General features: G+C 40.9%; 2 protein-coding genes across 2 annotated transcripts; both read left to right on the forward strand.

Moving 5' to 3' along the window:
* The first annotated feature begins 7387 nt into the window (after positions 1-7387).
* LOC137331125 (vomeronasal type-2 receptor 1-like) lies at positions 7388-17666 on the forward strand. The gene is made up of 5 exons (XM_067994731.1): positions 7388-7672; positions 10247-11101; positions 11622-11849; positions 13439-13562; positions 16556-17666. The coding sequence occupies exons 1-5, from the start codon at positions 7406-7408 to the stop codon at positions 17473-17475; spliced, it is 2394 nt and encodes a 797-aa protein (XP_067850832.1). The 5' UTR covers positions 7388-7405; the 3' UTR covers positions 17476-17666.
* Positions 17667-35298: 17632 nt separating this feature from the next.
* Positions 35299-54393, forward strand: LOC137331058 (vomeronasal type-2 receptor 1-like). The gene is made up of 6 exons (XM_067994660.1): positions 35299-35513; positions 41100-41391; positions 44376-45272; positions 47229-47456; positions 51178-51301; positions 53155-54393. The coding sequence occupies exons 1-6, from the start codon at positions 35299-35301 to the stop codon at positions 54150-54152; spliced, it is 2754 nt and encodes a 917-aa protein (XP_067850761.1). The 3' UTR covers positions 54153-54393.
* Positions 54394-72089: the final 17696 nt, after the last annotated feature.

Genomic DNA, 72089 nt, shown 5'->3' on the forward strand with positions numbered 1-72089 from the left:
GGTGAGTGTCTGGAACGAGCTGCCAGAGGCAGTAGTAGAGGCGGGTACAATTTTGTCTTTTAAAAAGCATTTGGACAGTTACATGGGGAAGATGGGTATCGAGGGATATGGGCCAAGTGCAGGCAATTGGGACTAGCTTAGTGGTATAAACTGGGCCACATGGACATGTTGGGCCGAAGGGCCTGTTTCCATGTTGTAACTTCTATGATTCTATGATTAACAACCTAATTCAATCAAAGTTAAAGAAGTTGTAACGAGACTAAAATGTACACACCTGTCATCTAACTAACCAGTGTGCCTTCCTCTTTTAATAGAACCCATAAAGAGGAGATATTGGGTTGCCCCAGTATCATCAACCCAAAATATATCTAACAAAAGGGCCCTGAAGGGCACAACTAATAAACACCTAAATCATACAAAAAATGAAGGAAACTTAGCAAATTAAATCAGAATATTATTATCCGTGACCACTATGCACTCCAGTCGCTGCGGTGCCCACTGGTCACGGAAAGCCTCAAGCATACCGGTGGACACCATGTGCCCCTTCTGCAGGGCCACCTGGGCGTGGACAAGACCGTGGAAGAGAGGCAGGCAGCCGGAACGACCGCCCACGTGGGCTGCATCCAGTCTGGACCTGTAAATGGCCACCAGTGTGCCTTTAAATAGCACATTTGTCTATTTTTGCTAATTGAGATTGAAACCATTCAGATCCAGTAAGAAATAGTTTGTGAAAAACTAAAGTTTTTTTTAACAAAGTGCTTAAAATGAAGAATACTGAATGTGTGCTTCTAATTTGCACTACTTTTGGCATTAAGTAAAAGAATATGCTAAATTTTCCCAGTGAAAAAGCATCTAATATTCAGGAGATGTGGATGAGGCTAACAAGTTCAGCTGTCTTTCCTCTCTTCCCCAAGTGCTTCTCATGAGAGACCCATCTCCAAGTTTCTTGATACAGGCTCACTTGGCCTACATGCTGCTTTGGATTTTTTAACAGCAATTCAGACATTTTTTGGCACAAGCTAATGCGAATTTATACAATAAAATTAGAGATTCCAGTGGAAAAGCTGCTTCAAAAGGGTCCTATTCAGGGAATAGTTTTAATCCCACTTCACAAACATTTGGCAGTAAAAAAGTGCCTTGTTAGGTGCATGAAGCAACTGCCAGGTGTCAACATCAGTCAATTGCCCCCTTCTGTCTCATCCTCACTTCCAGTGGACATTGCTAATGGAAGTGAAGAGGTATGGGTCCATAGAAACCATCTCCTGTCATTCTCAAAATGAATAGGAACATCTTGACAGCCAATTGAATCCTAGGACTAGATTCTATTCTTGCTGGTAGGATAGCAGCACGCTAGGATTTCTGCCCACTGCTATGATCCCACTGTAACCCTGACTCATTTTGTTGGAATGAGAGTCTGCTATCATGCAGGGCTGGCACTGGAAACAAGCAAAATTCTGGTGGTGCAGCACCTGAAGAGGTGGCCAGAGATTTAAAAGGGGGCGGGAAAGCCCTGGAGAGGAACACTGAGTTTTTTTTGTTAGGCCTCGGTCAAAACTGAGGCCTAAAAATGTGAATATATTGGACCAATATAGAGGGAAAGGAGTCCACCACTAGGCCCTCTCTCTCCAGGCAGTGGCTTAAGGTGTTTAAAGCTGCTACCCAAGGGACTATTGCCACCTTTCTTCTGGCGGCCTGGGGTTGGCAATGACAGGCAGAAAGCAAAGAAATGGCATGACTCGCCAGGCTCTGCCTTCCAGCTGGCTTTTACATGCAGCAGGCAGGCAAACAGCAGCTGGCAACCAACTCAGTGGAGGGGAAGAGGGAAATTGAGGTCGGCGCAAGAACGTGGCAACAGACCTCACTGCCCTGTTTCTGCTTCTATCTCCCCCCTCCCTCCCCTTCCACATTGGGGTTGGAAAGCAGAAAGCAGTTCAACACTAGCTGTCTCAATTTGAAGTGGTATGTGAGCTGCAGCATTCTACAACGAGTCTGTCTAAAATTTGAATACACGTCCCCCTCATTTTATGACTGCTGTAGTAATTTAAATCTCTTGAGAGCTGGATTTAACTTAATGGTAACATTTTTAATATAAATCATACTAAGATCCTTCCTGTGGAACATGGTCACAAATCTCAAAATGTGACAACAACATTGCACTGTATGGCTTTAAAAGTATTTGTTATCCATTTACAAAACTGTGATGAAGGTTTTTAAGCGTTATTTGCGAAAAAATGTTTCATCGTCATAAAAAAAGAGACCATCTTCCTTATGTGTTTCTACTCTTGATCAATGACCTTCCAAAGGAAGCGGAGCCAAAATGAGAACACTGGGATTAATATTTTCTAATGGATGTATTGGGTTAGGAGCCACACTATGACTAAATGGATGCATTGGTTATGATCTTCCAAAATTCTCTAGATTCTGGAATAGACCTTGTGAACTGGAAGGTAGCAAATGTTACCCTATTCAAGAAAGGAGGGAGAGAGAAAACAGGGAACTACAGGCCAGTTAGCCTGACATTAACCAACAATTGGATCACCTACGGTATTGCTTGTGATGCCAGCAGGGCATGGGAGTGGGAGTTTTGGATCCGTACTTGGGAAATCAGCTGATTTACTGGCCCTAGCATTCAGTGAGGCTATGCAGGCCTTTCACTCCTACTGTGGAGAGGCAGGTCATTATGCTATCAGCAATGTGAGAAATGCTCCATGAGCTCTGGAACAGAAATAGGGAGCCAGACACAAGGGATTGAAGGAGTAGATGGGATTATACAGGACCCAATGCTAGGAAGGAGCAAATGGGATACAGGCAAGCCTAAGGAATGGGGAAAGGGATTTGGAGGGAGGTAGGGTAGTGGTGGTGGGGGGTTGGGGGTAGGCGTCAGGTGGCTGAAGACGCGGGGATGAACACAGAGCTGATTGATGAGCTGTTTCTTCCACTCACCTTTTTCATATATTGCAGGCATTAGTCATAGACACTTAAGGGGAAGGCAGTGGATCTACCATGGAAAATTTCTGTTTTTGGTTTTGAAGTCTTAATTGTTGCTGACCATGTGATAGGTAATGCTACATGGTTAGCATGGACTAATTAGCAATGGTGGATGTAGTCTACAATCATACACTTACTTATTTTCTTATGGTCACAAAACTTTTAATAGCATTCATCGATAGATTGATTGATGGATGTTTATTTGTGTTTGTATTATAGTTAGCCCTCTTCCCAGGGAGATGGTATGGCCCTGATGATGTAAAACTAATGCACCTACTCGCCATCATCATCAGTTCTTCCACAGGTTATGTATAATCTGCTTTATCACAGACTGTACCTAGCAATTTAATTTCCTGAGGCAAGATTTTACAAAGTTTCTCCTTGGCTAGCTCCAAAATGTTCATCAAACAAAATTCCAGACTGTATATCTAATACCATATCTTTCACCCTTGACCATTTGCCTTGCTTGGCAAGACATTTCCATGATCCTATCAGTTCATGTTAGACATTGCATGTGTTTCTCTCCATCTGTACTGTATAACTCTCAATACCATTCTTAACCAGGTACTTTTGAAGGTGTTAATTGACACAGGATTAACTGTTTAACTAGGGATCTATTCTACATATCTGTAGCAATGATAATTCCTTCTAATCTCAAACTTGTTCAAGACCTGCTAATTTTGTGCTATTTCATTTAGTTCTGCATTGAAGTAAACTAATGTGCTTGTCATCTACATTATGAGTTCCTCTCTGCATTTTAAAAAGAACTGTCATACTTTCTCTCTTTAATGAGAACAAGTTCAGTTTTGTGAGTCATTCTCCATAACAGTAATTTACAGCTTTGGTTTTTGTTTTTTTCAGTGTTTGTCTCTCACAAACACTTGAACTCACAATGTATATTCTTCCCTCAGCTGACAGATTGTGTCCTTATCATAGAATGAGACAATGTTCATTTTCTTGCTCATTTTTTAAAATGCTGTTCAATCAACTGAATCTCAATCTCTACCTTGAAACAATAAATCTATGATGAATTCAAAGTAAATAGTTTCCCCTCACTTTTAAGAAGCAGAAACTGAATGTTGATTACCTGAAATTCCAAATATATTTTCTCTTGATTTGTATGTAGTTTGAGATCCCAGGATCGATCTAAATGATCTCATGGATGTAATAGTGGTAATTCTCAGTGGGAAGCTCATTGCAGATAATTATATCAGCATAAGTAACCAAATAACAGGTGATTGCTAAAACGCTATATATATGGAGAAAGCCACTGTGTTAGAAGTATCATTTCTTGCCAAAATGAGTTTCTATTTCAAGTTATGTTTTTTGTTGTTTTCTTTTGAGGTTTTAGGATTTGAAGCTGCTCCATCAGGCTGTAAACTTCAGGAATATACAGCCAGTGGGATGCTTCAGAATGGTGATATCATTATAGGAGGAGTATTTCCTCTCCATGATACTGTTGATGTATCCAATTTGCTCTTCACGTCTGAGCCAGACCACAGTATGTGCAATGACCGGTAGGTGCATAATAAAATGATGTTTTATTGAAGCTGTAATAGGATTTAGAGATTACTTAGGTCTTCAATACTTAAATAACAAGAGTTATGATAAACGTACAACTCATTTGCTAAGAAATGTCATTCTTGAATCAGGATTATATTTGGATATGAACTTTCATTAGCTGCAGGTAAGATCAATCAATTTGCAAGTCTTTGTACCATAGACCGCTTAATATTCATTATTTCAATTTCAAATATATATTTCGCAGTGATTGTAATCCTAAAATTCTTTGCTGTCTCTAAGTGAAATTCAGCTTTATGGCTGTATTTAATATTTTGAACATTAAAAAAAAATAGAAAATGCTAGAAATACACACAGGTCAGTCAACATCTGTAAAGAGAAAAAACAGATTATAACATTTCTGGTGTGTACCTTTTATTGAAACATTGGGGGTGAATTTCTGTGGGGGTTTGCCCTCATAAACGCCATTTTTCTGGAGTTTTCACAACTTTCTCGCTGAAGTTACAGCAGACAAGTGGGAGAGTTCCCGTGGAAATCGACCCCGATTATTTCAGATTTCCAGCGTTTGCAATTTTCTTTTTTACTTTACTATTTAAAAAAATCATTGAGGAATGCTTAATGCATTGCATTAAAATGTTATGCTATGGTTAAGTATAACGGAAGCAGATAAGAAATAATTCATTAAAATGGAATTCCATGTTTGGATTGGGTATTAATTCACATGGTTGATTTCCCTCCAGGGCCTTCAGTTTTTTTAGCAACAAGTGAAAAGATACAGCCCACTAAAAAGCACAGTGACTTCATCATGTCTGTGTCGCCCTTACAGGCTCTTTCAACCATAAACCTACACACCTGTCCTTGCAGGTGTTACTCTCACTGTTCCTTAATCTGTCTGTACTAGTATATTTAACCACGAATGGTGTAAGTACATGCCCATCATCTCTGCCCTTCATGCAATGTAATCCGTGGTACCGATGCCTAGTAAACATAATAAAAGTTAATTAATTATTTAAATATAACGCTGCTGCGTATAACCTAAGTAACTCACTCTTGCAACAAAATATATATTCAGTAGTATTTTTTATTCAACAACTTCTATTTCTTAACTCTCCAAAGATTTAACAGTATAGGATTTCTATGTGTGTTTATGGCATGTGACTTTACAGTCTTAATGAAAATATCTACTTTTGAGCAGAGTGTGGTATATTGAAAGGAGCTGTTTGCGTACAGGGGTATGCAATTTTCAATAATTATGAAGTATAGGTGAATCTGGTGAAATTAAAATGCATGTTACAGCTTTGAATATCTGATTATTTTGGTCAATGCTACAATTACATGGAATTTAATTTAATCAATATTGATTTAAGGAATTATTCAGAAAATGCACTATTTTATAATTTTATAACCTCAGCTCTTACTGTTTGCATGTTCCACCAGGCACATGGACAGTATTATTATTTGTTTTTTCCTTCAAACCTCTCCATTCCTCTCCTGAAGGTGTTGGCTACTTGTTGGATTATGGACCCACAGATGCTGGACACTCTCTGGTACCTTGCCCAACTGATGTGTGAACCTAGTTACTGTGTGTTAGGTTATTTGACTGCATGGAGCATCACAGCTGAGCCTGTCCTCACTTCCATGTCCTTAACACAAACTTCCAGCAGATATCACTGGATGGTGATAAGGATCTTGGTCACATTTCCTTCTAACCCAGGAGTATCGAGGCCAATTGTGCCCCTACCACTGCCGTGGTTGAGTTGCACTGACTCTACAGACTGGGGATCAAACCTAAGCCATTCCTAATCTATATGGGTCAGCTACCCACTGTCGTTACTGGGTGAACCATCAGAGAATGAAATATAAACTCTTTAATACACCTAAGAAAATGTGCAAGTGCCCAAAAATCAATTAATGTGTTCACAGTTGAAATAAATCTAATAGTGCATTTTATGAATAATTCCTTAAATCACTATTCTTTAAATTAAATTCCATGTAGTTGTAGCATTGACCAAAATAATCAGATATTCAAAGCTGTAACATGCATTTTAATTTCACCAGATTCACCTATACTAATTAAGGATATTATTATTAATTGAGTTAATAAGTGACATACATTAACACACCAGAGAAATGGATCTGAGTCTCACAGTTGTGAGATATGTATGCTTACAGATTGTGAAAAAATATCTGGTGCTTGCTATGTACAAATCTACAGTGATTTATAGGTACAAGTTGTGACAAATACAGCAATATATGATGAATATAATGCATGGCTTTTCTGCCTCCCCAAAAAATAAAAGGTTTGCCAAACACTTATTCATGAAGGTTGTGCACTTTAATTCCTGGCAGATTAAAAATAGATATTCACTTTTGACCAAAGGTTCTTGAGCAGAGTCTTTGGCATTTTTTAGATATGGCATCAATCCAAAATGACTATTATGGGAAGTGTTTAAGGATGTAACTTTACAGTAAACATTGATTAGACATAGTGACCTGGACTTTCCTCTGAATTACCACCCATTTTGAAGTGGCTTTGGGGTGATAAATGGACTAAATTAGTTCATTAGAGGCGACTGCCTCAAATTTGCTGCAAAAAAACTGCAAAGTTACATCAAAAAGATGAAGGGTACATGTTTTACTCTGCTTTGATGTTTTATTCAAATAGCTTCCCTGTGGATTTTCATCCTCTTTAATTTCCCATTGATATACAGGAGTAGAGGAGGAGGCAAAGGTTACAAACATCAAGTCTTGACATGATCTGTGAATGGTCAGTTTTTGTGTCAACCATAAAAACTTTCTAGGCATTGTAAGCATTAATCTAATTGCAATTAAAATTGTTAATTATGATCATTGTGAATTTCTGCTTTCAAGCTTCAATATTAGGACTTACCGATGGATGCAAGGAATGATCTTCGCAATTAATGAAATAAATAGAGATCCAGCTTTATTGCCAAACATAACTTTGGGTTATGCGATCTATGATACCTGCTATAATATTCCTAGGGCTACAGAGGATGCATTTGCTATGGTATCTGGACAGCAGAAGTTCACACCAAATTACCAATGCCAGTTAAATTCTTCCTTGGCTGCTGTAATAGGTGCCTCGACTTCAACAATCTCAACAGCAATGGCAACAATACTTGGGATCTATCGTTACCCTCAGGTGAGAAACTACTTCCATAGGTGGATCATGTTTAAGGAAAGGGACTGTGCTTCCATAAGATTGAATCTCAAAATAGTCCTGGATTATCGTTTCTAAAAGCTTCCCACCACTGAGGTTAAACTGACTGGCCTGTCGTTGCTGGGTTTATTCTTACACCCTTTTTTGAACAAGGGTGTAATTTCCACCCCTACTTCCCTCAGAAACCTAGAATGCATCCCATCATTTCTGGATGACTTATATACTTTGAGTACAACCAGCCTTTCTAGTACCTCCTCTTTATCAATTTTTAGCCCATCCAGTATCTCAACTACCTCCTCTTTTACTGTGACTTTGGCAGCTTCTTCTTCCTTGGTAGAGACAGATGCAAAGTACTCAATTAGTACCTCAGCCATGCCCTCTGCCTCCATGCGTAGATCTCCTTTTTGGTCCCTAATCGGCCCCACCCCTCCTGTTGCTACCCGTTTACTATTTATATGCCTATAGAAGACTTTTGGATTGCCTTTTATGTTAGCCATTAGTCTATTCTCATACTCTCTCGTAGCCCCTCCTATTTATTTTTTCACTTCTCCTCTGTACTTTATATATTCAGCCTGGTTCTCACTTGTATTGTCAAGCTGACATCTGTCATACGCCCCCTTTTCCTGCTTCATCTTTCTCTCTCTTTCATCATCCAGGGAGCTTTGGCTTTGGGTGCCCTCCCTTTCCCTGTCGTGGGAATGTACCTAGACTGCACCCAAACCATCTCCTCTTTAAAGGCCACCCATTGTTCAATTACAGTTTTGCCTGCTAATCTTTGATTCCAATTTATCTGGGCCAGATCTATTCTCAATCCAATGAAATTGACCCTTCTCCAATTAAGTATTTTTACTCTAAATTGCTCCTTGTCCTTTTCCATAACTAATCTAAACCTTATGATACTATGATCACTGTTCCCTAAATGTTCCCCCACTGACATTTGCTCCACTTGACCCACCTCATTCCCCAGAACCAGATCCAGCAATGCCTGCTTCCTCGTTGGGCCAGAAACATACTGATCAAGAAAGTTCTCCTGAACACATTTCAGAAATTCCTCCCCCTCTTTGCCCTTTACACTATTACTATCCCTGTCTATATTAGGATAGTTGAAGTCCTCCATTATCACTGTGCATGGAAACCAGATGAATTGTTGCCCCAGGGATTACTAAGATTTTTTTCTAATCAAAGTTTATTCCAGTTGTTAGCATCCAAAGGATATATTAATGTTTTATATTTATTCCAGCTGTAAACATTCACTAATCTGATATAAAAATTAGGCAAATGTGAGGTGGACAGGTTTGGAGATGCGAATCTAAAAAGTCCTGCCATGAGCAAAGTGCAAAATTTGCATTATCTTAAGAGCATCTGGATCCAGGCTGGAAGCTCAGATTCCATACTCAAAAATGTCATCTTCACTAATTTTAGCAAAATAATGGACATTATTTTCCCAGTAATGATTTCTAATATTTTTGAAAGTTTTGCACAAGTGAAATCCACAGCTTTTGTCATGAATGTACAGAAGGCATCTTCTCCATGGTCCCTAATGTCTGTGTTAGGAGCAATGGAAACAAAAAAAAGTTCCTTTAGTATTATCATAATTATTTGCATTTTTAATAAAACTGTAATTAAAAACCAATTTGATGGTGTATTGGAAGAGAGACGTTCATGATGATTACTAGCAGAATACAATATTTTAATACTCTTTTGATTTTTATAATTAATTTATTTTAATGCCTGTGGTTTAGTCGGGGCATTCACTTCCCAGTATTCTAGTTGTGAGAGTACCTGCATGGTCTCTGTAGGTTCAGATGAACTGGGGCAAGCGGTGGCAAGTATGTGTCTGATTTCTGCTAGTACAGTGGGAGTGTGTAGTCCCACTGTCTCACTGGGGAGAGTAAATACTTGTCCAATCTCAACCATTTTAATAGAAGTATGTGTTTGTATTTATGAAGTAGTGTAAGTACAGTAGTGATGAGGAGATGGGCCCGCCTCTTTGATAGTTTAGGGATGATGCTTTTCTGACTTGCATTAACAAGTGCATTCTTTAACTTTGCAAATATCCAAATTTTACCCAACTCTGAAGTCAGAAAAAATCTCAAATGGCCATTCGTACTAATAACTCATTGGTTAAAATGGTACATCTGAATGAGATAAGTCGCTGAGCTACTAACGTTATGAGTGATTCATCAATTTTTTTCATTAAAAGTTGATTGGTTACTAAATATTTGTTGGAGAAAGTCCTTCCACTTCAAAATCAGGGCAACAAAATACGGAGTGCATTAACTCTTAGTAGTAATACCAATGGGGATCTATTACCGTATCATGGGCTACCTAACAGGACAAGACCCATGGCCAAATTTTCATGCAGCAACTATGGCAATGTATGTTTCCGTGATGAAAATGCTTTTGTGGACCTGTGTGAGTTTTAATTTGTACTGCACATTGAATGGAATCTCTTAATAAATGAATTCCAGAAGTTGGGAGCTGTATCATGTTAAAAATAAGACCCGTATTATTTTAAGAATACTTTTATTAATTATCTTTTTCGGTTTTCTACAGATTAGTTACTTTTCATCTGTCCCACGTCTCAGTGATAAAGAAGAATTCCCATCCTTTTTTCGCACTATGCCAAGTGATATGTTTCAGTCTAAGGTCTTTGTCCTTCTTGTGAAACGCTTTGGTTGGAAGTGGGTGGGAATATTAGCAGACGATATTGACTATGGCATACAAGCAGCTCAGATGTTTAGAGAAGAAGTAGAAAAACTTGGAGTGTGTATTGCCTTTTCTGAGACAATTCCAACAGACAATTCCAAAGAAAAGTACCTTCAGGTTGTTGACGTCATAAAAATGTCATCAGCAAAGATTATAGTTGCTTTTTCTTGTGACACTAATATAGTTCCATTGCTTGAAGAGATTGTTAGACAAAATATAACAAACAGAACATGGCTAGCAAGCGAAGGTTGGAGTACATCAGGTCCACTATTTATTATAAAAAAAGAACATACTAAATACTGGACTGGAACAATGGGACTTACACTCCCCTTATGTGACATTGAAGGACTCCAAGAATTTCTCTTTCAGACGAATCCATTTACAGCTGTTCATGACATTTATATACCTGAACTCTGGGAAGAAGTATTTAGTTGCTCGTGGTCAGCTGTAATACAGGAAGAAAATAAATTTAAATCAAACATGAGTCAGTCTGCTCCAAAGAAAATCTGTACTGGGCTGGAAGATATGAGGGCAGCTAATCACTCCTACACAGATGACAGTAACTTCCGAGTCTCATGCAATGTGAACAATGCTGTATATGCAGTCGTTTATGCCCTGCATGATTTGCAGTCCTGCGAAAATGGAACAGGGCCTTTTGAAAATGGAACCTGTGCAAATACACATGATTTTGAACCTTGGCAGGTCAGTGCTAATTTGATTCTATTCCAGTTTCTCATCACTTTTACTTGTAATTGCCTGAATTTCATTGGTTACAGTTATAAAGCCTTGCTATCAGATTTTCAAACTTTATAGGGGAGAAACTGGCCTGAATCACGCCCGTTCTGTGGGCGGAAAATGAGGGTTCGGAGAATGAATTTCGGGGGGCGGCCTCCTGCGCCCGAACCCCCATGGGAGTGCTGACAGAATGGAAGCCGGTAACATCTGTTCGTGATTCACTCTGTGCTTCAGCCCTCCGTATAACAGTTTATTTGGAAAATGACCACATCTATGGCTTTTAAAAAATCTGTATCAGCTATTACAGGAACTCGACCCTCTCCAGATTGCTGAGATCAACATTGTGTCCACGTGGTAACCTTTTTGGAAACAATTATCAGTTTGCAGAGCAGAGCCAATTGATACTTTAAACGTCAAATATCGTCATATTGATTAAACTTCTGTGATTGTGTTTAAAAATGTCATTCAATGTACATTTGTCTTGTAGCTTCTACATTACATGAAAAAAGTCCGGTTCCTCAACCAATCAGGAAATGAACGGTATTTTGATGAAAATGGTGACGTTTCAGCCATATATGATGTAATAAACTGGCAAGTAACTTCTGACGGTATAATTAAATTTGTGAAAGTAGGACGTTATGATGCTAGAGCACCTCCAGGACAGGAGCTCACCATTAGAGAGCAGGATCTCATCTGGAATGCCGGTGAATTAGAGGTATGTTTATTAAGAAGGTTTAACTACAACTTAGCTTTCCATCAAGAGAAGGCATTCATTTAACAGAACAGACTTACAAGTGTTTTAAACAAATCATTGAGCTTGTATAAGTTTCTTAAAAATTTGAATTGCTTGGAAGATCTCTACAGGTTTCACAGTTGAGACCCTAAACCCTGAAAAAGTGCAAAATGGGAAATCTTCCATACACCAGCACTTACTTCCCACCTTGATGGACATAACAATTGGTAAAAAGTGCTCAGATTTTATTGTCTCAATGGCCTCAAATCAGCACAAGTACACAGTGGCCACTCACTGGGAGCTTTATTGCAAATGATTTGACATAATTTAACTAGCAGCTAGTTGGAAATAAATCCTGCAGCTTTAAACACATTGGCCTACATTTTTTTTGCCCTTTGTTAATTTTTTTGGCGCAACTGAGGCTGGCAGAGTTACAAATGGGCTGAGGACCTGTTCTGCTGGATTCCCGACCATTCATACGGTGCATGCGATTTCCTTCCTGATGTGAGGGAAACGTACAGTGCCTCCACTCTATATGTGTGCAAGGAAAATTATAATATTATGCAAATGATGGAAATATAACTTCCCTCATTTCAACCATAGCAACACTGGGTGCAAAGGAAGCCTTCAAAGTTGGCATTCAAAGTTGTTGTGGGCGCCAGAGGGACCAGAGGTTTAAAGAGCTACAAAGTCAATGCAATCAATTGCAGAGCAATCAATTATATGTGCGTCGGCACCTTCTTAAAAAAATAACATTTTTCAGTTCTTCAAGTGACAGCACAGGCTTTCAACCGCACTACCCTACGGCCTGCCTCCAAAGCTTGCCGCCACCCCCAATCTCCACACCCCTCCATCATACTATCCAGCAGGAGTGGGGTAGTCTGCTAAAATTATTCAAATAACTCTGATCTTGGAAAATTAGTCGGGGTCAGGAGCGAATTCTTGCAGCACTTCCGCTAGCATTACGGCTGATGGACCATCTAGGCTATTGAGTCCGAGAATATTATTTTTACAGTGAAGTCGGGCTGCTATCCATTTATGGATTCATAAGAATTGCATGAAGGTACTACAGCTACATTTGTACAAATGCAACATTTTTTTGTCATAGTGAAATGAAAACTGGTATCTTGTACATTCCAAGTGCCAATTTTCAGCTGTACATACACAGTCTGCAAGTGTAGTACCATTTTCATAGCATTTCCATGCACAAATTGCCAAAGCCCTCATCCCAAATTACATGAAACCATTTTGCCTGTGCATGTTGACGATCAATACATAAGGAAATGTGTGATATGACATAGGACTGTAGATATTGTTTCAAATCGATAAAACTATTTTTTATCATACAAGTAGTAATATTTTTACACTAGTAACGAGTTGAATAAAAGTCTGTGTTAGTGCTAAAAATACGATTGTCTCTATCTTATTTTTACAAAGTAAATACTGAAATGAGACACTAAGTGAAACTGTGCACATTAACTGTGTAGGAAACAAGACTCTTTAAGCCTAACATATTATTTCAGCATCATTTTCTTGTGTTTTATTGTCTGCTACTCTTTGGACTTGCCAAGGTTCCTAGTTCTGTATGCAGTGAAAACTGCCATCCGGGAACTCGGAAAATTGTTCAACAAGGACAACCAATCTGCTGCTTTGATTGCATTCCTTGTGCTGATGGAGAGATATCAAATGGCACAGGTATACTTATATAATAATAAAAATAAATGTTATTTCACAGCACCAATGTCCACCATATGCTGGGGATGGGGTGGGGGAGGGGGGGTGCGGTGACAGCAGGACAGGCCTTGCTTGTGCCTGAATAACATGGAATAGAAGTGGGGTAGGGACAAGAACAATTTCCATAGGCCTCCAAACCTCAAGTACTGACCTGATGAGAGGAGCCAACTGGGTGGTTGGGCGTCCTCAGTCACAAGAGAGAAAATAAAGTCTTTATTTATGGGATCTAGTATGGGAGGTGAGGGGCCTGAATCTTAAAATAGCTCTTGCTATTGGAGCCTAATATTATAACCCATTCATATACAATATAAAGTAATTCCTTGAACCATTTTTGCCCTGCATTATCTCTTCTTGACAAACATTATTTTCCAGACCACAAGAAGACTGGCTAAGAGGTTAATATGAACTGAGGTGCAGTCAGAAGTCACTCACATGACTATATATATTTGTAGGAATTTCAACAGTTTGTCAGATACTTTTGCCTTAACTGTGGTAATGTTTTTACATCTCTAAGGTTATGTGGAACAACAACCTGAGATTCCCTCCCACATGTACAATGTCCCATTCTGAAATGTACTAGGGCAATATAAATGACATTTGAGCTGAATTTGCATTAATTTTAATGTACCATTGACATGAGTCATAACTTAACATTATTTCTGTTCAGTGGCTGCTCCTGATGATCAGTTCCCACAATTTACAAACACCAGTCAGATTAGAGAAAAAAAAGTGAAATAAGAAAGTTAAAGGTAAAGTTAAAGGTAAAAGAATATGGAAATATTGAGATGCTTCAGAGTATGAATGGCAGCAGCAGCAGCAACAACAAAGTAAAGAGGACTGTGGCTCAGTTTCCAAAAAGTTTACATTCTCTAGAGTCTCTAAAATGATACCTCTGTTGCTGCTTTGATCTTGTTGATGAAGGTATCAATTTGCTGGAAAGACCCCAGGCTAGCTACAGCTGATATAGGGATTGCCATCTTTGGGCAGCATCCTTTACAGATATTCCTGTATAAACTTTTGAAGTTTAGCCTTTTACCTGTCCTTCACAGGATATTAAGAAACAACATTAATTAAGTATTTGTTGACAATCTAGTTACTACAGTTATAAGAATAGAAAAAAACTTAAATCTCTCTTTAAATGTATAATAAAACCTGAGGCACAAGTAAGGCCGTTTCCAAAAAGCATTCATGGTCTTTCCATTTCCCTTAATTGGTGTTAGGTGTATTCCCCTTTCCCAGGTTATATTAACTTTTATGATGGGGTAGAAATCGCTCGGAGCGGCAAACCAACACTCCTCGCCGTTCCATAGATTTATACTAACCCACAAACTTATCGTGGTCTTTTCATCAGCCACTTCCTTGAATAGGAAGCGGAGAAGAGCCCAGCATCAGTTCTGGTGAAGCTAGGACTCTGGGATAAGTGAGAGGATCAATCTCTCCCCTCGACTAATCAGATCACAGCATTTTTGACAGCTGCGTTCACTGTCTCTGCAGGCTTGCAGCGTTAAACCAGGAAGTGAAAGGTAAAACATGTTAAAACAATGTAAAAACAGTTATAAACAGCAAAAAAGAGAGGCTAAGAAATAATCAAATTAAATAAAAGAGACAGAAGGGAAAAGTAAAACATAAAGTTTTAATTTTTAAATTCTTTAATTATTTTTTATGACCAAAAACTATTAAAATAAGGAGTAATGAGACTCCACATTTTTAAAAGTTAAATTTTAGATGTTTGGCAGTCATTAAGATGTTAAAACTTAGTTTAGACCTGGTATTTTTAAGCGTACCTGTTTAGTGGCATAATTAGTTACTTTCCAGCTGGACAGATAAGCAAGTTGTCACTTTTTGAATGATTTCGCTGATTGCAACATGTAATGACCCTTCATATCACCGGCGAACCACTAGGAGCAAGTTCCGCGTTCCACTGCGCATGTGCAAACGCCGGAACTTGCTCCTCCATTTCGCCACTAACAACAGGGAGCGCTGTTGAGCTCTCCGTTATTTCGGGAGCAATTTCTGCCCCAATGTCTTTGGAAATCAGAGACTTAAAGAAAGGTAAGAGATTAAATTAACTACATACTTCTTAAAAGTAATCGAGTATACTGATTTACAGTTTCTATGCAAATATGCACATAATCATAGAGGTTGAGCTTGAAAATATCACTAACATTCCCACAATACTTTGTAGTAAAAACACCATTTGAGTAATTCAAGTACCATGAATATTTAGCCCTGATACTATATCATACATTACACAGCATAAAACAGCATCTGCTCCGATTTCACATCATGTAATGCCACGGGAGATCTGCTAGTTATTTCTTTTATATAGATATGGATTGTTAGTTTATAAGGACGATAGGTTAGGTAAAAGTTAATTAAAAAAATGTACATAATTTTCAGCTTTAAGTCACAGGACACAAAATTTAGTTTGTAGCAATGTCTCTTAATGAAAATCAGATGAAGGGAAGTCCTTAATCAAGCCTTAGGAAACGTAAAAGGAAGCAGTCTCTGGAATGATCCCATCCACTGTAAACCAACAGCTACCAATATTGACATGAAGCAATACTACATACTGGTAAATTTAAGTGGCCTTGCTGACAGATCATTCTGTAGTCTTTGAAGTTACTCCATAATGAGAGTTAAAAGCACAGCAGAGTTCCTTGGATGTTATGCACATAATGTCTATGCTGTTCGAGTTGTTAAAGTGGTGCTAAAACACAAATTTCCTCGATCTTTTCAGCACAATAATGGCATAACAATGAAGACAATAAGGAAATTCAGGGCCAATGTATTTTTTTCCATTCAGTGGAGAACTTACTCACTTTCTGATTCTATAGATAGTGTTTTTATATCAGATGACGTCAATTCAGTTAGTCCTTTTAAAATCTACTGCTAAAATAAATACTTATTTTCAAATTATTTGAAATATTCCATTTTCTCCTCATATTTCACAGAATGTTTTCAGTGTCCTGCGGATTACTGGTCCAATCAAAAGAAGGATAAGTGTGTTCCAAAGGAGGTGGAATTCCTTTCTTTTGAGGAACCGTTGGGGATTGTTTTAACATTTTTTTCAATATTAGGAACTACTATCTCTGTCGCTATTCTTGTGATATTTATAATGTTCATGAATACACCCATTGTACGAGCTAATAACTATGAACTTAGTTTCCTTCTGCTATTTTCTCTAACATTGTGCTTCCTGACTTCTCTTACATTTATTGGTAAGCCATCAGTTGAATTTTGTGTCATCCGTCACCTAGGATTTGGCATCGGCTTTTCCTTGTCCCTCTCATGCATCCTTGTTAAAACTATTGTGGTAGTACTGGCTTTTACAGTAAAAATGCCCAATCAAAATGTGTTGAAGCGCTTTCGACCGAAGCATCATCGTATGATTGTTGCAGCCTCAATGCTCATTCAGATAGGTATCTGTATTGGGTTTATGTTCTCATTACCACTTTCTGTGAAGAAAAACACAATGGCTGTAGTTGGAAAAATTATTCTAGAATGCAGCAAGGGATCTCAAAACGCTTTATTTGGTGTTTTAGGATATGTTGGGCTCTTAGCTGTTCTCTGTTTTATTTTCGCATTTCTGGCCCGAAAATTGCCTAACAATTACAATGAAGCAAAATTTATCACTTTTAGCCTACTTATCTTTTTTGCTGTGTGGATATCCTTCATACCAGCTTACTTCAGTAGTAAAGGGAAATATTTAGTTGCAATAGAAATATTTGCTATTCTGTCCTCAAGCTTTGGCCTTCTTGCTTGCATTTTCTTCCCTAAATGTTATGTTGTTTTATTGAGGCCTGAATTGAATACAAAGCATGGTCTGATGGGTCGTGCATCTCCAGCAGCAAAATTCACTTATAAAGCTTAGAGTTCCTTAAAACCTACCCCTTTGACCAAGCTTTTAATTACCGTTCCTAATATCTTCTCCTTTGGTTGGGTGTCATTATTTGTCTGATTATGCTTCTGTGAAGTGCCTTGGGACATTTACTATGTTAAAGGCACTATATAAATGCAAGTTGTTGCTGTTGTCGTTTAAGTAAGTTCTCAGGAATTAAAAATAGGAGTGCAATAACTGTGCTATATCATTGTAATGAAATTCTTCAATCAAGGAATAAAACATTGCTCAATTAAACAGTGGTTCTTCTTTAGTAGTTTGATAGCTTTTTGTAGAACTGTGATAGTGTTCATGAACCAGTTTTACCATAATGGTATATGTTCTGTCCCCTCTCCTCTCTCCTTCTCATTTGCCCATTTGAGCCTTTCAAAACAAAATTGGATAACTAGAATTGGAAATTGCTTCATATCATAGTTCCATTGCTAATCCTAAAATTTCAATTTACCCCAAATTACTTTATACACATAGGGGTTGATCTTAAATTTGTGCGATAGTGCAAAATGGGTAATAGCGAGTCAGCAGTCCGTTTTACATCTCTCCCGATTTTTATTTCCATTGACTTCAAGAGATAGCTCAGTGACTTTAGCTTGAGTGATGGAAGACTGTGTGGATCATTCAAGGGTTCTTGAGATGCTTAAGGTCGACAACCTCTAGGTGCTCGGGCCTGAGAGGGTCTGGCTGCAGACAGCAGCAACTGGATGGCTGCTGGGGCAGTCTGTCCCAGCTAGCTTTCTGGCACCACGGCACTCTTTGGTTCGTGGGGGTAGCAAAGATCCAGGTATGCAGTCATCCTGATAGATGGCAACATGTTCCCTGCAATCAGGTTGCGGCTCAGCTCTTCCACTCATCTGCAAGAGAACAAACTGTATGAGATCTCTGATCCAACTGAAGCCCTATCCTAGCCTGTCCTTGGAGCCAAGAGCCTGCAATATCCAAGTATGAACATCACTGAGTGATGCTATTACTGGTTCCACAGACTCCTACAAGGAGCGCCCAGCTGTAGTGTCCATTGAGATGACCACATGCTCCATGGTTGACTGCAGAGTGTCGATGCCATGAACCAGTCACACAAGTTGGTAGTGGATTATTCTTGACTCTGACATGTTTTGGAAGCTCCCTAGCAGGCAGCCCAATGCATTGAGCAATTGCTGGTGCAGAGAAAGCATTTTTCTTCTGAAGGCTGAGCCTGTAAAGTCTGCGCCTGTAAAGTCTGCATCTTTGTCATCTTCGGCAGAGAATGAACTCGAGCTCAGATGCTGGTGCTGGGATTCTTCGTGATCAGTCCAGATAACCTTGCACACCAGTTCCCTAATAAATAAGGTTAGTCCTAACTGGACAAGCAGTGGGAAGATAACCTGTGCCCTGAGCTTGTCAGCTGCATGGTTTTAGGTGGTAAAATTTGACCAGTAATGATAGGCACACTTGGGAAGCTTGGTTTGGCTAAAAAAAGCTCAGACTTCAGGACTTTTAACCTATGTACAACTCTCAAACATGGCATCCACTTCATTTTTTGTTATATTTCATACCAAATTAATGTCTCTCGCTGCCTCTCTGCAATTCTGAGCTTAAATGTGATTATAATGTTTTTAGTGGAATATGAATAATTATTTTTCTATGCTTGACTTTCCCCTGTCTGCTGTTAGAAGTGCCTTAAGGGATTATTTATGGGAACAGTAGAGAAACTAAGAAAAAGTGTAATACAGAAGGCACTAGAGACAGAATGAGAGTCAGTGAGGGTGTTAAACTAAGACTTCCAAATTCTGAATAATCTTTAGCTTGCCAGAAGTATCCTTGTGCTTTTCTTGTATCTTAAAATAACTGCAAGCATGTGATTAACAATGGAAAAAAATATCTGTTATGTGTCACAAGAGCAAGTTTGTTAAAAGTCATAGGATCTACCCAAACTAATTAAATAACTGATGAACAGTGTTGGCTGTGTTTTAATAATCTGGTCAACTGTACCATGTATTTGGGAATGATCTTACAAATAAATCAATAAGGTCATGGGTAGATTGACATGATTCAGAGGCACATAAAATGTTTTCCTCTTATACAGTAGAACTATCATTATCTCCAATAATTCACATTCCTGATTATTCAGCAGAATTTTCAAAGAACAAAGTCTTGCATGAGAGATTGTCTCACTGCACAGTTAACTAACACCAATCTCCTACTGCCTAGCATAACCTCAAATCCTAAGAAAGATTAAAATCTATATGTTATTGTTATTGTACTTACAGATCTCAAGAAATTTAGTCACTGTTACACAAGTTTAGAGTCTGCCTTTGGATATTTTCGCTGCTACAGAAATGCCGGTCACTCCCCTAAGTGGTCTGAGTATCTCACGTTGGGATGTGTCTGTACTACTCAATAGGACCCCCTTGTGATCTGATATGGATATTGTGTCTCTCACATGTGTCCTCTTGTGCACTTCTCCAATTTTTTCAAAGGTGGATTGAGCAGCACTTAAGGAGACGTCAGATAGGAATCATTAAGCTGCTTTGTTTACAGGCTGCAAGTGAACATAGAAAAAAAGTAAAAACAAATTCCACCTATTTAACTAGATCTCACTTCTCTCATTGAAAACATGAGGAAAATGATAAAACCGACATCTTGTCCCTTTTGTGGGTTGACTTACTTGTTTTTGGCATTACCTTTCAGGCTCCTTCCAACTGCAAAAACTGACCTGCATTTTTTAGTTTCCAGCTCCGAGCCTCAGGCTACAATCTCTTGTTTAGAAAATGTCTGCCCTGCATCCCTTTTCTTCGTTAGTTCAAGTCCCAGGAAGCGGAATCCCCTTCTTTGAGAGTCATGTTCAACGTTTGTCTCAGTCCTTCCACTCTTGAATAAATGACACCTGTCCAAAGACCAACATTGATATTCATGTCACTTGACATTACGGGTCACAGGTTACTACAAGAACACTATGCACACAAAGATTTCATTTTACTAACGTACACAAATTATCACCCACGTATTAGCTGATAGTGCCTGTCTAAAGTGCTCTCTTACCTACTCCAATGCTCCTCGAAGTGCTTCCTCAATGGTCGCAGCTTGGGAGGTGAAAGGTTGCTGTGGCTCAGAAGAAGGCTACTGAGATACCTGCAGTCAGTAACCACTATAAGCTCAGGCCGGCTGCAGACTACAGGGGATGATGGGAGGGAGAGGGTTGTGGGGGGGGGTGCGGGGGATTAAATTATTAAAAAGGGGAAACCTGACCCCAACCCGCCATGAACGCGCCTACTATTTTTTTATTCGTTCATGGGATGTGGGCGTCGCTGGAGAGGCCGGCATTTATTGCCCATCCCGAATTGCCCTTGAGAAGGTGGTGGTGGGCCGCCGCCTTGTACCGCTGCAGTCCGTGTGGTGAAGGTTCTCTCACAGTTCTATTAGGAAGGGAGTTCCAGGATTTTGACCCAGCGACGATGAAGGAATGGCGATATATTTCCATGATGTGGAGATGCCGGTGATGGACTGGGGTGGACAAATGTAAGGAATCTTACAACACCAGGTTATAGTCCAACAAATTTATTTTAAAATCACAAGCTTTCGGAGATTATCTCCTTCGTCAGATGATTGAATGAAAAGGTTCTCAAATCGCATATCTTATACGATGTTGGGACAGCATCACACCAATCAAAAGGTGTCGTTGTTATTCAAACAGGCCAGTCACGGAGAACAGCACGTCCCAGTACACTCGATATACATTGTGTCTTTTACACAGGCAGGCAGAAAGAAACTTAAAATGGCAGAGAGAGAGAGAGAGAGAGAATTTTAAAAAACATATAAATTTTTTCCCCCTTTTTGCTGGTGGGGTTACGTGTAGCGTGACATGAACCCAAGATCCCGGTTGAGGCCGTCCTCATGGGTGCGGAACTTGGCTATCAACTTCTGCTCGACGATTTTGCGTTGTCGTGTGTCTCGAAGGCCGCCTTGGAGAACGCTTACCCGAAGATCGGTGGCTGAATGTCCTTGACTGCTAAAGTGTTCCCCGACTGGGAGGGAACCCTCCTGTTTGGCGATTGTTGCGCGGTGTCCGTTCATCCGTTGTCGCAGCGTCTGCATGGTCTCGCCAATGTACCATGCTCCGGGGCATCCTTTCCTGCAACGTATGAGGTAAACAACGTTGGCCGAGTCACAGGAGTATGAACCATGTACCTGGTGGGTGGTGTCCTCTCGTGTGATGGTGGTATCCGTGTCGATGATCTGGCATGTCTTGCAGAGGTTGCCGTGGCAGGGTTGTGTGGTGTCGTGGACGCTGTTCTCCTGAAAACTGGGTAACTTGCTGCGAACGATGGTCTGTTTGAGGTTGGGTGGCTGTTTAAAGGCGAGCAGTGGAGGCGTGGGGATGGCCTTAGCGAGGTGTTCGTCGTCATCGATGACATGTTGAAGGCTGCGGAGAACATGGTGTAGTTTCTCCGCTCCAGGGAAGTACTGGATGGCGAGACCATGCAGACGCTGCGACAACGGATGAACGGACACCGCGCAACAATCGCCAAACAGGAGGGTTCCCTCCCAGTCGGGGAACACTTTAGCAGTCAAGGACATTCAGCCACCGATCTTCGGGTAAGCGTTCTCCAAGGCGGCCTTCGAGACACACGACAACGCAAAATCGTCGAGCAGAAGTTGATAGCCAAGTTCCGCACCCATGAGGACGGCCTCAACCGGGATCTTGGGTTCATGTCACGCTACACGTAACCCCACCAGCAAAAAGGGGGAAAAAATTTATATGTTTTTTAAAATTCTCTCTCTCTCTCTCTGCCATTTTAAGTTTCTTTCTGCCTGCCTGTGTAAAAGACACAATGTATATCGAGTGTACTGGGACGTGCTGTTCTCCGTGACTGGCCTGTTTGAATAACAACGACACCTTTTGATTGGTGTGATGCTGTCCCAACATCGTATAAGATATGCGATTTGAGAACCTTTTCATTCAATCATCTGACGAAGGAGATAATCTCCGAAAGCTTGTGATTTTAAAATAAATTTGTTGGACTATAACCTGGTGTTGTAAGATTCCTTACATTTGATATATTTCCAAGTCGGGATGGTGTGTGACTTGGAGGGGAACGTGCAGGTGGTGTTGTTCCCATGTACCTGCCGCTCTTGTCCTTCTAGGTGGTAGAGGTCGCGGGTTTGGGAGGTGCTGTCGGAGAAGCCTTGGCGAGTTGCTGCAGTGCATCCTGTGGATGGTGCACACTGCAGCCACAGTCCGCCGGTGGTGAAGGGAGTGAATGTTTAGGGTGGTGGATGGGGTGCCAATCAAGCGGGCTGCATTGTCCTGGATGGTGTCGAGCTTCTTGAGTGTTGTTGGAGCTGCACTCATCCAGGCAAGTGGAGAATATTCCATCACACTTCTGACTTGTGCCTTGTAGATGGTGGAAAGACTTTGGAGAGTCAGGAGGTGAGTCACTCGCCGCAGAATACCCAGCCTCTGACCTGCTCTTGTAGTTACAGTATTTATATGGCTGGTCCAGTTAAGTTTCTGGTCATTGGTGACCCCCAGGGTGTTGATGGTGGGGGATTCAGCGATGGTAATGCCGTTGAATGTCAAGGGGAGGTGGTTAGACTCTCTCTTGTTGGAGATGGTCATTGCCTGGCACTTGTCTGGCGCAAATGTTACTTGCCACTTATGAGCCCAAGTCTGGATGTTGTCCAGGTCTTGCTGCATGTGGGCTCGGACTGCTTCATTATCTGAGGGGTTGCGAATGGAACTGAACACTGTGCAATCATCAGCGAACATCCCCATTTCTGACCTTATGATGGAGGGAAGGTCATTGATGAAGCAGCTGAAGATGGTGGGCCTAGGACACTGCCTTGAGGAACTCCTGCAGCAATGTCCTGGGGCTGAGATGATTGGCCTCCAACAACCACTACCATCTTCTTTTGTGCTAGGTATGACTCCAGCCACTGGAGAGTTTTCCCCCTGATTCCCATTGATTTCAATTTTACTAGGGCTCCTTGGTGCCACACTCGGTCAAATGCTGCCTTGATGTCAAGGGCAGTCACTCTCACCTCACCTCTGGAATTCAGCTCTTTTGTCCATGTTTGGACCAAGGCTGTAATGAGGTCTGGAGCCGAGTGGTCCTGGCGGAACCCAAACTGAGCATCGGTGGGCAGGTTATTGGTAAGTGCCGCTTGATAGCACTGTCGACGACACCTTCCATCACCTTGCTGATGATTGAGAGTAGACAGATGGGGCGGTAATTGGCCAAATTGGATTTGTCCTGCTTTTTGTGGACAGGACATACCTGGGCAATTTTCCACATTGTCGGGTAGATGCCAGTGTTGTAGCTGTACTGGAACAGCTTGGCTAGAGGCGCAGCTAGTTCTGGAGCACAAGTCTTCAGCACTACAGCCGGGATGTTGTCGGGGCCCATAGCCTTTGCTGTATCCAGTGCACTCAGCCGTTTCTTGATATCACGTGGAGTGAATCGAATTGGCTGAAGACTGGCTTCTGTGATGGTGGTGATATCGGGAGGCGGCTGAGATGGATCATCCACTTGGCACTTCTGGCTGAAGATGGTTGCAAATGCTTCAGCCTTGTCTTTCGTACTCAGGTGCTGGAATCCGCCAACGTTGAGGATGGGGATGTTTACAGAGCCTCCTCCTCCCGTTTGTTGTTTAATTGTCCACCACCATTCATGACTGGATGTAGCAGGACTGCAGAGCTTTGATCTGATCCGTTGGTTGTGGAATCGCTTAGCTCTGTCTATAGCATGTTGCTTCCGCTGTTTAGCATGCATGTAGTCCTGAGTTGTAGCTTCACCAGGTTGGCACCTCATTTTTAGGTACGCCTGGTGCTGCTCCTGGCATGCTCTTCTACACTCCTCATTGAACCAGGGTTGATCCCCTGGCTTTTTGGTAATGGTAGAGTGAGGAATATGCCGGGCCATGAGGTTACAGATTGTGCTGGAATACAATTCTGCTGCTGCCCCACAGATGCCCAGTTTTGAGCTGCTAGATCTGTTCTGAATCTATCCCATTTCGCATGGTGATAGTGCCACACAACACGTTGGATGGTGTCCTCAGTGCGAAGATGGGACTTCGTCTTCACGAGTACTGTGCGGTGGTCACTCCTACCAATACTGTCATGGACAGATCCATTTGCGACAGGTAGATTGGTGAGGACGAGGTGAAGTAAGTTTTTCCCTCGTGTTGGTTCGCTCACCACCTGCCGCAGGCCCACTCTAGCAGCTATGTCCTTTAGGACTCGGCCAGCAGTAGTGCTACCGAGCCACTCTTGGTGACGGACATTGAAGTCCCCCACCCAGAGTACATTCTGTGCCCTTGCTACCCTCAGTGCTTCCTCCAAGTGGTGTTCAACATGGAGGAGGACTGATTCATCAGCTGAGGGAGGGCGGTAGGTGGTAATCAGCAGGAGGTTTCCTTGCCCATGTTTGACCTGATGCCATGAGATTTCATGGGGTCCAGAGTCAATGTTGAGGACTCCCAGGGCCACTCCCTCCTGACTGTATATCACTGTACCGCCACCTCTGGTGGGTCAGGACATACCCAGGGATGGTGATGGAAGAGTCTGGGACATTGGCTGAAAGGTATGATTCTGTGAGTATGGCTATGTCAGGCTGTTGCTTGACTAGTCTGTGGGACAGCTCTACCCAATTTTGGCACAAGTCCCCAGATGTTAGTGAGGAGGACTTTGCAGGGTTGACTGGGCTTAGCTTGCCTTTGTCGTGTCTGGTGCCTGGTGGTCCGTCCGGTTTTAATCTTGTGACTTTTTTTTTAAGAGAGATTTTACAACTGAGTGGCTTGCTCGGCCATTTCAGAGGCAAATTAAGAATCAACCACATTGCTGTAGGTCTGGAGTCACATATAGGCCAGACTGGGTGAGGACAGCAGTTTTCCTTTCCTAAAGGGCATTAGTGAACCAGATGGGTTTTTACGACAATCCAGTAGTTTCATGGCCACCATTACTGATACTAGTATTTTAATTCCCCAGCTGCCATGGCAGGATTTGAACTCATAACTCCAGATTATTAGTCCAGGTCTTTGGATTACTAGTCCAGTAACATAACCACCATGCTACCGTACCCGTTTGGTTTAGCCACGGCAGGTTGGGAGGTGGGCAGTGATTTTAATATTTAAATGCGGCTGTGTTCCTCAGGTTTTGGCAGCCATTTGAATTTAACGGCTGCGGGCCGGGTTTCCCAGGGCTCGGGAAACCCGGCACCTGAGGGGAGGTGGGAGCTGCCAGATGCAGCAGGTAAGTGCTTTTCCAGCACTGCTTGTGGGTCAGGAGGAGCAGGCGTGCTTCCCCTGGCCCCCCAAGCAAACCTTCTGCTGCGATCTCTCCCCCATGATCTCTATCTCCCCCACCCCACATTCTCTATCCTGCCCCCGCATGAACTCTTTCCCCCCACCCCAGCAATCTCTCCCTCCCTCCCTCCTCGTTGCCATGCTCCAAGCCCCCCTTCACCCCACCAACCCCCGATCTTCTCAATTGCCGGGGACCGTCCCCAACGCTCCCCGGCTGTTGCCTCCCACAGCAGGCTTTCCCGCCCGGCAGCCACCCAGCCTTCAATCTGGCCGGCGGCCGGGCGGGAAAATGATTTAAAAATTCTAATGAGGCCCTGCCATTAAATTTGGCAGGTCCTCTGCTTTCTTGGTATTTCCGGGTTTCTTGGCTGCTGACATACACCCTTGGCTCCCTCCCCGTCTCCCCGTAAATATCAGAACCTACATCTCTGTCCTCTACAGCAGAGACTGCCCTCTGATGAGCCGTTTCCTGGACTGCCCTTTCCACTTGTACCTGCTCCACTTGTTGCTCTGTGAATCACCCAGTACAGACCCCTCTAACTCACTATTTATACCACGCGGGGTGCCAATTTCTTTGCTGGTGTTTGGAAAGGTAAAAGCAAGTGATAGAGGCTTGACCCCATCTGTCTGTGTGGTTACAAGGTCTGAGTCATCTGAAGGACCTAGAGAAAGGGCAGAGGGACAATAGTTAACACATAAAGCAGTACCAGGTGAGTGACAACACAATGCACCACCAGGTTGTCATGCTGTGTGTGAGTGTATGAGCTAGAGAGTTCAGTAGAAAGAGAAAAGGAAGGGAGAATGCATAAACACACCGCTTTGCGTGTCCTCCAGCATTGTCATCTCCATTGCTGCGTGTCCTCCCTCTGCCAATAATGTTGATGGTGTCCTCCTCCATTGGAGTCAAAGTTTGCAACTTCACAGGACTTCCACCTGTTTTTGGGAATTCTTGTCAATTGTGTGCCAGCTTGTCCTGCAAGACGAGTAGGAATGGTTAGTGTTTCCCCTTTTGAAGGGTTTTGAAGATGTATGAGGCAGCTTAGCATAGTGTGCATGCTAAGAGGAAGAAGCAGCAAGTATGGACAAGAGGGGAAGTCATTGTGAGGGCAGTAGCGGGTGTTGAGTGTGTGAGGGCAAATAGGATGAGGTGTAGTGAAGTGTCCTATTGTGATTAGAGAGGCTTGTGCAGCTGGGAAGGCAAGGATTGCTAATGCTGGGGCTGAATTCTGGTGTTGCAGGCTCTATAGTGAGTGAGAGATGTGAAGAGGAGTCTTACCTTGGCAAACCTGGTAAGGTTGTTAAATTTCTTCCTGAACTGCAGCCAAGTCCCAGTAACTATACTGTTGCCATCGACTGCCCAGCCACCCCTTTCCATTGCTGCTGGATAATTTGCTGGGGCACCCATCACCCATCAGAAGGAGAGAGGACCTCCTTCCTATTCTTACTTGCTCCTGCAGGACCTCCAAGGCTGTATTGAGGAATCAGGATGTTCTGGCTGACTTACTGCTGCCTACTGCCTCAGTAACGTGCTATTATCTTTGAAAAGTGCACCTCCCCTACAGGCTGTCTTTAAGTGACAGCAGGCCCGTTGTATTTTCCACCCTCCCAAATGGCAAGCTGCCAATAAACAATTCGATTGGCATTGGCAGTTGACCTGTTCTATTTAAATGAGGTCCGACCACTAAAATCAATTGGGCCTCCTGCCAAGATATATCTTGGGCCCCCCACAGCCATCCTGTCACATTGGTGGAAGGGTCGAATATTGGACGGATGGTTGTGTGTTGCAGGATAAAAGCTTTTTGACAACTGCCTGGGTACCTTTCACAAACTTGCATGATTCTATTTTTGTGATCAGAGATTTGTTGGACATTATTAGTGTGGTAGACCTTCCTATTCACGAATGCTGCTGTCTGGTGTTCTGGTACCCTGATGGCAACATGTGTGCAGTCAATGACACCCTGGATGTGAAGGAAGCCAGCCACTGCTCCAAATCCCCAACCTCTCTTATGTTGACTGTTGAAGTCAATAGGGAAGGTGATGTACTGGTTTACCCTGGCCAACGGGGGCATTGGTGCCCTGCTTGATGTAGCTGTGTACTGTAGACTGGGAGATGTGGGAGATATCCCCTGTAGTAGACTGGAATGAGCTAGTGGCAAAGAAGTTAAGGGCCATGGTGACTTTGAGAGCCACTGCCAAAACATGGCCTCCTGGTCCAGCAGGTCCTGATGCAGAAGGCTGAAAAGGTTTGCTATTGCCTGCTTGGAGAAGCACAGTCTCTTGATGCTCTGCTCTTCAGATAGGTCCAGAAAAATGACTTTTGGTCTGTACACCCTGTCCCCTCACCTGCTGTCCTCTAATAAGCTCAGCTGTTGATTGTGCTGGCTGCTAAGGCTGCTGCTGCTCCTTATATTCAACTGTTCCTCCATCCAAATTAAACTAGCAATAATAGCACACATAAGCAGACAGAACTTACTGAGGGCAAGTAAGGCAAAAAATCTCAGAAAGAAGTAATCTGGAAGCTGGAAACTTTCCTGGCAATCCAAACAGCACAATGGCACACATATACTCTGATCTAATTACTGCTTCAGTGGCTCTAAGAGACCAATCCCATTGGGTTATACTGATGGGTTGGACACTGGACAGGACCTCCGAGATTGCAAGTTAAAATGGTGTTGGAATCATAATTGCATCATCGAATCCCGATTTGCATGTATTCATGAGGTCCCGCCCCTGCCTCTGGCGGACGCCTCGACCAACAGTGACCGGCAGGAATGTAGTGGGGGCAGAGCGCCAAGTCCTACCACCAGTTCAGCAGCATTAAAATCACCCCTTTTGTTTCCTTTTATGCTATACATATACGAATTTAGTAATGAAACGGCCCGTGTCGAATCCGCATGTGCTTTTGGGCCATTGCTAAATTCGTCAGGGCCTTTTTTAGGTAGCACTGACAGACACCTGAAATGAGCACAGGCCTCATTGCAATATTGAAATTCGTTAAGACTAGCTGGAGCATGCTTACAGGGACCACTGGAGGCTGCGGGAAAAAAAGTGCATTTATTTTTAACTTACCTTTGAGTGGAGCCGGGGAGCTGCAGGAATTAAGCTTTTTACCCCCAAAAATCAGCTACAGGCAAGGACAAATATGACTCAGAGCTGGGGCTGCAGTTGGTGCTGCAGTAGGTGACATAGCTCTGTGATGCCTCCACTGCTCCTTGCTGCACGACAGGTATGAAATTCTTGACCTGGACACTCTAGTGGGAGAAGTGCTCTTGCGAGCTTCTCCCCTTCTGCATCTTCTCTCATTACTCAACCATTACTCGTTTTTCAAAAAAGGCAACATAATTCTATGCTGAGTCCGACCCCGATTCCCCTCCCCCCACAGTAGTGTCATTAACATTCATTGTCTAAAACTAAAACATCCTCCCTTCTCCCCAAGAAAAATAGAAATAGTCAGAAAAAGAAAAGGATATTACAAATCATAATCTTTTATAGCTTTTTTATGTTCTTTGTGGAGATGTTAGATGGGACTGGACAAGATGGCTTTCTTCTGCCTAAATGATTTAATCAACTTTAAACAATCTGTTTTAGTTATATTGTACTGTGATTTAATAGCACACTGTGATTAATAAAATCAAATCAGCATTAATGTAAGAACAGATAAAGGAGTATATCACCATCCCGACTTGGAAATATATCACCGTTCCTTCATCGTGGCTGGGTCAAAATCCTGGAACTCCCTACCTAACAGCACTGTGGGAGAACCTTCACCACACGGACTGCAGTGGTTCAAGAAGGCGGCTCACCCTCACCTTCTCAAGGGCAATTAGGGATAGGCAATAAATGTTGGACGCACCAGCGACGCCCACATCTCATGAACGAATAAAAAAAAATATTTTATAATGTGATATGAGCTTTGTAAATTGAACCATTGATTTTGTCAACCAAAATATTTTATGGTCCTTCTTGCGGTAGCCTCAGTTTCTACCTTAATTTTACAATAGTTACTTTCCTCTATTATTAAAGTATCCAATTGACAATATTCATCAAAGCTGAGTAAAACATGTAACTGATGAATAGTAAATTCTTTACGTTCATTTGTTAAGTCCTGAATACAAATACCGCCATTATGAATCTTGTATGAGTCCAATTGATTGGTACACTAGTGTCACCTTGTGCTTATGTTGTGTAGTTACATGTTCCACAAAATCCAAATGTATCATATACACCAGACTCTGCATAGCAGAAAAACAGATGCTGAATTAAATCTATTTATGTGAAGTTATCTGGGAAATGGATAAAATTCACACCTTGCACTCAACGGTGCTTTTCTTGGGCTGGAGTTGAGACACATTTAAAGATTTACTCTGGTTGCTATGTGTGAGCAACATTGCAATAAAATAGGAAGGTTTCCTATCTGTGATTTTATGATTTGGTGGAAAACTGGTGTAAAAGTCAGTGTGGCAGGCTTTGCACCAGCCTTGACCACCTTGGCCATCGCTGACACAGGCAAATTTTCTGGTGACAGCCTAATTAGAATAATTTTGGTGGGCTCCTGGGAGGATTGTCACCTGTGCTCTGGCTCCCAACTCAGATGAATGGTGGGAGAAGAAAAGTGATTGCTGCAGGCCTCAGGTACTTGTAGCATGGCAGCTGGGCCAGAACCCTGTAGGGCAACTGAAGAGGGTCAATTTTTATAAAGATTTTTAATTGATTGCTCTGTTTTAATGGGAACCTTTAAAATTTAAACCCTCTCCTGCCAGCCACAGTAATGCAAGATGCTAGGAACATGCTGGCGTTCCTTGTGTTCAGCGTTGTATGGAAAGTGTGACATCTGCTGTCACTTCATCATTACCATACGCTTACCGATATTGGGCAGATGTATTTAGTGACTACCACTGCTTCTGACAAAAAATCTCAGAGTGACAGCGATTGGCAGGGAGCTGGCATAATAGCTCCCGAGCTGGTAACTCACCCCCACCAACCCCAGAGCCATCTGAAATCTGGTGGAAACCCCACAGAAAATCAGGGCTCATATATTCACTATTTCTAACAAAATTGGAAATGCATTTTAAACAAGGATATTTATGGTTTCACTAGCAATAATAATCAAAGCAAATGTTCCTGCTATGTTTACAATATATTTATGTATAGTAACCAGAGGATTTCCCCCTCCCCCAATTGTTAGCACAGAGTAGTTAAAAGGTGCTTTACTCTGTATCAATGCTATACTAGACCTGGGAGGGCTAGATGCTGATACTGGATGTCCAGTATGGAAATGTGTGTAGTACCCCAGGACTAATATTCCTCATCTTGCTGAATTAATTAACAAAAAAAGTTAACGGCAATTCTTAGATTGCCCTCAGATCACTACTTTACAGCTAACCTTCAATTTCAGAAAGAAGAAAGCCTTGCATTTATATAGCACAACTTCAGGACATCTCAAAATGCTTTACAGCCAATTAAGTACTTTTGAGGTGTAGTCACAGTAGGAAACACATCAGCCAATTTGCGCATAGCAAGGTCCCATAAACACACAAAAAAGAGAACTCCACGGCTTTTCTTCGAAATAGTGCCATGGGATCTTTTACTTCTACCTGAGAGGGAAGATGGGGTCTCGGTTTAACATCGACACCCCTGACACTGCAGCACTCCCTCAGTACTGCACTGGAGTGTCAGCCTAGAGTTTTGTGCTCAAGTCTCTGGGGTGGGACTTTAACGCAAAACCTTCTAACTCAGAGGTAAGAGTGCTACCACTGAGCCACAGATGACAGTTAACATTTTTTTTATTCGTTCATGGGATGTGGGCGTCGCTGGCGAGGCCAGTATTTATTGCCCATCCCTAATTGCCCTTGAGAAGATGGTGGTGAGCCGCCTTCTTGAACCGCTGCAGTCCGTGTGGTGAAGGTTCTCCCACAGTGCTGTTAGGAAGGGAGTTCCAGGATTTTGACCCAGCGACCATGAAGGACCGGCAATATATTTCCAAGTCGGGATGGTGTGAGACTTGGAGGGGAACGTGCAGGTGGTGTTGTTCCCATGTGCCTGCTGCTCTTGTCCTTCTAGGTGGTAGAGGTCGCGGTTTTGGGAGGTGCTGTCAAAGAAGCCTTGGCGAGTTACTGCGGTGCATCCTGTGGATGGTACACACTGCAGCCACGGTGCGCCGGTGGTGAAGGGAGTGAATGTTTAGGGTGGTTGATGGGGTGCCAGTCAAGCGGGCTGCTTTGTCCTGGATGGTGTCGAGCTTCTTGAGTGTTGTTGGAGCTGCACTCATTCAGGCAAGTGGAGAGTATTCCATCACACTCCTGACTTGTGCCTTGTAGATGGTGGAAAGGCTTTGGGGAGTCAGGAGGTGAGTCACTCGCCACAGAATACCCAGCCTCTGACCTGCTCTTGTAGCCGCAGTATTTATATGGCTGTACAGATATATTTGAACAAATCATCAGCGGTAGTGATATTGTATATCAATGGAGAGCCAAAGGCTGGGAACAGTGCAATTGTAAGGAGGAGAGTTTTATCAGGGGTGGCTGCAGAAAGGGACAGGGTTTGAAGGAGTAGGGCGATTTGGGTGGTTAAGAATACAAGGAAGTGGTTGGAGATGGCCTTGTCAATGATAGAAGGTACAGGAATGGAAAGGCTACCGGACATTATATGGAGGGAGACGTTTAGGGAGGTGAATTCAGAGGAGAGAGGGTAAGGGGAGCTGAGGAGATTGAAATCACCGGGGATTGTCTTTGTTTCTCTTTGTCTCCTCATTAGTTCTATCTCACTCCCTTCTTGTTTGTTCTCTCCCCTTTTCTGGTTTGTTCTCTTTCGGTCTCTCCTTTTCTGGCATGCTTGGGCTGTCCTCTCTTCTGCCTCTCTTATCTATCTCTCCCCCTTTTCTTTTTCCTTCTGCATTTCTTACCTGTCACTCCAGTTTATCTCTTTGTGCTGGGAATGCAGGATGGGAGGAAAGCAGTCTTTTTGAACAAGAGATCTACTAGAGCTAGGCCACCAAAGCAGCAACAGGTAGCAGGCTGAGTCAGGCCATTATGAAAGTCGGGAAGCCCCGTGGAATTTCGAGGGCCTAATGTCTCCCTCCACGATTCAGCCTCTGTGCCCCAATATTTTTCCATCCTGCTTAGTAATAGTGACCTAGAAATTCCACAGGGGCTTCCCGGTCTCCTGCTGTAATTTCAGTGGAACACTGGTAGAACTCTGAGAGAAACGAAGTAAACAGCCATTCCGCACCATTTCTCCGAGGAGATCGGGAGAACCCCCACGAAATTTCAAGAGCCTAACAATGGTGATTGAAAGCTTAGTCCAAAAGATGGATTTTGTGTTGGCTTTTAAAGATGGAAGACAAGGAGTTCCACAGATTTGAGGTTCTGGGAAAGAATGAGTTAAGAATAGGAGCCTATGTAACAAGCAACACACTGACGGTCTAAGGAAGAGGACGAATGTGTAGGATAATATATTTGGAGTTTAGATGGAACAAGGGGGGAAAGTGCATAGTAGCATTAACTGTAGCAGTATCAATAAAATAAAGAGAAAAGAGTGATTGGAGGGCGAGAGCTGTGAGAAAGTAAACTAATTTTGCATTTTACGTGTCACTGGCTTTGATATTGCATTGGCTGTATGCAGTGTGACATGGGACCTCAGAGAACTGTATGCTTCAGCTAGCAAACTGCTTGACCCTCACTCTCATGTTTCATGGCGTCACCCTTGGTTAGATTACAGCCATGTAATGCCTAAACACCCATACAGTGTTTTCTATGTAACACATAATAGATATAAGATTTAAGTTGTCCATTGCAAAACTAAAACAATCATTATAAACTTTAGTAATTATGTAAAATCTACCCTGGTTTAGTCACATGGCGTTGGAAATGTAGATAAGAATGAAGTATTGTGTGGTGTTTCTATGATGTTCCTGAAGGTACTTTTCACAAAATAAAGCAATATGCAAAGAATGCTTGGAGACGTTGTTGAGAACTGTCGCTGGGAATAATCCAGAAAATCATGAGTCATGTGAACCAAATGTTGAGATTATTACTTTATGGCCATGGCAACTGTGAATTCTCAGAACAGTTGCTTGGAAGTAAACAGTTCAGTACAGTTAATTGTTTAATGCATGCTCAAAGGTATAGATGTTCATTATAATTTTTAGCAGAGGGAATAGGACAATAATCATCATTCATTTGGAACAGATTTGTTATTGGTTCATATAAATTAAATTTGTATACGGATTGAGAATTGGAACCGTTTTCTAACTTTGTGTATTTTCTTCGAAAACAAAATTGTAGTCCTCACTTTTGCGTTAACCTGTTGCATTGAATGAGGTCGGTATCTGTCATGGGATTGGCGAATCTGGCATTTTCTTCCTCACTGCTGAAGGAAAAAAATAAACAAAAGGGGAAATATAAGATTTATTCTACGTTTGCCTTGCTCCAATGAATGATGCCATAAATTGGGAAGCTTTGATCTGGAAGACTATGGCGCGTGCAGTAAAACTGGTGACTGTCCTTTGAAGGATGGCGTGACGAACAGATTCAAGGATGGCCAGTACCCCAAAGGATTAACTCTAACGATTATGAAAGATATAGATTGTTTCTTGTATCCCAACCCCATGGGGCAGTGTGCCAAACAGATCAGGACTTATCCTGAGACCCATAGAGGCTTTAGAACAGAAGGCTACATCAGCTGGTACTGAGGTCCATGGTGGCTTCAAACATGTTTGTCAAAAACATAGACCAACCGTAGCTACTGATTGCGATCCATCCCAATGGTTTAGATGAAAATTAATCAGCTGCTTGTCAATTATGTTGTTACTGTAATTAATTAGCAGGGGACTATTCGCAAAGCCAATGCTTGCGAAAAGAGACTTCCAACAGTCCTTGGGCCAGATACATTTAAATACCAATGCAGTCTATCTTCCAACCTTTTGCTGTTAAGAAATGAATGGTCTTAATGTTCTGCTAAGATTTTGACCTCATATTTAAATGCCACATGTCTCTTTTGTAGATTTATTTGAAAATGAACTGATCGGTAGTCGTTTCTTAGCGTGTGGCACGGTGTGCCTGTGTGTCCGTATTCATCAGTGTATCCTTGGTTCATAAACATGTGCACAAACAGAATTAAACAGCTAAGTAATCTAAGCTCAGTTTAACATATTATTGTGGATTGAATTAAATATTATGTGCTTTTTACGTCAATTTGCACCTTTTTTGGAAACAAAATCTATTTGGAAATGTAATTTTAATTAACTTTTTTATTTGTAACGTTAGCCGAGGACGATTGTCTGTGACAATAACAGCTGCCAAGACCAATAAAACACCTGAATTATATATGTTAATTTTTTGTTGGGTGAAATGCTGAGCTCTGCTTTGTAACCACATCCTTGGTCCCTCTGGGACGATATCAGAGCTTTTCTTTTGCTTGTTTCCTTGTTCTAGCCAATTGGGTTAAAGTTGGTGTCCCAGAAACCCATAAATGCTGGGAACTTACTGACATTCGAGTTTTTTCTCATGTCCTGCAAACCCTGAAATGGAACCGCGAATTTATTTACGTTTTTTGGTGTATTTAACCATTTCCGTGGCCGTCTCTGGGAAGCCAACATGCAAACTGAAAGGAAAATTTAATTTAAATAGTTTTAAAATGCCAGGAGATGTGATGATTGGAGGGATGTTTCCCATTCATTACAGAGTAGTGTCTTTAAATTCATCGTCCAACACATCGCCGCAGTCCTCGGGATGTGAGGGGTAAGAATTATATTCTCAGTTATAAGGACCTAATTGTTGGCTTATTGTCGATTGTTGCAACTCTGAGTCATTTCATAGTGAGTACGTGTCTAAAATAATCTTATTTTATAAGAAATAAAAAAAATGGGGAGGAGTTTGACTTTAAACTTTGTTTCTGAATTTGTTTTGGGGAGTTTTCATAAATAGCAGAACTTTAAGAAACCGAAGAAGTTAGTTTCCTCTTAAACTCGATTTTTTAGTAGTTTACAACTCGTTAAGTTGATTAGCACTTCAGACCTGTATATTGCAACAAAAAGCTGTCCGATTAAGTTGCTTGCTTGATGTGTTTTATTGCATCTTTGCTGAATCGATGATTTCTAGGGCGAAATGTATGGTTTATGGTACAGGTATATTAAGCACATAAGTTCAGTCGAATGTGGAAAGCGCATGAACCCTTGCAGCTCGAGGTGGTTCCTGGTCCTGTTGTGACCTCGGGTGCACGGTGTGGTTGTGGTGCCTGTGCCGCTGTTTTGATCGTGTTATACTCCATTATTGTATGAACGTTTACATTTGAAGTTAACTTACTATTTATCACCCGCAAAGTAACCAATGTGGCAGTACTAATACTATGAAACGCCATTCAAATCAAACATCAAGTAAATGCATTTTAATACTAATTCATTTAAAGTTTCAACGAAAACAAACTTAAAATCAAAATAACACTAACATGGAACTTATGGATTTTATAATCGGCTGCAGTGGTAAATATCCGCTGCTGCAGAGATATGTCTAATCGGTGAGTTAACAGCGTCATAGAATCACAGAAATCAAATTAACGGCACAGAAGGAGGCCATTCGGCCCATGGTGTCCGTGCCGGCTGAGAAAGGAGCCACCCAGCCTAATCCCACTTTCCGGCATTTGGTTCGTAGCCTTGCAGGTCACGGCTCTTCAAATGCACATCCAAGTATTTTTTAAATGAGTTGAGGGTTTCTGCCTCTACCACCCTCTGAGGCAGTGAGTTCCAGACCCCCATCACCCTCTGGGTGAATTTTTTCTCCCTCATTTCTGCTCTAATCCTTCTACCAATCACTTTAAATCTATGCTCCCCTGGTTATTGACCCCTCCACTAAGGGAGATAGGTCCTTCCTAACCACTCTATCTAGGCCCCTCATAATTTTGTACACCTCAATCAAATCACCCCTCAGCCTCCTCTGTTCTAAGGAAAACGACCTCAGCCTATCCAATCTGTCATCATAGCTAAAATTCTCCAGTCCTGGCAACATCCTCGTAAATCCCCTCTGCACCCTCTCTAGTGCAATTACATCCTTCCTGTAATGTGGTGACCAGAACTGTGCGCAGTACTCAAGCTGTGGCCTAACTAGTGTTTTATACAGTTCCAGCATGACATCCCTGCTTTTATATTCTATGCCGCGACTAATAAAGGAAAGCATTCCATATGCCTTCTTAACCACCTTATCTACCTGTCTTGCTACCTTCAGGGATCTGTGGATATGCACTCCAAGGTCCCTCACTTCCTCTACACCTCTTAGAATCGTCCCATTTATTGTGTATTCCCTTGCTTTGTTTGCTCTCCCCAAATGCTTTACCTCAGACTTCTCCGGATTGAACTCCATTTGCCACTTTTCTGCCCATCTGACCAGTCCATTGATATATTCCTGCAGTCTACAACTTTCCTCCTCACTATCAACCACATGGATTATCTATGTGTCATCCGCAAATTTCTTAATCATGCCCCCTACATTTAAGTCCAAATCATTAATGTATACCACAAAAAGCAAAGGACCTAGTACCGAGCCCTGCGGTACCCCACTGGAAACAGTCTTCCAGTCGCAAAAACACCCGTCGACCATTACCCTTTGCTTCCTCCCACTAAGTCAATTTTGGATTCAATTTGCCACATTCCCTTGGATCCCATGGGCCTTTACTTTTTTGACCAATCTGCCATGTAGGACCTATTAAGTATATCCAGTAATGACAAGGTAGAAACTTTCTTGACGATTTTTGCACACTCTCGCATCTTCCCTTTGAGAGTTACACCTCAGCCAATCAGTTTCACAGGTTTACCAATCTGTGGGTGGAGCGATTGTGTCTTGAATCAAAAGCATCCAACTTCACGATGCGTTATCTGTGTAATATCTAGTCAGCGAGCTCTGCATGTTTTTGGACCTCAAGAGAAGTAAGGTGGTGGAGAAGTAAGATTCATCCCAATTGTTGAAGAGAAATCGTAGGTTTTCGAAGGGTGAGGAGAAAACACACCTAAGGCTCTGCCCTTTACGGTATGCCATGTTTGTGCCTGTTTGAGAAAATCTACAGTGTTTACTGCACTGCAGGGAGACTCAGAAAACTAACATGGTTCTTCATTAGAGAAAAGAGGAAGCATAATCTAGATCTATAAGACAGTGCGAGGGATACAAGCAGGACATTTAATTTGGATTATAAACACTATTAATTCATGGTAGCTTTAAATCTTACGATTTATAAAATAATGCAGTACATTGGCACATCACTGCACTTTGCCACAGATTGATAGGACACAGATCTATAGCTGCATCACTCAATGCAAATAGGTGCTCCATTTCCCCCCAGAGAATGAACATTGGAAGGAAAGGCACTCTTGTACATCTTCCAGTAGTTAGCTCAAGAGCTGGCCTAGAAGTAAACCACTTGTATGCTATCTTAGCTAGAGCATGTGTGTGGTACAGGGAGCCTTTTTATATTCTTCCATAGAATCTTAAAATGACAGCACTGAAGGAGGCCATTCAGGCCTGGGCCAGTGCTAGCTCCTCAACTGGAACGATCTACACCAATCCTATTTCGTTGTATCATTTCATATTCTTCTTTTAGTGGTAGACTAAGGGCAGATTTTCTGATTGTGGTGCTGAGGCAATTGGACTGAAATGTGGCAACCTTTTCACTCATACAAATCAGGAATGACCAACCCTGTTGACTCCTCCAAGATCAACCCTAATTTAGTATTTGAAACAAGCTCAGTGCCTGGATTGGGGCTGGTGCTGGAGGCATTGCCAAAGGAGGCTGATGGAGGGAAATCTGTTTAGTCATCAGCCCTTAAAAAGCCTACAGCTAGATTTAAAAGGAAGTGGACATTTAGAGGTAAGTGACTGCATCTGGGGATTACAGTTACTAGCTTTTTCAAATAGGGAAAAGGAATGGCTGGCAAAAATTAGTTGGTGGCAAAACAAATCTGGATGCAGGAAATGAGTAAGACTGTGAGTAATTAATGGGGCAGCACTGTATCCAAAACCCTTGCTTGATAATTGGTGAAATAGAGGGGCTACTGCATGAAGTGCATGTGAGGGATGCATGTTTGCCATTCTAGGACACCCTGCCCAGAAGACAGCAATGCAGCATGCCTGGCAAAAGGAAGCAGCCAGGGTCAGTGCTGTGTACAGTATCCACAGGACCTGGGAATAGATGCAGAAGGAAATGGTACACATTATGGAAGCTGCCAAGGTAAGATCATTTAGTATACCAGTTAGCAGGTCTAAATATGCATGTCACAGAGTGTTGCAAATCAACCCGTTGCACATTTACTACTGGCCCGTTCCTTTCAGCTCTTTCATTACTTACCATGCAAAGCACATGTATAAGATGCAATTTACAATGGAAAGTATTGTGGCACATTGACATCTTCAAAGAGCCTCATACATAAGATAATTGTAACAAAACCTAAATGCATGGCCCCTGACTGATACGCATGATGGGTTGCAAAAAGAGCATATGTCTGTCCTTTAACCTTCTCTGCTCTGAGGAGAATAATCCCAGCTTCTCTAGTCTCTCCACATAACTGAAATCTCTCATCCCTGGTATCATTTTGTATGGTGTATCTTGGAGCCAACATTCTAACATTTGTTCTTTTTCTGTGATTGTAGGCCTGAAGAAACATCCTGCCAGGATTGCCAGTGGCCAGGAATGACAGCACCTTGCATCTCTCTCACCAATGTTTGCAAGCACAGCTATTCACACCCTAGAGGATGCAGTTAGTTAGTTTGAAGAGGTAGCATCATCACCATTCATATGTGAGGAGGACCAAGTGATGGTGGCAGATGTGGAGCAGAAATCTGCTGCCATGAATGGCCACATGACTGCCAGCAACTACTCTCCTTTGGGAAATGCAGTAGTGCAGTGATGTTGGTGTGTGTGCCATGCTGATGTTACTATTCAGTGGCAGAGGAGTTGAACATGTTGGCAACACTGGCTAATGCACCAGTCATACATTTGATACATGTGTGGGCATCATATTAGCTAATGTGACAAATTCTTATGCTAGCCTGGAAGGAGGCAGAGACAGAAAAGTTGAGGGTGGTAATGACTTTGACTGTCACTGGCAGTTGATGTCCCTGTAGTGCGGGTTGGTTACAGGTGTCCTTGTAATTAATGACACAGATGGATCTGAGCTGACCTGAAGCTTGTAGAGCCAGTTCTCCTTAGTAATTGTCTGATAAGTGTCTGTAAATATGGTTTGTGACGGCCTGGCACTGGTGTCATCTGATCTTCTAGATATACCTCCATTTGTCTTGTAACACTTCAACCATGAAATATTGGTGAGCTTGCACTCCCTGAGCTTCAGTGAAAGTTTGTAACCTTTCAGCTCTTCTGAAGAGTTGTAAATGCTTTAAGTCCTACTCTCTGGAACTCCCTCCCTAAACTTCTCCACCTCTTGTCTTTCTCCACCTTTTTAAAAACCTTCTCAAAACTTATCTTTTTCACCATGTCTTCGGTGTCCCTGCCTAATCTCTCTCTCCATGGCTCAGCATCCATTCCATTATCTGTTTGTTTTTTTCTTCCCTCCTCAGTGAAATACCCAGGGGAAATTTTCTATTCTTATAGGTGCTTTCTGAATGCAATTTGTTGTTTGTTGTCATTGTTTTTGTTGCTATCATCATTGACTAGGTATGGCTGTTAGTGGTTCTGAACCTGAACTAGCAGCCCACAGGTTGTGAGTTAAAATCCCACAATGGAAAATTGTTAAATTCAATTCAATAAATCTGGTAATTTGAGGCTAGTGCCAGAAAATGACCATGAAAGCTATGGATTGTTAAAAAAACCACAGCTAGTTCACTAATGTGCTTCATGGAAGGGAACTTGCCATCTCTACTTGGTCTGGCCTACATGTAACTCCAGCTGCACCAAGTGGTTGACTCTTAATGCCCTGTGAAGTGGATTAGTAAGTACTGCCATTTTAGGACAAGTGGGGATGGGCAATAAATGCAGACTTGCTAGCGTTGCTCATATCATGAGAACAAATAAGTAAAAAGAAAATTCTTGATAATACAAAAGCATTTACTAGGCACATGTCAAACTATTTGGATGGATTATAGCACTGATACTGGAAAATTATGAAGTAAAATGGTGGCTGCTATTATGGTACCATAACTGTGTATCATATAAATCACAAGTTCTCGTGAAAGTAATACTTTACCTATAAAATACATTCTTTTACCTCTTGAATTCCCACTGGCAGAGTTCATATATGGATTTGATGACTATAATTTATTTACTTATTATGTGGTTTTCTAGATGTGAGATGGAATTTTGTCATAACCTTTCATTGATTTGCTGAACAGATTCAATTTCAGAGCTTTCCGCTGGGCCAGAACAATGATCCATGCAATTAATGAAGTCAACCAGAATGATTCAATTCTACCTAATATACGGCTGGGATACACAATCTATGACTCTTGTTTTACCATTTCCAAAGCTGTTGAAGGAACACTGACTTACCTGACTGGACAGGATGAAGCTGTACCCAACTACCGGTGTGGCTCGGGAGCTCCTTTGGCAGTACTGATTGGAGCTGGTGGATCAGCTCTCTCTATTGCAACTGCCAGAATTCTGGGGCTGTACTACTTTCCTCAGGTAACCGAATGTGAAATGCAATAGTTACATAGAATTACATAGAATGTACAGCACAGAAACAGACCATTCGGCCCAACTGGTGCACGCCAGGGATAATGCTCCACACGAGCCTCCTCCCTCCCTACTTTGTCTAACTCTATCAGCACATCCTTCTATTCCTTTCTCCCTCATGTGTTTATCTAGCTTTCTCTTAAATGCATCTATGTTGTCGTCTCAACTATTCCTTTTGATAGCGGGTTCCACATTCTAAGTGATAAAATCTAATCTTTCATTAGAATTTCATAAAAGATGTGAACACTAATTTTGGGGAAATTGAATTATTGCAGCAAACTATCCATCTGTGATATGTATGTTTGCAAAGTATTTCATATTTTAAAGTTTTAACATACTGAATAGTAAAATTGAGTGAAATAACTTGCTCAATAATATGTTTGAAATGTTATACATCTTATTGGAGGTTACCTTATGTACAAAGTTGAGCTTTAAGAATGAATGGTATTCTGAGGGAATTATTCTTTAATACTCAAGTATAGCTTTTAGATGGGATTAGAATTTTAAATTGTGTCTCTTAGGTAGCAGTAGCTCTAGAACTGTTACTGCTGATGCACAACTTTCACAATTTCTTAAAGAAAATTTTCTTCATATTTAAAAACAGAATTGTCTCTAGGATAAAATAATAACCTGTGGAGATTGAGAAAGAAAATGAGCAGTTGCCATGCAACCTTTTGGATTCTGGAAAGGCATAGTTAATATATTACTTCTTGTTTTATAAAATATCTAAGAAGTTTGAAATTACAAACCAACCAAGTGAAATTAAAATAGAGGATACACAGCTTCCAGTGATGGGTTATATTATTTCAGTGATTCCAACTGTATGGCCAATAAATGGCAATAAGATTAATAAGTGTTTATAGCTCACACCCTTTTATTAAAGTTTGCAATGTATACACCAGTTAAATGTTTATAATTCTGTATTTACAACTTTGTTACAAATTTGTTAGTGATGCAAGATTATACCAGTGTTAGTATTTTGTACAATTTATTGTATTGTTCAGCTAATCGTAAATTAAACCCGGATTAATTAAATGTTATGCAATAGCATTGATTTGTGCAAAATATAGGAAATAGTTTCTAGATGAGAAGCCATAAGGCCTTACCTCCCGAATAAATAAGTCAGGTTTCTTCCCAAGCTGGCCAATTCATTTCTGATTATGTTATATTTTAATTTGCTGCTAGCTTATGTCTGAAAAAATGAATACCAACAGTACAATGTTATTGGAGGAATGTCTGACTCACCAGTACAGTATGAGTTGGCAAGATTTAAAAATGGGAAAGAAAGAAATGGCTTTTTCTTTCTCTCCCTGCTCCCCAAGTTGATCCAATTATTATTTGAAAGCTCAGGGGCCATTTAAAAAAAATCATTGAGGAATTAAGTTGTCATGTTAAGAAAAACTTCAATTGCTTCAAATTGGAAATTAAAGGTAAGTGCCACTTACAAGCTTCTCACTGACATAAACTAATGGGAGAATTCTGCTCCTTTGGACCAACATTGGAAAATGGCAAGACCATACAAAAATGAGGTAATAAAATTAGCCCCTCAAATATATTCGGTCTAAGGGGATGTGTCTGGGATTGATACAGCTGTCAATACTTGGACCTTGTTAATTTGACACTGCAAAGATTCTTAGTTGTGTTTTAAATCCTGTTCATGTAACAACTGTAGATTATTTAAAACAGTATTGTTTTATGTTGCAAAACAAAATAACATTTAAAATAGGCCCAGAAAACAACAACACTCTTCCATTAGAATGGCCAGTAGCATAGAGTATTGTACAATAGAGGTCACTGTTGCTTTAGGAATATTCTGAGAAATTATATTTAACTATTACTGTATGGACTGGAGACATCAGTACTAGTTGCAGACTTAGTTTTACTAGTCTTAAATTTACTGTGTCAAAAGGTTTCCTCTCCTTTCACATGGCTATTGTACTCAGTTCCCACTTATTGAATCACCATTTCTTGGTTAATCGACAGGCAGGCTGTTCAATGCCTATAACAATGATATAAGCAGTGGGCTGATGTAATTCAATTCTGAGAACCTACCCATAACTCCCTGACTCAGATCTGAAGCTCACATCACATGGAATGGAATCGTGTTTGATGTGCCTTCTGTGGATGTTTTCTGCTGTTTTTTTTAAAAAATAGGACAATTTGAACTTGAAACATGCAGAATTTACAATTTACAAATTAATGGCAAATGTCCAATTCAGTTGGGTTTGGAACTTAATTTGTACTTGTCCTTTAATAAAAGTAAGCATTTTCAACCCCAAATCCAAAGGTGGGGTACATACACCTGTCCCATTCATAAACATATTTTTAAAATAAAATCAGGCTGATCAATTCCTGTTTTTACCTCACCTCTTTTTGTAATAAATGAACACCATTGTGCCTGACATAAACTACTTTATTGAATAGGAATATGACAATGAATAATGGCAGTACGGTGTCCAGGACAGAAAATGCCAGAAGACATGTTCTGATGGTACAATGTAAAAATTATGACTGGAGTGGTACAATGCATTGTTTTTCCAACATGTTGTACAGTGCAGTGCGAGGTCATGGATTCCTGCCTATGATGCTCCACACACACAATCATCTATTAGCTATGTTAATAAGGAGGCACTGAACAGGGTGAAATCAATGGGTGAGTCAATGGGTTGCTCTCGCAGTCCAGAAGTCTAAATGACCAGATCAAGAGCCATCTCGGCAGAGGTTTAGGAACATTAGCATAGTGCATAAAACATCCATGGAGATCTAAAGGGAAGGTTAGAAAAATAAGGTGAGGTGAAAAAATAATTGCCCACAAGCACAACAAAAGTTTTCAAAAATTTTGGGGGAGAAACAGTAACTTGCATATGTTATCGAGATATTGTATAATTTGTGGCAGGAATTTTTAAATAATCTCTTTGACTACTGTTTTGCAGGTGGATTATTCTGCCTCTTGCTCAGTTCTCAGTGATAAATTTCAGTTTCCATCCTTTATCCGAACCATACCAAGTGATACTTTTCAGTCCAGAGCAATGGCAAAACTTGTGGTGCACTTTGGATGGACATGGGTGGGCACAATAGCATCAGATGACGACTACGGAAAATATGGAATTAAAAGTTTTAAAGAAGAGGTAGAAAAGGCCGGCGTATGCATCTCTTTCTCTGAGACTATCCCCAAAGTTTATGCAAGACAGAAAATAGTTCGGATCGTAGACACAATTGAACGATCAACGGCCAAAATCATTGCAGTCTTCTCTGCTGATATCGACCTGAGCTCTTTAATAGAAGAAGTCTTGCAACGTAATATTTCTGGCAGAACATGGATAGCAAGTGAGGCTTGGATTAACTCTGCACTGATTTCCAAACCAGAATATTCCTCACTTTTAGGTGGAACCATTGGATTTGCAATTCAGCGAGCTGATATCCGTGGTCTACGCAATCACCTTGTTCAATTAGATCCAAGAAATTCTGGAGAAAAACTGATAACTGAGTTCTGGGAGAGAGCCTTTGATTGCATGTGGCCTGAGCATGGGGTGGCTGTCAGTAGAATACTTGATTATAAAACAGCTGATTATAACAGAACAATTGCAGATGCTAAGAATAGAATCCATAATATTTCCCCTCTTTCTCAGAGGTTCTGTACAGGAACGGAGCGTTTAGATCAAATTGATAATACATATGCTGATGTATCCCAACTGAGGCTGACATACAGTGTGTATAAATCTGTATACACTGTGGCACATGCACTTCACAATATGTACACCTGTAAGACAGGAGAGGGTCCATTTGTAAATGGAACATGTGCAAGCATCAAAAATTTTCAGCCGTGGCAGGTATGTTTTCAATGGTTTTCATCGCATAGCTCTCATGGAGCTAATGGATTTATTTTAATTAGTTTCTAGTTAGTAACAATGTGCTGCTTTTCAGTGAAGTAACGATACGAACACCAGTGAAATGTCTGACAACACTGAGGAAAAATTATAGAATGGGAACATTACTCTTTCCAAGAGTTGTGTCCATCACTCTTCCAGCCTGTATACTCGCCCTGTTTAAGGTTCTAATTTCTGAAGAAATTATTAAAAATTAAAATGGCGTATCATTATGTTTGCTTCTGCAAAATGTGAACAAACGCTTAAAGGGGCAAGTGAAATGGAAGTGAATTTCAAAGTTTTTCTCTTTTTTTAACAGCCGTGGAATGTTTGGTAGGGATTATTGAATCGGACTATTTTTAAAGGTGCACTGTTGTCTTTCTAAACACTCACAGAAAGCAACCTCGGTTTGTAAACATGGTGTGCCTGAGGATGTCATTGTGCATAGAGCATCACGCGTAAATCACTGACCACATTTATTAGATACATGTTTTAAATGTAGTTATAAATAAGCATGTTTTTTGGAAAGAATTCTTTGGAAATCATTGTTCAGGAGTTGAGTCTGACAGTCCAGGGGTCCAATTGAAAGTATAGTGAAGAGTCTGACAACGGGGAATTGAGAGTTTGATTGAGAGCTTGATGGAGTTCCATAGAGATTTGGTACAGAGTCAGAAGATCTAATAGAGAGTCGGGAGTTTGTCGCAGTGTTACCTATTCCCCAGGCAGAAGGTGGTGGTTTTTTGAGGATCTGCCGCTTCTCGCAAATCTCCAAAGAATATGGCAATGGCTCTTTTAAATAAAGAGCTTAATATTCATGGTTGATAGACTGTGTGAAGCCTAATCAAATATTTATGGCTTGAGTCAGAAATGCTGGAAACTAAATTTTAAGATTAAATATTGAACAAGAAATGATTGCCCCTGTGGTCATTACATTACTGATGGTTACTAATAGTGAAATATATTACTGAGAATGACCACCGTGGAGCTGACGGAAGTTTTAAAGATGTTTTTGTTTCTATTTGGAATTTTATTTTAGCAATGTGCTCTTTATACAGCATTCCAAATTCAATCTCCTCACAAATGGCTTGATATCCCAATATGTGGGTGAGATTATCTTGCTGGCTGTCATCACTTTTTCATTTGTTTGTAAAATAGCAATGAGAGCAAGCATTTGATTTTCCTCCCTTTACAAGTGGCAATGGTATTGCGACACTGCCAGGACTTGGAATATGGGACTAAATTTCTGCCCATTCATATTCAATGGTAGAAAATCTAACCAGTTTACAAGTAGGAAGTCTGTCATTATGTTAATCCAACACACAGTTTCCCCTATTTCTGTCAGTGCTGCTTCCGCTGGAAATGAGGTAAATAGAAGCTGGCGTTACTCATGTCATGCTCAGCCAAATTAGCTCTTGGGCACCTGAAGACATACTCACATCGAAGAAGCCTGTCCTTGATGGAACGGGATGTCACCTGTATAGATAAAAACATGAGCTGACAGGGAATTTGTTCGAATTCCCAATTAAACACTTCTTAGAAAGTTGCTTGACAGCTGCATTGCTGCAAAATGGCTGCTACCACGAATAAAGACTGCTCACTGAACAACGGAATGTTTCCATTTCGAGCTTCACGAATTAAAAGTGACAACCTTAGAGAGTAGAAGGCTTTATGTTAGTACTGATGGCAGCGAAAGCACTTCCACACCTTCAGTCAACCTCATCATCTTGCGTAAAAACTGAGGGTAGCTGTCAATCAAATTTCAATATTCAAATAAGACGTGATCGGATTAGAAAAATAATGTAATTTAAAAGTAGATGTTTGATTTCATCCATTGAACTAAGAACGTTAATTCTCCGTGTTGCTGTTTTATATTCACAAACAATACTTGTCTCTTGTTAATTTTTCCTTTGTTCCTTTTAGCTTATGTATTATCTGAAAAATGTTCGGTTTAAGAGCCTTCTAGGGGAAGAAATATATTTTGATGTAAATGGAGATATCGATGCAGTGTATGATATTATAAACTGGCAGAGAACCCCCAATGGGTATATCTCTTATAAGGTAATAGGAAATTACAATGGAACCGCACCTCCAGGACAAGAGATGACTGTCCAAAATGACTCTATAATTTGGAACGATGATCAGATTACGGTATGTAAGTAATAGAGCATCTATTTTACTTATCGCAGAAGATGATTTAATAGAATATGATTCTTATTTGTGCTTAGTAGCCAAAGAGGTTAAGTCAAACATGGATTAACCTAACTGTTAACTTTGAACCCTGAACATCAGTTCATGAAATGAAAGCAATAGCATCTTAAGTGTAAGTGAATTAGCAAGTATTTTACTCTATTGAAATATTCAGATGTGTCAAATTATCAAAAGTGACACAACGGATGAATTTTAACCAGGACCGGGTTTTGGGTGGGCGGAGGGGTTGGGGAGGCGGTTGTTGGGGAACTGCCATAAATTGGCAGAGTTCCGACCCGGCCGTCCACTTTCTGGGTATAATTTCCGGCAAGCCTCCGGAGCGCCTTTTGAAGCGGGAGGCGGGGTTGCATTTACTTTGCTGACATTGCGTCATTTAATAATGCAAACTGGAAGATAAGTCGGAAGGAAGCTCCAAGGTTCTCTGATGCCTCCCTGGTGAATGTCCTATTGCAAGAGATGAGGGCAAGGAGGGACGTTCCCTTTCCCTCATGTAGGAGGAGGTTTGCCAAGATTGAAATTAATCACCATTATCACATTTGGCACTTTGGTCTGCAGTATCTTTTCATAGCAGCTTCGGAATCTGTATTGTCAATATATTATTGATATAAAAGTTGGATGAACGATTTCAGTGTTCTTTAATGAAGGAGTAAGGGAGTAGTGAAGGAGGTAACAAGGATTTTTAATGCGCCGGGGCTTTGTCTAATTTTTCAGGGGAGGTCACCTGAAGCACTGTGCTAACAAATGTTCCTTGGCATCTCTGGCTTCAAGGTGTTGTGCTAGCCCTCCTTCTTCTGCTTCGACCTCACCTTCACACAAGTCTCCCTCTTCAGATGAATGACTGTTACTACTGCTCTGCCTCCTCAAAATGCAATCCTCTCTGTATTGCCATGTTGTAATATGCAGTACACTACAATGTTGTGGGAGACTTTGGGGTAAATTTTAACAGGGAGCCAGGAAGAGGGATGGGGGGGGAATTCCTAACTGGAAACCTGGAAGTATGGGTTTCCCCGGCGTTCTTACAATTTTGACATAAGGACGTCTTTTAATTTTTTTTGTAAGCTTCCTGCCCGACATGCCAGCCAGATTGACAGGCTGGCTGTCAGTCGGAAGGGAGAGCAGCCAGGGAGTGGATGCCAGCAGGTAAGTCTTAGATGGGGGTGGGGGGGGGGGGTGGAGTTGGTCATCGGGGTCAGTCATGGGGGTCAGACATCAGGGTGGGTATTGGAGATCATGGGGGTGGCGGAGATCGTGGGGGGTCAGCTGATCGCGTGTGTGGGATCATGGCAGGTGAGCTTGTTGCGCTTGGAGGAAGCACTCCTGCTCCTGCTGGCCCACAAGCAGTGCAATAAAGGCACTTATCTGTTGATCTGGGCCTTCTCGCCTCCTCTTACGTGGTGTGAATCAGAAGGCCCGGGAATTCCAGCCCCCTGGTGTTGAAAATAAAAAAACTATTAAAATGGAGGCCCGCAGCCTCCTTAAAAGATTTCAGTGACCGATCTGCTGCCTGAGAGTGGGTTGGTCGCCCGCCCCTTGACCCGCCTCCGTTAAAACCAGAAGTGGGCGGGTTGCAGGCGGTTTGGGGCCGGGTTTTACTTCTTTATGATTTTTACCTTTCCACCCACCCGCTCGTGGGGTTAAAATTTGCCCTGTTGTGTGGGGTATATTTAGGGAACCTGGAGACCAATCCAGGCTCCTGAAGCTTTGCGTCAAGAGCTTTGTATTGTGCTCATTGATGTACCTGGTGGTTCCATGCTCTTGTTATACCTCAGCTGTTCAGACACGTGGATTACGGAGGGGTATCATCAGCCATGTGTGGAGGGGGTAGCCCTTGGCCCTAAACAGCCATCCTCTTACATTCCTGAAAGGGTGGATTAGTGGGGAGATGGCTGATTGTCGCAGGATGTAGGTTTTGTGACAGCTGCCTGTGAAACTGGCGCTGACTTGCATGATCCTTCTCTAATAATGATGGATCTGTTGATGAAAGCTGTTGGATGCCTACATGAGTGCAGTCTATTACCCCCAGACACAAGAGCAGCTAGCTACTGCTGCAAATCCTAGTGCACTCTCATTTTGACTGTTGGTGTCAATGGGATAGGTAATGTATTGGTTAGCCCTGGAAAATAGGGCATTGGTGACCTGCTAGATGAAGATCTGATGTACTGCAGATTGGGAGATACGAGAGATGTTCCCGTAACACCCTGGAAGGAGCCTGAGGCAAAATAGTTAAGGGTGGTGATGACTTTGACAGCCACTGGCAAAGCATGGCCACCTGGCCCAGAAAGTAACAGATCTTGTTTCAGGAGGCTGCATACATGAGCGACAGCCTGGCTGTTGAAATGCAGCCTCCTCATGCAATGTTCCTCAGAGATATCCAGGAAAATGACTCGACCCATAAACCTCCTACGAACAGCTTCCCTTATCCGTGGTTTTCTAACAGGTCCACCTGCTGCTCCTCCTGCTTCTTGAGGCTGCTGCTATTGTTGCTGTTGCTACTCCTGATCCTCCATCTCTTCCTCCATCCAAAACAATGAAACTAGAATTGCACTCATCATAAATTGTGAGTGCTTATTCAGGGCGAGTAAGGCAAAAAAGATCAAAATCAAGCAATCTCCAAGCTCAAAAATTCATTCGAAATCCAAAAAGCACACTGGCACACAGATCCCTATCATCTGAGTGCCTGCACCTGACTGCCCCTTTAAATAACACGTCCAGTCTATCTCTCAAACCAATCCTGTGATCAGTGGGTGCTAGGCAGGACTTTCTACTTTTCTAGTTAAAATTGCGTTGGGGTCTTGAGTACATCATAGGTCCCCAATTTGCATATATTCATGAGGCGCCCACCTGCTTCCAGCAGGTGCCTCAATCACCTAAAAATACTCCATGATTAAAATAAGCGGCAATTGGGACTCGAATGGAAATGGTGTGGTAAGTGCACTGAAGCAATTTTAACGGCATGACTGTCCCGTTCTTGCCGGGAGGGTTAGTTTAAAATTGCCCCCAACATTCTGGTCACAAATCGGTTCAATGGTCTCACCCTTCATTCAGTTTAAGCAATGTGTTAGCATAATGCTTGTATCATCATTTGTGCCTTGGTGAATTTTTGAATTCAATGTCATTGTGCCACTTTGCTTTGTATTATGCAAATTGTGACAATTAAATCATTTAGTTTCCACTCTTTACATCACTTCCGTAATACTCCTAATAAGTATTGAGGAAAATGGCTGCCTACAGTGTCCACATGTACGGACGGGGCCCTACTAAAATGCACATTATGATAAAAAGATTACACTTTGCAAATATTTAGCTACATATTTGCTATTTTGCAAACTACCATGAAAATTCTTGCTTTATTCCATTTTGTCATTTATAATGGTATACAAACTATGCAAGAATGAAAATAATATCTACCATTCCCCATTTTATCATTGTTATAGTTTTATATATGTAAGAAGTTATCAGTCCTGCAGTAGGTTTTCACAGCTTATGTGCTAATATATTCACAATCAAAGTGCTTATTTTATACCATGTTTTTGATTTGACAGGTTCATTCACTTGAAATTTTCCCTTAGGCCAGAAAAATGTCATTTTTTTTGCAGTCTTTTTTGTGCAAATTGCTTTCTGGAAAATCATACTTAATTTGTATCAATGTCCCATTTGGCAGCCCCCATTTTCTGTATGTAGTGAGAGTTGTCAGCCTGGCACCAGGAAGGGAATTCGACAAGGAGAACCTGTTTGTTGCTTTGACTGCATTCCATGCGCTGATGGCGAGATAACTAATGAAACAGGTTAGTTAAATAATTTTCTGATGAAATAATACTTCTGTTTTTATAAATTTATTTTACACAATAAATTATAAAATCTAAAATGGAATGCAAGTGCAGAAAAAATGTCAAGACACAAATATATTAATTTCTATTAGTGCAATAACCTTGAAGAAAATATGAGAGGTAATTTTATGAAATTCCGGTTCCAACGATTTTAAAATGAATGGATGGAAATTGTGGGGACTATGCATCTAAATTCTCAATATGCACTCCTGGCAGGTAAGGCTGCCTATAGGAGCATGATTTTGTAACATTACCTCTATAGTTCACATTATACTTGCACATACAGAATATACGGTGTTAGCTTCTTAAGTGGAAGGAATGTGTTAAAGAAAATGCCCAACTTGTGCATTTGTGATAGTACAAGGATAAGTATTCAAATGCCTGCATGTAATGAGTATACATTGTAAAAGCTGCTCTTAAATGTAATTAGCACATTTTTATAGTTGATTCAAGTTGAATAACTGATCAATTCAATTTTAATATGAACAATTACTAAAAGAAATTCTCAATGACATAAGAACATTAAACCTATATTGAAAATCCTGTAACACACAGACATAACCTTATAGTTCTGTAGTACCAGATATTTAATGGCATGTCCAGCCCTTGTCTCCTATGCTGTTTTGTATTCTCCGTGTTTTAGTAATGTTTCCTTTCTCTTAGCTCCCTCCATACTGAACAATTCCTTTGTGAAGTGGGGGGGCGGGTGCGGGTGGCAGAGGAAGGGACCACTTACTCTTAGGTAACTGCTAATACCTGCTTTATAAGCAGCTAATGCTACTCTGTAACCTGCCAGTACAAGACGCATGAAAGTTCTGCAGATTAATTCATGCTCCAGGTTTCTTTCCCTCCCATAAGGAAGATAGCTAGTCTTCATTTGACGCCCTCTAATCGCCTGGCCTGAGTTCAGGAAATCAGAATAGAGGGAATCGCTGGCACGGACCTACATATTACCACTGCTAGATAAAGAACATACTGCTTCACCAGCTTGTAGCATTCTCATCGTAATCCTTATATCACTCTTTCATCCTGTTGCATAGCTTGTCAATGGTAAATAAAGAACAAAGATTGATGACAGTAGGAGAAGATCAGAACTTGAACGGTAAAACTTGAAGTTAATAGCTTGAGACAGGAAAGCAAATAGTAAGACATGACAGTTGAATTAGAAAATACAACCCCCTGTGGTAAAACTTGGTGAATTTGAACACCAGAACTGGAACACTGAATGATAAAATACAAAAACAACCTGAACAACTATCTACCTTATTTGGGAATGTCTGTCAGAGGTTTAGCACTATCTCAGGAGTAAGATGAATTTGTAAACTTGACTTTGGTTCCTACATCCAGACAATAGTTATTCTAAGGAATGAATGGTCAAGTGACTGAAATAAGTGGTTGGGTAGACCCCAATTCGTCATTGTGTCACAGAATTCATCATTGGATTATACAAGATCGATTCATTCACTTTTCTCAAAAATAACAGAAATTTTGAGTGAGAAATGAGACTCCTTGCAAGAAAAATAGAATTATTTGACTTGTATAAAAAAAAATGACCTGAAGTGGGAGGGAACAGCTTTCTTAAGTAAATAAATGTTGCTAGTTCTGTTGGATTAAAAGTTGAGAGAAAAGCAGCATTGCACGTCAAATACATTGTTAATACTACAACAGTGATTGGAGTATACTTAGCAAAAGTAATGTCTATTTGAGCTATTTAAGTGGAATTAGCAGTACATTACCAGAATAAACTTGAAAATAAATAATAGATATGTGTACATCAACTACATAACAAGATTTTGATGTTTATTTAACAGATTCACGGGAGTGCATTCAGTGCCTTGAAGATTACTGGTCCAATGCAAACAGAGATGAATGTATACATAAAGAGATTGAATACCTTGGTTACAACGATGCCTTGGGAATAACATTAATAGCACTATCGATATTTGGGGCCTGCATTGCTGCAGCCATTGCTACAGTTTTCCTGGTTCGCAGGGATACTGCACTTGTAAAAGCTAATGATCGTGGACTGAGCTTTGTGCTGTTATTTTCACTAGTTATATGCTTTCTCAGCTCAATCATCTTTGTTGGCCAGCCAGTAGCATGGTCTTGTATGACACGACAGGTTCTTCTTGCTATTAGCTTTGCTACCTGCCTTTCATGTGTGTTGTCAAAGGCTGTTAATCTGATGCTCAAAGCCAGAGCAGCCAAAGCAAAATCACCTGAAGGCACAGAGAAAAAATGTATTGGCCCTTTCCAGCAAAGAATTATTGCATTAATCTTTGTCTTATGCCATGCTTGTCTTTGTGCAGCTTGGTTACTAATTTTCCCTCCTTACCCTGACAAGAATACACTGTCTCAAAATATCAAAATAATTCTGGAATGCAATGAAGGCTCTGTAGCATTTCTGTGTTGTGTGTTAGGATATGATGCATTGCTGGCTGGCATTTGCTTTATTTTCGCTTTCATTGCTCGGAAATTACCTGATAACTTTAATGAAGCTAAGTTTATGACCTTTGCCCTGCTTGTCTTTTTTATTGTTTGGATTTCTTTTGTCCCGGCATACTTAAGCACTCGGGGAAAATACATGGTAGCTGTTGAAATGTTTGCAATTTTGGCATCCAGTTTTGGCTTGCTTGCTTGTCTTTATGTTCCTAAATGTTATATTATCTTATTGAAGCCAGAGAGGAATACAGAGGAATTAGTTAATGGCAAAACTGATGCAAACGACAAGAGTGCACCACCAACCTCACAGTCACTGACCACTTCAGGAATAAGCACCGCCTGTTCAACAGTTACACTCAATGAATAAACTTGCTTACAAACAGGATCTGTATGTGATGTTAAGACTATTTTCGCTGCTTGAATATCCATTATTGTAGTCCTCAAGCATTTAAGGAAGCTATAGATTGTATATCATGCATATAAAATGCCAATGGATTATATTTTAACGTCAGAATTTATAGAATTTATTATTCTTCTTGTCTACCCCTGGCCAACTGCCTGTGTGCAAAACTATAAATGTGTAACAACCCGAAACCTGAAGAAGCAAATCAAGGTAATTTTGTATTCTTAACTGCAGGACCTATAACTATATTTTATATTTTAGAATATAATGAAGTAAAGCCATTTTGTTTAACAAGCATAATATTTTGAAAGCATTATTTCCAAAGACTTTTTAAAAATATGATTTACCACAGAGATTAGATTCTGAAATTGCATGGTTTGTGTACTGTTGATTATCTTCACCCCTAGTCACTGTTAAATGCAAAATCAGTAACTAAAAGGGAATCGGCAGGATTGAGTAAGAAGGTGAACATCATCGAACAAATTGCATGATTGTGGACTACAAAGTATGAACTAAAAAATACAATTAAAAGTAACTCTGGGATGGGATTTTGCCAATGTTAATTTAGAAAATTGCATTATCAGTACAAAACCAATGCTGGGTATAAAGGCCCCTTTCACCTGCCTTTCATTTACCTTGCAAGCATGTCCTAAATGAAGATTGAGGTGTATATATGCTGCATACATGATAGCATATGTTTTCAATGGATCTGTTAACAACACCGGGTATAATAGGTTTACCTTGGGAAGATATCAAACCAGACTGCACATTTGTGGTTCTGAAGTAGCTGTATTTGTGTTCTATTTATGGTTATTTAACACAAATAAGCTTAAAAAATATTGTTGCCACTTATGGTGGCTGAAAAATTAACATGTTTCTATTTAATAGCAGACTTTCTGCTATTAGTAACCAAGTTGTCTGCTATTAAAATAAATAGATAATGCTGTGTTAAAATAGTGGACAAAGGAATGCAATATGAACACATTTAAGTTTTATAATTGCCAAGTCATTTTGGGCTAAGGCGTTTAATGAAAATGTTGTTACTGTACCTGTTTTCATAGCAATTTATTTACAGAATGTCATACTGAAATAAAAAAAGGACAGGGCCTACTAATCTCATCAAAAGTTTATATTCTATTGGATGCAGTTTATTCAAATTGAACCACACACTTGTGCTGATATAAAGGACTAATTAAAAATCAGCAATTGTTTTACTTGTTTTTCTTTTCCCCTCTCATTTATTCAGACATAACCATAGACTTTTACTGAATTGAGAATAATACTTTAAAAAAAAATATTGTCTCCCTTCCCTAGGCTTGCCACTCCCCTTACCTGACCAAGAAAACATGTGCATGACCTATTGTCTAGCCACCATCAAAGTTGCTGTAAAACCAAATGCTGGAGATGCAGGAGTGGAACTTGGTGACTGTTCTCACCGTTTCCTTCCCTGTATTTCCCTGTGAATGACGAGTTGACTACCACTCAGCATCTCCTCACAATGGAGAAGCTAACACCAAGACCTTATTGGATGAAATCTATGTCACCACTCAATGGCACAACTTCTAATGTACAACTTTTAAAATATTTCCTTCTTTTAAGCTATGCTAACTGGTAATATTATGCAATCTGTGTAAACTAATTTATCTTTTGATAAAGAAATCTTACAATAAAAATACATTGTGATATGCAAAAACTAAAAAGGCTTGGAAGAGATTCTAATTGTGAGTCAAGGGTTTGGACATGTTTGTGATGGAGGGGTGGCGGGTGGGAACCCAGGAAATCTCCAGTCTCTGCTCTTTTTTCCTATGCTTTGTGCTCGGGGTGTAAGCATTACCTGGTGCAAAGCAGAGGAGAATCAACCCCATAAACTTTCAAAAGATTAATTGTGAAACAATAATTACCTTTGTCACCACAGTGATTGTTTGCTTATTTTGCTTAATTTCACCCGTAATGCAGGAAGCACACGCAGCATATATCAAGCTTATCAAACAAAACAGAAATGTTTCATTGTCTTTAGATAGTGATCTATTTTAACCCAGAATCTCTGGACAGATCAAGTATTTATGGATGACAGAAACTAAACTGGATTACCAACCATGGAAAATTGCATGTGACATAAAGTGGGTGGAGATCCGGCATTCAAGATCTCCATCCAATTTTCCAATTGGGATCAGGTGGTCCCATGTGGGAAATCCAGGCTATAGCTTTTGGACTACTCTTAAGATTAGCGATTTTAAATAGTAAGCGGAACATTTTCTAAGTCTAGCATAGCATTGTAGATGCAAAGTAAATTTACATCTATTCTATCTCAACCACGGACCTTTGCAAACCCATTGAATAGTATCCCTACTTCACTAGTGTGACATTTTTTTCATTTTGCATATGAGCCATTCTGTGGGCTCTCTGAATAAGTTGGCAATTACTGCCAAATTAGAGATATAAAAAAAATTTGCAAATTCTGAAAATCTGAAATGAAAACAGAAAATGCTGAAAATATCCAGCAGGTTTGCGAAGAGAAGACGTACGTTAACGCTTCGGTATAGATTACCTGAATTAGTTGAGCAAACCTCTTTTAGAGTTCAGAAGAAAACTAAAGGTGGAGGGGGGGAGGGACGAAGGGAGGACACCAATAAAAGCCAAAAGGGCTGATCAGTGGCAAATGAAATTCAGTAGGGATAAACGTGAGGTACTATATATTAGAAGTAAAATTGGGAATGCTTGTACTCCATACATAGGATGAAACTTGCCAAGGGGGACATTAAGATATCTAAACCTACCTTTGCAATGGAGGTGTTGTGATCCCTGTTGGAATTGTTTTGCAGTGAGACTTCCGCCCACCTGATGTCACAAGCACTGACCCTGTCATAATGTTCAGAGTCAGCTTAATTTGAATAACAAGCCCAAGCTTCAAGCACTGGAAATGCCTCTCATTAGGAGCTTGCCGTTTGGGGTGAAAAATAGCATGCTTCTGCAGGATTTAAATGTTTGAAACAACTTAAAGCATCATCAAAAAACCTTTAACTGCAAACCAGGAGGCACCTTGGTGGAAAATGCAGAGCCCCCTACATCACAGATACAAGTGCTGAAATGCTTCTTTTAATTCACTGACCAGACATGGAAGTCAAGGGTAGGCGTCCTCCATGAGAGTAGCACAAATGTCTTTTGCAGCCCTGGGTTATCTAACCATCTTTCGCCTACGAAATAGTGAATGTGGAGACTCCTCCCATCAGATTCAGGCATGTCATTGACCGACTATGCCTTGTATCATGTAAGCCATGTGCATACTGCTTGTTTAAAGTGATGCCCCATGCCAAATTCCATGATTTGAAGCACGACTACAAGTAATCTCATAACTAACAGCAGCACTCAATCTCCCCAACTATGCTACAGACTCCCTTTCAGACCAGCAATTGTATGCTTTGTGTCCACTTTACTGAATGTATAACACTTAATTTTCCTTGAATTGCCCTTCGTAATCTGCTGGACTGCACTGTTACAGGCTCACAGGATGCTGGCTGATCGCCAGATTCAATGAATTGTCAATCAGCCAATCGGTTTCGCACCTCAATCTTCTCAGCCACTCCCTGCCATTTGTGAGGCCGTAAAATTGTCAGCACACAGCCATCTGGTTTAGGGATATGGCTCTCATTCAAGCAGCCACACTCTTAAATCATCTGGAGTCACTTCCATAAAAAGATCTCCAAATATGAATGCATGTGCTTCATCATATTACATGACATTTTGTCCCTCTAAACAATTTCAATACACCATCTGTTCATCAGTTTTCTGTAACTATGGTCCTGAGCTTAAATTTCTGCCTACATGCTTCTGGTGTCAGGTCAAAAGCAATGAAAAATCATTTGTTTTACAAAATCATAATCCATATTGTACAAAAATGTAGTGAGCACTTTACTGCCAAGTAACAGTGCCAGCTTTTCTTTTGATACTTCTCTACTCCATCTATAGTGGTTTGTGAATAGAGAAAGCTCATAGAAAACTGTCTATATCATTCCCTTAAAATTTGAACTAAGTTTAGATTTGATAAAGCTATTGGGCCTGACATTCCTCAGGATGTGATCCTAGCTCTTATGGCGGGATCAAGCCCACCAGCGCCCCCAGCACTAACACTGCTCCATGTGGCTGGAAAATCCAGTGCCTTCCTGCCATTGGAGGGGGTTCCCATACAGCCCCCACCACCAGCCATGTCCCACTTGGTCCCCTGTGTAAAAGGGCCACTGACACCGAGGGAATGGCGATAGGTGCATGGGAACACCAATACCTCCAAGTTCCCCTCCAAGTCACACACCATCCTGACTTGGACATATATTGCCGTTCCTTTATAATCGCTGGGCCAAAATCCCTACCTAGTAGCATTGTGGAAGCACCTTCACCACACCGGACTGCAGCGGTTCAAGAAGAAGGCCCACCACCACCTTCTCAGGGCAGCTTGGGATGGGCAATTCATAGGAGTAGTAGAGTTAGCAAACCAATTTTAAGAAAGGCACTATGGGTTGGCACTTGGGTGAGAAAAAATCAGGCAATTATTGTGCTTGCCATTAATAATTCACCTGTTCATATCTGGCACTTTTGTCTGCAGTGTGTTTTCACACCAACGTTTGAGTGTTTGTTGTCACTTTGTCATACATGTGATAGTTGGTTGAATGATTTCAATGTTCTTTATTGCAGGGTTAAGGGAACAGTGAATGAGGTAACAAGGACTGTTAATGCAGAGGGGGATTGTGTAACATTTCAGGGTGATGGGCAGAGCTGAACAATTAACTCATCCATAGCATTTCTGGCTGCAAGGCGTAGTAGTGGACCTCTCTCTTCTGCTCCTTCCTCACCTTCACCCAAGTCTTACTCATCAGATAATGTGAATTCCTCTTGCTCTGCCTCCTCCATGTGCAATCCATTTTGGATTGTAATGTTGTGCAAGATGCAGCACACTACCATGATTTGTGAGACTCTGTGTTGTATTGAAGTGAGCCCCATAGCTATCCAGGCACCTGAACCATTGTTTCAGGAGCTCTATAGCATGTTCAGTCATCATCCTGGTGATCCCGTGGTGCTGGTTGTTCCTCAGCTGTTCAGGAGTGCTGGGGTTGTGGAGGGGGTAGCCCTTACCCCCAAGCAGCCATACTCTAACGTTCCTGGACGGGTGGAATAGCAGGGAGATAGTTGACTGCCACATGATAAAAGAATTGAGACAGCTGCCTAGAATCCTGGCATAAACCTGCATGACCCTATTGCAATGTTCACAGAGCAGCTGCACATTGATGGAATGAAATTCTTTCCTTTTAATGAATGCTCTTGGTTGGTCTTCTCGTGCCTTGATGGCTACATGTGAACATCCTGTGACCTCCTACACATGAGGGAAGCCAGCCACTGCAGCAAATCCCATAGCCCCTTCATTTTGACTGCTGACGTTCATTGGGGAGGCTAACATATTTGTTGGTAACCTGCTGATGCACTTATGAATTGCAAACCATGAGATGTGGGAAATGTCCCTAGTAGCACCCTGGAATGAATGAGACCGTCCTGAAACTCCTCTCCACAACTTACCTGCTTGCTGGTGGGCCTTACTTTTGTGCTGGCTGGCAGCCTCTGGCTGGCCGAACTTCCACTCCTGCCCGTTGGCCAGATGCCGCTTTTTGCCCATTTTGAGCCCAGATGAAGGCTGGGAGTTAAAACTTCGGCCTGTGAGTGCGTCTTGCACTCGCTCTGACCCTACCCACCTGAAACTTGCTGGGGATTAAAATTGACCCCGTGATGTCTGAGTGCGATACCACAGTGTAATACAGGAAGATTGATAACAAAACTAAAGCTAGACACAATTTCATTGCTGCCACTTGGAATAAAAGTTTTCATATGAAGATAACACTTTTGAAACAGTTATTAAACATTCTTGATGTTAAAATATCAAATTTACACTCTTATCATAGTCTTTCATTGTACTGAGTCATTCTTATCATTGCATATGTAATATATTTTATTCAATCCATATATTCATTTTTTAAAGGCTAAAGACCCTGAAATAAATCATATTTCTACAGCTAATGAATAGGTTTCAGAGTTTTAAAAAAGTTTAAAATAAGGGAAATGTGTTCACTAAATAATAGGAATTATATGTTCAATATGTATTTGAAATGCATAAGTCTCTGTAAGTCTGTTTTCTATAGAGGCCGGATTTTGCTGTGAAAATAACGGTGAGGTTAACAGCGCTCACAGTTATTTCTGTGCAAATCGTACAACAACTTCCGGCGAGTGCACACGCGCAGTTAAACGCAGAAATCCGGAACCTGCTGAACCTGATGTCCTGCTCCTCCGTAAGCTCCGTGAAGATAACATCTCGCCTTCTGGCCCCCCCATTCAAATGAATGGAACGGCGTCAAGTTCCTGCACTGATGTCGTCGATGCAGACTAATGTTGCCAGAAAATGTTAGGGCTTGTCCATTCTGATGTGAGTACCTTGTTAACAACGTGGTAAGTCTTAATGACTGCCAAACAACCTCTCTGGCACTGAAAATGAACTTTAACAAGTGTGGAGTCTCATTCGTTCAGATTTTAATTGTTGATGGACATTTTAAAAAATTAAAATCTTTTTTCACATTTTCTTTCTGTCTCTTTTATCTCTGCCTCTTAATTCAATCTTTCTTACCCTCTCTTTATTTTGCTTTCTATACCTGATTTGACATTGAATTGACTATTCTAACTTACACTTCCTGGGTCTCTGCGTGGCTTAGTAACGTGTTTCAATCTGATTGGTTAAGGGGATAGACAGTTGCTCGCCCTGTTCACACAGGTCGCAGATGCCCTGTAGAGGGCGCCGTGCTTTTTGGCTCTCTAATTTAAAGGAAGGTGCCATGCAAAAGCTCGTAGAAAGTCTATGGGCAAGTGCAAGTCTAACGAATGGTGGACGCCGTTCGTTCGCCACTCACAGCAAAATCCAGCCCATTGTATTGTTAGGTTAAGTTATTGAACAATAGTTTGACCACATTTTTAAAGTATTTTCCACGTCTAAAAAAGCAGCATAGCTCAGTGCAGCACATGAATAGGATAGCCACACATTGTCTAATGCGTTGTGCTATCTACTGAAAAATAAAGCTTTAAAAAAAATCCCTACTCTTATGGTGGTTGTAGCAAGTTAGTGATCTGTAAGCTGAGGCTATGCTTTGTTGGTCGCCTGAGATCCATACTGTTGACTACCTATGTTTTTAACCTGCTGACTAAATGAATGCTGGCAGGACTCACAATTGACTCAGGCTGTGCTATTAATGGAACAGTAAAGTCTGGCTTCATCGGTGCAAACATGTCTGAGAAAGTTATGTGAATGGGCAAACAAAAATAGTGGCATTAATAGCTCGTAGGCAGAAAGTCTGGACTACTGCAGAACGTCAGGGACAGAACTGTGCTCAGAAATCTTGAGGAGCTGCAAAGGTTTAAGGTAAGACAGAGCTTACTGTGAAAGTCTGCTTCATTTAGAGCATCCTTCAGCTATTAGCACCATTTTTGCTAGCTCCTGCTTGGATTATCATATTGTGTCAGGAATAAATTCACGAGCCAGTCTTCATTAGGCAACAGACAGGAAATTTCTAGAATGTTTTTTTGAAAGTGCTGTACTGTCTATGCAGTAGCAAAATGGAAGCTGCAGCTAAGCACTTTAGTGACAAAGCTCCTGCTTTCAGCTCTAGGGCTGCTATGGTTACAGAGAACCTCCTTTTTGCATATATAATTGTTTTTCAAGCATTATACTTGCTGATGAGTATCACATCAATTCCTTCTGATTCTGATTAATCTTAATCTTAAATATTGGTAACAGTGATGCAGACCCTTCAGTTGTAATTCCTTTATGTCTCAAGGCTCTGATGTCAACTTCAGAAATAAAATCATCAATATCAGGAAAATAAATACAATATTTTATTTAAAAAAATGTTCTATTACATACCTGAGTAGCATTGCACTGCAAATAATCACTGGCACTCCAGAGAACTGCACATGGTTTAAATCCTGTATGAATCAAGTCCATTGAGCCCAACGACACTTTCCACATCATTATGACCTCTGACGCAGGCATTGTTCTGATTTTTTAAAGCATGTTTAAATTTTAAGCAAATAGATAATTACACTTATACTTTTGAGGATAATTCTTTTTAAAAGTTCCATGTGGATTTGGACATTCAAATGCAGTTTCCTTTGAGTATCCACATCTCGGCCTGGCAATGTCTATTTCAATTTTTTTTCAGGAAAACTGTAGGAATTTAGAAATAAATAAATAATATTAGTGTGGGAGATTGTTATTAGCAGAATTATTCTATTTACTACTAAGTCCTGCCTTAGGCATGCTACTCTTTTAAATGCAGTGCGATAAAATGGCATCATAAAATGGCTGCACAATAATACAATCAATATAGGATAAACCTGCACCAGAACAATTCCTAATCTTAGATTAAAAATAATATCCAATAGCAGAAGTATAGCACACCAGGTTAATCCCTGGTCACTAGAGCTAGAATCAGGAACACAATAGGCCGGATAATAATAACCTGAGGAGAACATTCTAATGATGAATTAGGTAGTTCTTTGTTACTTTCAATGCAAGTAAAGCATATATAACTCAAAGGGCTTATATTAACAAAATATCAAGCAAGGGCACAAACTCTAGCTTTCAGCTGATACATGTGCTGCTCTACAACAACTTAGCTTGAAGCTCCCCTATGGTAGTCAACACAAATGACCCCATTCTGTGGCATAGTCAACATCACTAGACATTTGGAATTAATATTCACCAATTTAATCGTACAACTTGATCGTAGGTATGCTGCAAGTAGTTTACTGCTGACGTTTTGGAAGAAGTTGCGTGTTTGAGTATAAGTAGCACTTCTGGTATTTTGAAAAAAAAATAGGCTCTTGTTCTCATTTTGTCCCTTAATGTTCAGTAGAGAATAATTTCAAAACAAAATATTTGCTTAAAGCAAATTTTATGGGTGAATTTCCTCAGAGTTTTTCCTGCTCTGCTGCCGTAACTTTGCCAGATATACGATGGAAACCCTGTTCACGTGCGCAAACAAGGTTTCCAACGCACTTCCACTGAAGTTATGGTGCTAGAGTGGGAGAAGCTCCAAGGAAATTTACCCCCTTTGTTTTTCAAAACTTTAAAGGCCTTCATTGTTAAAGGTATATACAGAGAACACAATATATAGGGTATAGAGAACACAATATAGAGGACACAATATATAGGGGTCAGAGAACACAATATATAGGGTATAGAGAACATAATATATAGGGTATAGGGAACACTATATAGAGAGCACAAGATGGAGAACACAATATATAGGGTATAGAGAACACATTATATAGGCTATAAAGAACACAATCCTGAAACCTCCTGATGACAGAAATTAGGAGGTGGGGCAGACACTGAGGACTGTAAAAGATTTCAGGAAAACATAGACAGATTAGTGGATGAGCAGATAAATGGCAGATGCAATTTAATGTGGATAAGTGTGAAGAAATACATTTTAGAGCAAAATAAAAGACATAGAAGTATATATTTAATGGGAAAACACTGAAGGGTGTGGATGAACAGAAAAACCTAAGGGTTGAAATACATAATTCCCTGAACGTGTGAGTTCAGATAGGTAATGCAATAAAAAAAAGCAACAGCATTTTGGGTTATATAAATAGGGGCACAAGGTACAAGAATAAAGAAGTAACAATAAGTGTATATAAAATATCAGCTAGGACACAATCAGAGTGTGCTGTGAGCAGTTTTGGGTACCCCAAAGTCATAGATAACGAGAACATAGATTCACTAGGGTGATGCCGGGGATGGAGAACTGCGGTTATGAGGAAAGAATTGCTATACTGGGGGGAAGGAGATTTTATCTACCAGTGGGTTTCTGGCGGGAAACCACTGATTTCAGTTAGATTCCCATCCGCCCGCAGCAATATGAGGCCATGGCAATTTTAACCGTCAGGGTCCGTTGAAATAATGTTAGTCCTTCCCGATCCTCTTCACGCTGGCTTTCACCTGGTGGGGAAACTACGGTGACTTCCCCACTCAGTTTAAGTTAAAATCGGTCAGGGTTCGATTATGCCATTAGACTCCAATTAGCATATGTGTATTAGGACCTTCATCGGCTTTGGGTGGACAGCTTAGCAACCTGTCCAGAAGCATACATTAAAATCAGTAACCCAGGGCATTTTAACTGCTCTCCCACTCAGTTTCCACCAGGTGTTAGGGTTAAAACCCCCCACTCCCAGGAATTATTTCCCCTGAAGCAGAGATGGCTAAGAGAAGGTTTACCATATTATCATAAAATCATAGAATGACACAGCACAGAAGGAGACCATTCGGCCCATCGTGTCTGTGCTGGCTCTTTGAAAGAGCTATTTAATTAGTCCCACTACTCTGCTTTTTCCCCATAGTCTCTCCACATAACTGAAGTTCCTCATCACTGGAATCATTCTAGTAAATCTTTTTTGCACCCTCAAAGGCCTTCACATCCTTCCTAAAGTGTAATTTTTTACCATTCAAGTATTTATCCAATTCCCTTTGAAAGCTATTATTGAATTTGCATCCACCACCCTTTCAGACAATGCAATCTAGATCATAACAACTCCCTGCATAAAACATTTTTTCCTCATGTCGCCTCTGGTTCTTTTGCCAACTACCTTAAATCTGTGTCCTTTGGTTACCGACCCCTCTGACACTAGAAACAATTTCTCCTTAATTACTCTATCAAAACCATTGATTTTGAACACCTCTATCAAATCGCCCCTTAACCTTCTCTGCTCTAAGGAGAACAACCCCAGTTTTTCTAGTCTCTCCACATAACTGAAGTCCCTCATCACTGGAATCATTCTAGTAAATCTTTTCTGCACCCTCAAAGGCCTTCACATCCTTCCTAAAGTGTGGTGCCCAGAATTGGCTGCGATACTCTAGCTGGGGCCTAACCAGTATTTTATAAAGGTTTAGCATAACTATCTTGATTTTGTACTCTATGCCTCTATATATAAAGCCAAGGTCCCCATATGCCTTTTTAACAGCCTTTTCAACTTGTCCTGCCACCGTCAAAGACTTGTGTATGTACACTCCCAGGTCTCTTTGTTCCTGCACTCCTTTTAAAATCGTACAATTTAGTTTATATTGCCTCTCCTCATTCTTCCTACCAAAATGAATTACTTCACACTTCTCTGCATTAAATTTCATCTGCCATGTGTCTGTCCATTTCATTAGTGTGTCTATGTTCTCCTGAAGTCTGTTACTATCCTCCTCACTGTTCACTAAATTTACGAGTTTCATGTCAACTGCAAACTTTGAAATTAAACTCTGTACACCCAAGTCCAGGTAATTGAAAATATCAAAAAATGCAGTGGTCCCAACACTGACCGCTAGGGGACACCACTGCACACTTCCCTCCAGTCTGAGAAACAACTATTCATCACTACTATCTGCTTTCTGTCCCTTAGTCAATTCCCTATCCATGCAGCCAAAGCCCTTTTAATCCAATGGGCTTCAATTTTGCTAACAAATCAATTATGTGGAACTTTATCAAATGCCTTTTGAAAATCCATATACACAATATCAACCGTACTACCCTCATCAACCCTCTCCATTACTCAATCAAGTTAGTCAAACACGATTTGACTTTAACAAATCCATGCTGGCTTTCATTTATTCTCCAATTAATTTTGTCCCGGATTATTGTATCCCACCACCGATGGTAGACTGAATGGCCTGGAGGGTTGCAAATGTTACATGGGTGTAACATTTGCAACCCTCCAGTCCTCTGGCACCACTCCCATATCCACTGAGGATTGGAAGATTGTGGTCAGAGCTTCTGCAATTTCCACCCTTACTTCCCTCAGCAACTTAGGATGCATCCCATCCGGACCGGGTGACCTTTCTACTTTGAGCGCTGTCAACCTTTTAAGTCCCCCCTCTTTATCTATTTTTATCCTATCCAATTTCCCTACAGCATCCTCCGTTACTGTGACATTGGCAGTATCCTCTTCTTTAGTGAAGACTGATGCCAAGTACTCATTTAGTACCTCAGCCATCTGCCTCCCACAAGATCTCCTTTTTGGTCCTACTCGGCCCTAGCCTTCCTTTGACTACCCTTTTACTAGTGGTTTAATTATGGTTTTGTAAATTACGAAGAGTTTTGATACAGTGAATAGAGAACGACTATTTCCTCTGGTTGGGGAGCCTGTGACGAGGAGTCATCAATTTAAAGTTGTCATCAGGAGAATGAAGAGAATGGTTAGGAGAAATGTCTTTATACAGAGAGTTTTTGGAGCATGGATGCTTTGACACAGTGAGTGCTTGAGGCAAAGACCATTGCACCTTTAAAGAAACATTGTATAAATATTTGAAGCAGAAGAAGATTAAGGGCTGGAGGGAGAAAGCAGGGCAGTGAAATTAGTTTTGGATGGCTCTAGCAAAGAGTCAGCACCCACATGTTGGGATGAATAGCCTCTGTGTGCTGTAAACCTCTATGGTTCCAAGACCATGCATATCTTGGTCCTGCTGGAAATTGGAATTAACTACTGTGTGCAAAGCCTCCATATGCCCTTTCTACATGCTAGTAATGCTGCATATTGATTGCTTGCAAGCATTTCATTCATGGCAAATCAATAAAATGTGCCTTCTATAATTTTAAAGTGAGAAAAGTGAATAACACTTTAAAAAATATTTCCAAGTTTTTTTCTCAATTATTTCAAAATTATAGAAGATACATGCTGTAAAATTTGTTTGGAATTTTGTATGGCATATTACAATGTGTACCTTGCAATTTTGGTAGGCTGACCCAATAATGCTCGTTGATCACCTCATATCTTGAATTCTGCTTTATGTAGACTTTACATGTTGTGTAGTAACATAAAGAATAAACTGTATTGATGTTTGCCTGTTAAATAGGAGTGCAACAATTATTTAAATATTTGAGCAATAAAATTACTTATTTATATAAAGCTTTGACAATACACCATTGCTTAATTTACTAAGTATTCCATAATTTCAGTTATATAATTTATATTGCTTCCAGATGTTTTGCAGAATGTAATTTAGATATGAGTTAAATTGAGCTCGACTGTAAGAGCTGATTAATGTCACTATGCATGAACAAGATCTCAAAATGTCTGAACGTTGTTTGTATTTTGTTCAAGGAAAACGCACCAAAATGATAGATGGCAGAAGAGCCAGGTAAAAACTTTCCATTAATTTCTATTAAAAGATAATTACATTGAGTTACATTCAACAGCACAGGAACAGGCCATTCGGCCCAACTGGTACATGCCAGCGTTTATGCTCCACACGATCTTTCCTCCCTACTTCATCTACCCCTATCAGCATATCCTTCTGTTCCTTTCTCCTTTGTGTGCTTATCTAGCTTCCCCTTAAATGTATCTATGCAATTTGCCTCAACTATTCCTTGTGGTAGCGTGTTCCACATTCTTACCACTCTTTGGGTAAAGAAGTTTCACCTGAATTCCCTTTTAGATGTATTAGTGACTATCTTATATTGATGACCTCTAGTTTTGGACTGCCCCACAAGTGGAAACATTTTCTCTACGTCTACCCTATCAAATCCTTTCATTATCTTAAAGACCTCTATCAGGTCACCCCCTCAGCTTTCTCTTTTCTAGAGAAAAGAGCCCCAGCCTGTTTAGTCTTTCCTGATCAGTTCTGGTATCACCCTTGTGAATCTTTTGTGCACCTTATCCAATGCCTCTATATCCTTTTTATATAATGGAAAGCAGAACTGTGCATAGTACTCCAAGTGTGGTCTAACCAAGGTTCAATACAAATTTAACATAACTTCTCTGCTTTTCAATTCTATCCCCCTAGAAATGAATTGCAGTGCTTGGTTTGTCTTTTTTATGGCCTTATTAACCTGTGACTCTACTTTTTGTGATTTGTGTATCTGTATCCCGAGATCCCTTTGCTCCTCTACCCCATTTAGACTCTTATTGTCCAAGCAGTATGTGGCCTCCTTATTCTGCCTACCAAAATGCACCACCTCACACTTGTCTATATTGAAATTCATTTACCAATTACATGCCCAGTCTGCAAATTTATTAATGTCTTCTTGCATTTTAACACATTCTTTGTATTAACTATACCCCCCAATTTTGTGTCGTCCACAAATTTTGAATTGTACTTCCGATTCCCAAGTCCAAATCATTTATATAAATTGTAAACAACAGTGGTCCTGGCGGTGATCCCTGTGGAACACCATTTCCCATCTTTTGCCAGTCGGAGTAGCTATCCTTAACCCCTACTCTCTGTTTTCTGTTTTGTAGCCAGCTTGCTATCCATTCTGCTACCTGTCGCCTGATTCCACATGCTCTGATCTTGGCCATGAGTCTACAATTTGGTATCTTATCGTAGGCCTTTTGAAAATCCAAATATATTATATCTACTACATTACCCTTATCTACTCTTTCTGTCACTTCTTCAAAGAATTCAGTAAGGTTGGTCAAGCATGACTTTCCTTTCTGAAATCCGTGCTGACTACCCTTTATTATATTTTCATTTTCTAGATGTCTTTCTATTACATCTTTGAGTAAAGATTTGATTATCTTTACTACCACCGACATTAAGCTAACTGGTCTATACTTCCCTGGACTTGTTCTAGCTCCCTTTTAAAATATGGGAATAACATTAGCTGTCCGCCAGTCCTCTGGCACTATTCCCTTTTCTAATAAATTTTTATATATATGTAATAGTGCTTCTGCTATCTCTTCCCTATCTTCTTTTAATATGTGCAGATGCAACTCATCTGGACCATGGATTTTATCCTCTCTAAGTTAGATTAGCTTAACAATTATCTCCCCGCTTTCTATCTTAAACATTTTTATACATTTTTTGATCTCCTCTTCTAATTTCATATCCACCCTGTTAGCCTCCCTGGTAAATACTGAGGCAAAGTAACTATTCAATATTTCTGCCATTTTGCTGTCATTACCTGTGAGTTTATTTTAATGGCCCTAACCCTATCCTGATTTTTCTTTTGTTATTTATGTGTCTGTAGAATACTTTACTACTTCTTTTTATATTCCTTGATAATTTAATTTCATAGTTCCTCTTTGTTTTCCTAATTGTTTTTTTGACACCTTTCCTAACCTCTTTGTATTCCCTTTTGTCATCCTGTCCTTTATTGTCTATGTACTTAGAGTATGCCTTATTTCTTAGTTTCAATTTTACCCTTATCTCTTTATTCATCCACGGTGTTTCATTATTGGCTAGTTCGTGCTTGTTTTTTAGAGGAATATATTTCTCCTGATTTCTATTGATCACCGTTTTGAATATTTCCCACTGCTGTTCTATCTCTTTGTCTGTCAACATTTTTTTCCAGTTTACCTTCCCTAGTTCCATTCTCATCCCCTTAAGATGAGCTTTTTTCCCAATCTATTACTTTGGTCTTTGTCTTACTTCTGTCTTTCTCAATCATTATTTTAAACTTTATTATGTTATGATACCTATTGCCAGGGATGATACCTCACAGTTATAGTTGCCTCATTTAAAATGTTGTGATAATCCCTGCTATCGCTACTAGTTGCTTGAACATAAAAAAATAGTTTTTGACATTTCTTGTTTTGCTTTCTGTATTTGAAGTGGGGATTATCACAAAATTTTAAATGAGGCAACTATATTTCTGAGGGGTCATCCCTGGTGAATCATTGTGGTGGAGCCCTCTCGCTTCCTCATCATCCTGTATGTCATCAGTATCCTCTCCTTCATCATGCTGAAGATCCTCATCCAATGATTGTTCCATGTGTTGTCCCCAATGCAAAACAAAATTATGCAGCATACAGCAAACCACTATCATGGGTACAGTAGTGCAGTGGTTATGTTACTCGTCTAATAACCCAGAAAACATAAGTTCAAATCTTACTATGGCAGTTTGAGAATTTGTGTTCAGTTTTTAAAAATTTGGAAATAAAAAGTTGGTATTAGTAAAAGTGACAATGAAGCTGATGGATTGTTGTAAACACCCAATTGGTTCACTGATGTCCTTTAGGAAAGGAAATCTGCCTTCCTTAACTGGTCTGGCCTATATGTGGCTCCAGGCCCACACTAGCGTGGTTGATTCTGAACTGTCCTCTGAAGTGGCTTAGAAAGCTATCAATTGTATGAAACTGCGCAGACTACAGTCATTCAAGAAGAAAGCCCACCACCATCAGGACAATTAGGGATGGGCAATAAATGCTGCCATTGTCAGAGATGCCCACATCCCGAGAATGAATAAAGAACAATCATACAGGACACTCTTTGTGGGCTGTATTGCAGGAAACGACCAAGCCTGTCAAGGCAGCAGTATTGTTGCTTGAGGATGTCAATGCTCTGCTCGATCAGGGCTATAGTCAGGCCATGGATCTGATTGTAATGCAGTTCAGCCACTGAGTGGGGATTCCCGAGAGAAGTCAGGAGTCAAGTGTGCAGGGAGTAGCCTTCTCCACAAGTAACCAGCCTCTCACTCACTGTGCAGGGGAAAGAGGATTGGTGCAATGTAAAAGCATTGTGGCAGCTGCCAGGAAAGTGGGCACAGACCTCATGATGCGCTGCTGGTGATCACATACCAGTTGCACACACAATGGAGTGGACACCCTTGAGATTCATGAAGGCAGAGGGGTGATGTGAAGGAGCCCACAGGGGTGACGTAGGTGCAGTTGGTGAGGCACTGGACTTGGGGAAAGCAATCTGAGCAAACCTCAAAGTCCTAACCTGCTGCTTCCAGATGCCCATGGGGAACATGATGAATGTGTTTGTTTTAGCAAACATGGCATTAGTCACCTGCTTAATGCAAGCATGCACTGCAGACTGACTGATGTTACTGATATCCCCTGTGGCCGCCTGGAAGGAACTGAAGGCAAAGAAATTGAGGGTTGCCTAAAAATGGAGCAGTGGCTAGATGAGAATCAGCCCCTTTGTTTCCACCTGCCCCTGGTAATGTAGTCAGGAGAGGGTAAGCAGTCTTGTGTTTGTTTGGAGTGTGTCTTATAGTATAGTAGGAAGTGTAACATGTATACACATGCACTTTCCAGCTGCAGCCATAGGATAGTGATTAGGAGTGGGAATCCACTGTTTCTTTTCACCTTTTTAATTAAGGACATGAGGCCAATTACAGTGCTCCCATCATTGCCCTGGCTAAGACCAGGGGGGAATCTTTTGGTTTGGGTGACGAACGGCAGCGTCATTGGCGATGTGATTGCAGCGGCCGCCCAATGCAGCAGTTGGGAGGACCGAACCACTTTCAGATTCGGGCCTCGTTAAGTAAGCTGTGGGAACTGTACTCCATTGTTGTGGGGGGGGGGGTGGTGGTGATGGGGGGGTGTTGGTGGTGGGGGGAGATGGGCAAGAATGGGCCAGTAGCTGGCCGCAAGATATTTGTGGGGGTTGGACGAGCCAGTAAGGACTCTCAACGTCTGGAGAAATAGGACTGACCTGTGCTGTGTATGCTTCGCCCATTTCTCTTTGAAAGTTGCAACCTGGGTCCTACAACAAGTGTAGGACCCTGATTTACATAACTAAAACAGCCTCTCTCCTGGTTTGGGCAGGGGTGCCAGAGATCTATTTAAAGTCCAGCCAGAAAGTTGATTTAGCCAGGCAAATGGGTGCACAAGGTCCTCACCAGACTTTCAACTGCTGGTTGTCTGTTTTTTAGGTGAGAAACAGATGGCCAGCAGTTGAAAGTTTCCCCCCAGATAACTTAACATATATTAGGGGTCAAACTCAGAACTTTCCTGGTCTAAATGGCTGAGTTCTAGAAGACTCGACGCCTTTACTCACTGGGCTATCAGAAGAGCAGTGCTACCAACTTGAGAGTGGAAAGGGATGTGAACTTGTTCAAATTGATTGTTTGATTTCATTGTTTTATTAATATTTAGGAGATA

Source organism: Heptranchias perlo, chromosome 13 (genome assembly GCF_035084215.1).
Source record: "Heptranchias perlo isolate sHepPer1 chromosome 13, sHepPer1.hap1, whole genome shotgun sequence".
Taxonomy (NCBI): domain Eukaryota; kingdom Metazoa; phylum Chordata; class Chondrichthyes; order Hexanchiformes; family Hexanchidae; genus Heptranchias; species Heptranchias perlo.

What these genes read in the sequence shown, in the direction of transcription:
- LOC137331125 (XM_067994731.1), top strand. Translation starts at nt 7,406, where the DNA reads ATGCAAGGAATGATCTTCGCAATTAATGAAATAAATAGAGATCCAGCT. An exon ending in ATGATTTTGAACCTTGGCAG is followed by an intron (nt 11,102 to 11,621) that starts GTCAGTGCTAAT and finishes TTTGTCTTGTAG; the next exon opens with CTTCTACATTACATGAAAAA. An exon ending in GGAATGCCGGTGAATTAGAG is followed by an intron (nt 11,850 to 13,438) that starts GTATGTTTATTA and finishes GGACTTGCCAAG; the next exon opens with GTTCCTAGTTCTGTATGCAG.
- LOC137331058 (XM_067994660.1), top strand. Translation starts at nt 35,299, where the DNA reads ATGGAACCGCGAATTTATTTACGTTTTTTGGTGTATTTAACCATTTCC. An exon ending in CAGTCCTCGGGATGTGAGGG is followed by an intron (nt 35,514 to 41,099) that starts GTAAGAATTATA and finishes TTTGCTGAACAG; the next exon opens with ATTCAATTTCAGAGCTTTCC. An exon ending in GGCTGTACTACTTTCCTCAG is followed by an intron (nt 41,392 to 44,375) that starts GTAACCGAATGT and finishes ACTGTTTTGCAG; the next exon opens with GTGGATTATTCTGCCTCTTG.